The sequence below is a fragment of the Candoia aspera genome, chromosome 4 (genome assembly GCF_035149785.1).
Source record: "Candoia aspera isolate rCanAsp1 chromosome 4, rCanAsp1.hap2, whole genome shotgun sequence".
NCBI classification, from domain to species: domain Eukaryota; kingdom Metazoa; phylum Chordata; class Lepidosauria; order Squamata; family Boidae; genus Candoia; species Candoia aspera.
This window is the reverse complement of record NC_086156.1, coordinates 23,398,796-23,470,884: the sequence shown is the minus strand read 5'-3', so window position 1 is coordinate 23,470,884 and position 72,089 is coordinate 23,398,796. Positions and strand designations below refer to the sequence as shown.

Below are 72,089 nucleotides of genomic sequence, written 5' to 3'. Positions count from 1 at the left end.
CTTATGATCCTAGGTAGTCTGAATAATTTTCTCCAGCACAATTCAGAGGAATCATTTTTCCTTTGTTCATCCTTTCTGATGGTCTAGTGTTCTCAGCCTTATAACTGGGAATACCATGGCCTTGAGTTTTACTCTGATTGGTGTGATATCTCTGCATATCTGCATCTAGATATCTCATAGTTTTTTTCTCCCAAGTATTAGGCGTCTTATTTCACATTTGAATACAGCTAAGGGAATGGCATATTTGAATTTCCCCCTACATTTTTGAAACACTAAAACAAGATGCTTTTATCAGATTAATCAAATGTTTCTGACATGCTCATATTCCAAGTAAAGGCAGCATTGAAGCCTGTTTCCATGTATGTTTGATATTTTATTTAAGCGTCTGCAAAATGCAAGCACTACTGCAAACGTGCTTGTTTTGGTTGCTTATCTGCTCTTTGATCATAAATAAATGTGTGTTTGAGTCCATTGTGTATGTCAGAAATAATCTTTTTTGGCTATGAACACTTTTTGAATTTTGAGAACATTTTATGGTTGCCCTCACAAAATGGCATTCAAAGGGACTGCCTTATTCACAAAATGCTGCCATTTAGCTGAAGGAAAGTTCCTTAGGATGCTCTATAGCCCCTCTACTATGTATTTTTTCTGAGCATAAGAAGATATGTCCACTCTGGGCTACTCACCACTGTAATCATCCGTATGTTTCTGAAAGTGCCTGTTGGCCTACGTACAGTCCAGAGGTACTTTTGTAAATAAGGATGATGCTAGAGGATCCCTCCCTTAAAATCTGATGGGGCAAGGAGTTTAGTAGATACCAAAATGGGCACACGGGTGCCCAAAGAAAACATCGTGCTCGCCCTGGTATATGTTAATCCAGTGGCATGGTATATCTGCAAGACTAAATATTCCAGGATGTTTGGTGCCTCTTTCTGTATTTTCTTTCTGTAAGAATTAGGGTAAAAGCAAGTAAGAATTTATTTTTTTAAGCTGTACTACACATTTAAAAACTATTCCATGTAATATATAACAAAAGATTCTTCCTTTGTGGTTCCCCCCCTCCCCCAAATATGGGTGAATGTTCTTTAGAGGGGCTATGTTAGTACAGCGACCATATTTTCTTGGAAAAAATAAATGCCAAACCTGAAAAAGGGGCAAATCTGAATGACGTTCATAAGAATATTAAAAAATTGTTTATGTTTATAACTTTGCTTTACAAAGGAAAATTCAAGAGCAAACCCAAGAAAATAAATAAATAAATCTAAAGGACAGCTTTCTGAAATAAAGGACTGTCCTTTATAATAAAGGACATATGGTCACTGTATATTTAAAGCTTTTATATGAAAATTTAAGAAGCTGTTAAGGATGAATGTGACAGACCCAGAAACATTGCAAACTGGATGTCAGAACAAATGTGGAAATTGTCAAGAGGGGAAAAGAAGCCAAAATGAAGAAAAACAAACATCTTAGGAAGTTAACAAAGAATTGGTGATGATAGAAACAGACACAGAAAAACAAGGAAAGTCTTCCAAAAGATCTTGCTACAAATTTATGTTAGAAGAATTTTGCCCATTGCAATACAGTTAGGAATCTTTTTAGTCAACACTAGAGCAAAGTCAGTGAACACCACCCAACAATACCAGGAGATTACCAGTGGATTTTAAAAGCTTTCTTTTGCATTTTTATCTCTCATTCATTCAATCATGCAAACCTTACATACCACGAAATCTTTGTGATAGGCTAAGTGACAAAAGTGAGATGGGAAGTCTGGGAGAGCTCTCTGAAGCTATCTTTAATGGAGTGGAAGATGGTACTTCAAACTTATTTCTTAAGCTTTTTATTGGCAATGTTGGATTACCTCAGCATTGTAATTTGGGTTGTAATTGATGGTCATTCTCAATCTACAGAGGTCATTCACCTTTGGGCATCATTAGGGTCTTCCTGTTTGTGCCTCTACCATGACCATATTGTGACTTCAGAGAGTACAAGAAACTTGCTAGAAGGATGGATTCAAGAATTCCCTGTCCCTTCACAACCTGATACATCTTGGAATGTCTCTGAACATCTTGTTTTGATATCCACAACCATATGTCACTCAACGAATGCAACACTTCCACCCTGTTTGGCCATTAACTAATCCTGTAACAAGCTCCAAACTTGAGGTTCCATCCTTAAATTGGTATGCTGAAGGATGCCAATGGACACAAGATAACTGACTCGAGCAAATATAGTATACTGAAATTCAATACTGTAGAGATGTCAACACCTAAAATACCTTAAAAAGTATTCCCAACTTTCAAGAACCTCTAGTACTAGAATGTGAAGTTAGATTAACTCTCCAGTTATCAAGTTGGAAGGCTACAGTAATTGATGGAATATGTACAGAAATATTGCAAGCAACAGAAATAGCATCTGCAAAGGCTCTAACAAAACTATGCCAGCAAATCTGGAATAGCCAACAAATGGGAAGAGCTCAGTTTACATACCAGCACCAAGGAAAGGAGACCTAAATAGTATAGACACTATTGTACAATATCCTTAATTTCACAGGCTAGCAAAATAATGCTTAGGATCATCCAACACAGATTACAACCCTATATAGAAAAAAAGATGCTAGATGTGTAAACTGGCTTTAGAAAAAGGCTAAAGTGAAATTGTATTGCTGATGCATGCTGTACAATTGAGAAAATCAAGATACCAAAAGGAAGTCAGTATGTGCCCATTGATTATAGAAAAAAACTTTATTGAAAAAGACAAATCAGGAAGATGAGTGTGATTTTAAAATTAGGGGAAGAAACATCAGTAACTGGCAGTATGTTGATGACACTATGGTAGCTGAAAATGCAAATGAACTGCAAGCTCCAGGAGTAAAGTCAAGGAGCACAGTGAAAAAAACGAGGCCAAGATTCAATATCAAGAAGTCTAAATAGCAAGTTATAGCAACCAGCTGTAGAACTGAAAATGCAGATATTGAAATGGTGGATAGCTTCTCTCTTTTAGGATCAGTTGTCAGCAATAAGGGAACCAGCAGTCAAGAAGTACATCACTGACTAGCATGTGGTAGAGTAGTAATAAAGGCTTTGGAAAAAATAATTCAGATGCCGTGACATATCTGTAACTACGAAGTTCAAAATCATGCAGGCAGTGGTTTTCCTTGTGACACTCGATGGAAGCGAAAGTTGGACTTTGAAGAAGCAAGATAGGAAGAATATTGATGTGTTTGAATTTTGGAGTTGGGAAAGACTCCTGAGAATACCATGGGCAGCCCAGAAAACAAACAAATGGTTCATAGAACGAATCAACTGAGAGTGCTCACTTTAGGCACAAATGACCAGGACTATCGTTTTCAGGGACCACGGGGACAAGCCTTCTTAATCACTGCCTCTCTTCTCTAGAACAGCACTCTTTCCACTCTTAGAAATCCATTAAAACCTGGCTTTTATGGGGAGACTTAGAACAGATCAGCAATGACAGATCTGCTATAGATCGGATGTTGTAGCTGTTGCTGTGTTTTGTTGATGATGGTTTTTATTTTCATGTTGCATTTTTGTTGTTATTATAAACTGCTTTCAACCTTGTTAGACTGAACAGCATAAAGTTGATAGTAAATAAGTTTTTTTAAAAAAAAATGCACATTGAACTTCTATAAATCTGTGTTCCACAAAGGAAATTTATTATTATTGTAACATCACACATTTGTTCAAGAATGTGCACCCATTTCAAAATCAAACAGACACTAAATAAATTTAAATAAAATGCAGTAGAATCACAAAACAATTTATCTGTCATAAATTCTAATCTACTCTGCAGATACAATAAACAAGTAACAATCAAAATTAAAAGTGCTGAAAAACAGTAATCAAGACTCACAATTTAAACACAGAATGAAACAAACCATTTACAACTATGAAAAATTAAAGTTCAGAATTAGTTATACAGATTAGTTTGTTTTCACTGCATAGAAATTATATTTTGAATGGCAAACATATATTAAGCAACATTAGAATATTATAATGCATTGTAATGAGAAATAAAGCTATATTTTTAGAAGAAATTGAAAATATTTGAAGTTTTCTAAAAATATATAAATTTATTATTATATGGCTTATACCCAATTCAAAATATATGGCAATAACACTGGTTTCGTTGAAAATATCAGGTTATGGATTGTGTGTGTGTGTGTGTGTGTGTGTTTGTGTGTGTAATGGCCCAGCGTAACAATGATCTTGGTCCAATATACTGCAACATATGAATATTATGCTTATATACTTCCCTGTGTTTTACACAGTATAATGGAAAATTTCCACAGTGCGTTTCTGTTAGGTCCAAATGAGGAAAAAAACAACCCCTGTAGTCTAATTTACAAGCTATAACAACTCTGTAGTTTAGGTACAAATCACAATGTCAGTATATGGCTTGATGATATTATATTGTAAGTTTTTAGATCAGATATAATGGAAATTAGTTTAACAAGCCTTGGAAGTTATTATAGTGCATAATATGAGAATAATTAGGAACGAAGGGAAAGGAAGGAGAGAACATGTAAGCACAAAACTTATCCTTAGTCAAACACGTTGTGGTAAATAATCTCTGAGAGGACCAGTGTCTTAATAATTAACATACACTTAAGTACTTTGTAGAAATTAAATTTGAATATCTAGCAAAACTATTAATTCTAGGAATACTTTGGTTAATTTAGAGTCATACTAGTACAGTCTGTTGCATCTGACTCATTGTGAACTGTATAAATTGGGTTGCAATCCTGCAGCTACTTTGCATGCTTTTAAGGCATATACTGTACATATGAAAAGCAGTGTATATTGGGGGTTTGAAGATTGCAGATGATTTGCAATCAATATGCAATGAAATTCTATGTAGCATATATATATTTCAATGTTGCTTTTCATCTATTTTATCTAAAAATACAAATTTATCATTTGGAATCATTTTTAAAATAAAAGAATCTCTCTTTAATATGAAAAATAACTGCTTTTAATTCTGTAAGAACACTTTCCTTAAAAATTTCTGTGGCACAACTTTAAAATATTTTCAAAGCATTTGGAGCTAAGTGCAATATAACGTTACTAATCAAAGATCCTGGACTTGCAGTACCATTTGTAGAATAATTATTTGCATTTCTTGGGGCACATAGTAATAAATTCCCTTATGGGAATCTGAATGTAGGAAAGCAGCTCATAGAATCTAGCCAATCTGATTCCAAGCGTATTTATTTAGGAGATAGTCTTACTGAATTCAATGGAATTTACTTACTAGTGTACATGGGATAGACAATTTATTAATAAATTTCATGGAAATTACATGGATCAAAATGTACTCCACTGTGAATTTTATTTATTTATTTAAATTTGTTATAGCTGCCCAATTCCGATGGACTTTGAACAGCAGAAACGTACCTTTTCATTTCAGGCTGAATGACCCTGAAAAAGTCCTGTTGTATCTTGCAATGACTATAGATACCTAACATTACATAGTGGTCAAAAACAAGGCAGCAGGGATAGTTCTTACATGTGCTTTGTGTTACCTTGAGGATTTACCCAGGTTTAGCTATCCCACACTGGGTCAGAAAAGGAAGACACAAAATAAAAGGTGTTTGGTGGACCACATCTAAAAAACAATCTGATTTTATACAGATGCTTTTAGTACAAGAAGATTTAATCACTAAGACTATAATTGTTTGGATTTTTTTGGTGATAGTTTATTTATGTTTTGTGGATAACCCTTTTTGCTACATTTTCAACATATAATTCTAATTTGTCTTTTAAATATATTTAAGGAAATTACAGCAAAGCTGTGAACAAATGAAAATGTTTGAGCTCATCCCAGACTTAGTCATACTTAGAACTGACCCACTGATATCAATAGGTTGTCTAGATCCAAACCAGTTATGACACAGCTATGAAATATTTTCACATCTAATACTCTAATCATTATGTAATTTAAGATGATTTGAACCAACCATCTGAAATTTAGCATAGAGCATATACAAGATGAAGTCATGGCTAAGGGAAGAAAAAAAATCCTGGAAGAAATGGCTGGGAAATACAGTAATTTAAAAGTTTCCCTTTAAATTGACCTGTTTAACTGTTTTGGATCATTTTTGTCGTTTCTACTTTTTAAGAGTTTTGACTGTTAGAATATTCTAAAAAAATCTAATTTGTAAAAGTCTAGCCCTGTTTCATGTAAAATTATTTTAATTACTATTTCCCATTTAATATCATTCCTACAACATATGCCAGTTGAGCACAGCTATAGGTTATGGCTGTGCACATGTCAACAATGATTCAGAAGTGCTTTGGGCATCATGTGAGCACAGCACCTGCTCAAACCTGAAAGAAGATGTTGCTGCTTTAAGGAATCCAGTCCTGCTTTATTAAAAAACAGAAGCAAGCAAATTAAACAATCCTGTCTCTCATTTGTATGAACTTCTAGTCTCTAACTACAGCAGCAAGTTCAGTTTGCTTTTTATTCTTGCTGGTCCTGCAAATACCAGCAAACAAGTACTGGTTCTTAAAGACAGAAAGGCCATTTAAATGTTTTAATATCTACTATGCAGTAATTGTTCAAAAAGCATTTACACCCTGCAAATCTAACATAAAGTACTCTGATGATAATTCAAAGTAATATGTTCCACTGACTGCAGACTTTAACGTAATATAAAAAGTGGTGAGCACTGAATACATGTTTCACATACAGAATCAGTTGAAAATGGCTGAGAAGAAACTACATGTGATGTTTACTAATAGGTGCACTTACTAACATTATTTAATCAGGGTGATAATGAATGGGCACAGTAGGGTTAATCTTTGTTTCCCTAGCTGCAATCCTGGCAAAAATTCCCAATAGGCTGTATTACTACATTCTACTACCATTTGGCTAAATCAAAAAGCAAAGGAGGAGGTTTTATTGTTGGAGCCATAGGTGGGAAAAAAAAAATTAAATCTCCCCAAGTAACATGGGCCTAATGAAAATTCTTCTTCCCCATGCCAATTTAAAAATCAGCAATCCTGATATTCTTTCAATGGTGCCTTAAGCATCATGTCTAGTGTGGCTTTCTGAATATGAATTCAGTTAATCTAACCAGACTTTCCCTAGAAAAATATTTGCACAGATGATGTACCATAAAACTACAGAAGGCTGTTTCAGATTTTTAAATGACTTAACAAATAGCATTTATTTTGGCTGTACATTTTGAGCACCTTCACTGACCTTAAACGGCAATAACAGAACACACCAAACTAGTGAAGCAAAGAACAGTTTAGCAAAGAACAGAATAGTGATCCAGTTTCTGATATTGAAAGTTTTAAAAACCTGCAGCTAAGCTTCAGAAATGGAATTAATAAATTATCAATTTATGACAATTTGGTTTTAGCAGATTCACTGCAGAAACGGATCTTATTTTCAGAAACATAGACATGTGCCTTTATAAAGCATATTTAAAAGATACTATTAATGTCACAGGAAACATTACAAGTAGCTAACAGTACCTCAGTGTGTGCAACAAAAATATAGTCTTTTTAATTACATTAAGATAATCAAATGATATACTTGAATACTGCATTTTAGTCAAAAGGCCTCAGTACCAAGATAAGTAAATGCCAGGAGGCGTTGCCTGTGACTACTGGAAGCAAAGGCAAGACAACTTACGTGGGTACTTTTCCATGTAATATATGCATAACTTTATCTGAATCAAGTTGTGCATTGTGTAAATATGATGGCTACAGAATCCTAGTAGTCTATATCTATGCATCAATAGATTAAATATTACAGTTGTGCATCTCTACCCTGGAATATCTAATGATACACTTCAGTAAATGGAAGCTTTGGATCTGTCCAATTCAGTTTATTTGTTGCAGCTTATACAGTTTTTTTTCAATGAAAGACAGATGTTCCACATTCACAGTGTCCTTACTATTAACCATTAACTGTCTGTAACGGTTGTGAAATGTCTCCATTGACTGAAATTGTTATATTTCAGTTGTTCTGAGTGAAATTTTGTGTGTGTGTTTGTGTGTGTATAAGCTTAAAGATAGGAAAGCGTAATATGTGACATATGCACTTCTAACAGTAATGCTGTGGAAAATATGAATTAAATTTGGTAATCTGATAAATTAGCAAATTTATCATAGCACAAGAGGATACTGTGGTGGCTGCCCTCAAAAATCTAACTTCTTCCTCCTTTATGTGTAATTGAAACAACTATTGGTTTAAACAGCCACCACTGTGTTTAGTTTAGACCTTCACATGTAGTTCTGCCTCATTCTGCCCACTAGTTGCAATCCTGTGCTAATTTAGGTATCAAAAACCATTACTAGGCAGCATCCAAAATATTGTAAAACATTGTCTAAGCTTTCAAGTTTTCCCAGAATTCTAATGAGATGCTACAATAAGCAGGTAACAAGGGAGAAGTGAGAAAGTCCAAAAACAAGACTGGATGTCTGCAGTTAGGTCAGTGTAAGATGGAAGTCGTGGACTGAATGAAGCATGTTAGGTTATACCTAGCATTCAGAAACAAAAACAATGGCTGTTATTTTTAACACAAAACACGATGATGAAGAAAAGGTGTAGCTCAGGTTTAGAATGTTGAGTTCTTGGGGTTCTCTGAGCTTGCATTTTTCTTGCAGATGTTTCATTACCTCACTCACTCCCAAGAATCCAACAAAACAAAGACTATTGGCTCTCAGTCTTTCATAGCTAAAGGGAGCAACCATTTTCTTAGTTTCTAAATGTAATGTTTGACCTAACACCAAAGCACCTAACACTGCTTTTTTTATTATTATTCTGCTTCAATCCTCTTTATGGAATATGTTGCCTGATGAATAGTCCTGGAGAACTCAACAATTTCCCACTTTTTGGTTGAGTCTTAATAAAGCTATTGCTTAGCTAAAGTAAAGGTAAAGGTTTCCCTTGACGTAAAGTCCAGTCGTGTCCGACTCTAGGGGGCGGTGCTCATTTCCGTTGCTAAGCCTTGGAGCCGGCGTTGTCATAGACACTTCCGGGTCATGTGGCCAGCATGACTCACGGAACGCCGTTACCTTCCCGCCGAAGCGGTACCTATTGATCTACTCACATTTGCATGTTTTCGAACTGCTAGGTGAGCAGGAGCTGGGATTAACAACGGGAGCTCACCCCGCCGCGCGGTTTCGAACCGCCGACCTTCCGATCGGCAGCTCAGCGGTTTAACCCGCAGCGCCACCGCGTCCCTATTGCTTAGCTAAGGATTTCCTTTATGGACCAACAGTTATGATTGTTTTTTACATCTAATAGAAATTGATAGCATTTAATTATAACACAGTTATAAACATTACCTCTATAATGGCTTCCTTGTAATTTTCAAACAAAATTTTAAAATAGCTTTGAAGCAAGGATGAGTTCAACTAGCCCAAGACGTGATGACGCAGCTAGCTCAAAGCCGAAAGGACGGCTAGCAGCCGACGGTACTGGTGGTGAACGGCGAATCCGATGTTCTAAGGATCAACACACCATTGGAACCTGGAATGTAAGATCTATGAGCCAGTGCAAATTGGATGTGGTTATTGGTGAGATGTCAAGATTAAAGATAGACATTCTGGGCATCAGTGAACTGAAATGGACTGGAATGGGCCACTTCACATCAAATGACCACCAGATCTACTACTGTGGACAAGAGGACCACAGAAGAAATGGAGTAGCCTTCATAATAAATAGCAAAGTGGATAAAGCAGTGCTTGGATACAATCCAAAAAACAATAGAATGATTTCAATTTGAATTCAGGGCAAGCCATCTAACATCACAGTGATCCAAATATACGCCCCAACCACAGATGCTGAAGAAGCTGAAGTAGAGCAGTTCTATGAGGATCTGCAGCACCTACTGGACAACACGCCTAAAAGAGATGTTATTTTCATCACGGGAGACTGGAATGCTAAGGTGGGCAGTCAAATGACACCTGGAATTACAGGTAAGCATGGCCTGGAAGAACAAAACGAAGCAGGACATAGGCTGATAGAATTTTGCCAAGACAACTCAATGTGCATAACACTCTCTTCCAGCAACCTAAGAGACGGCTTTATACATGGACTTCCCCAGATGGACAACACCGAAATCAGATTGACTACATCCTTTGCAGCCAAAGGTGGCGGACATCTATACAGTCGGTAAAAACAAGACCTGGAGCTGACTGTAGTTCAGATCACGAACTTCTTCTTGCACAATTTAGGATCAGACTCAAGAGATTAGGGAAGACCCACAGATCAGCTAGATATGAGCTCACTAATATTCCCAAGGAATATGCAGTGGAGGTGAAGAATCGATTTAAGGGACTGGACTTAGTAGACAGGGTCCCGGAAGAACTCTGGACAGAAGTTTGCAACATTGTCCAGGAGGCAGCAACAAAATACATCCCAAAGAAAGAGAAAACCAAGAAGGCAAAATGGCTGTCTGCTTAGAGACTAGAAATAGCCCAAGAAAGACGGAAAGCAAAAGGCAACAGTGATAGGGGGAGATATGCCCAATTAAATGCAAAATTCCAGAGGTTAGCCAGAAGAGATAAGGAATTATTTTTAAACAAGCAACGCGTGGAAGTGGAAGACAACAATAGAATAGGAAGGACAAGAGACCTCTTCCAGAAAATTAGAACCATCGGAGGTATATTCCAGGCAAAAATGGGTATGATCAAAAACAAAGATGGCAAGGACCTAACAGAAGAAGAAGAGATCAAGAAAAGGTGGCAAGAATATACAGAAGACCTGTATAGGAAGGATAACAATATCGGGGATAGCTTTGACGGTGTGGTCAGTGAGCTAGAGCCAGACATCCTGAAGAGTGAGGTTGAATGGGCCTTAAGAAGCATTGCTAATAACAAGGCAGCAGGAGACGATGGCATCCCAGCTGAACTGTTCAAAATCTTGCAAGATGATGCTGTCAAGGTAATGCATGCTATATGCCAGCAAATTTGGAAAAGACAAGAATGGCCATCAGAGTGGAAAAAATCAACTTATATCCCCATACCAAAAAAGGGAAACACTAAAGAATGTTCAAACTATCGAACAGTGGCACTCATTTCACATGCCAGTAAGGTAATGCTCAAGATCCTGCAAGGTAGACATCAGCAATTCATGGAGCGAGAATTGCCAGATGCACAAGCTGGGTTTAGAAAAGGCAGAGGAACTAGGGACCAAATTACCAATATCCACTGGATAATGGAAAAAGCCAGGGAGTTTCAGAAAAACATCTATTTCTGTTTTATTGACTATTCTAAAGCCTTTGACTGTGTGGACCATAACAAATTGTGGCAAGTTCTTAGTGGTATGGGGATACCAAGTCATCTTGTATGCCTCCTGAAGAATCTGTATAACGACCAAGTAGCAACAGTAAGAACAGACCACGGAACAACAGACTGGTTTAAGATTGGGAAAGGAGTACGGCAGGGCTGTATACTCTCACCCTACCTATTCATCTAGTACGCAGAACACATCCTGCGACATGCTGGGCTTGAGGAATCCAAGGCTGGAGTTAAAATTGCTGGAAGAAACATTAACAATCTCAGATATGCAGATGATACCACTTTGATGGCTGAAAGCGAAGAGGAACTGAAGAGCCTTATGATGAAGGTAAAAGAAGAAAGTGCAAAAGCTGGCTTGCAGCTAAACCTCAAAAAAACCAAGTTTATGGCAACCAGCTTGATTGATAACTGGCAAATAGAGGGAGAAAATGTAGAAGCAGTAAAAGACTTTGTATTTCTAGGTGCGAAGATTACTGCAGATGCTGACTGCAGTCAGGAAATCAGAAGACGCTTAATCCTTGGGAGAAGAGCAATGACAAATCTCGATAAAATAGTTAAGAGCAGAGATATCACACTGACAACTAAGGTCCGCATAGTTAAAGCAATGGTTTTCCCAGTAGTAACATATGGCTGCAGGAGCTGGACCATAAGGAAGGCTGAGAGGAGGAAGATAGATGCTTTGGAACTGTGGTGTTGGAGGAAAGTTCTGAGAGTGCCTTGGACTGCAAGAAGATCCAACCAGTCCATCCTCCAGGAAATAAAGCCAGACTGCTCACTTGAGGGAATGGTATTAAAGGCAAAACTGAAATACTTTGGCCACATAATGAGAAGACAGGACAGCCTGGAGAAGATGCTGATGCTAGGGAAAGTGGAAGGCAAAAGGAAGAGGGGCCGACCAAGGGCAAGGTGGATGGATGATATTCTAGAGGTGACAGACCCGTCCCTGGGGGAGCTGACGACCGACAGGAAGCTCTGGCATGGGCTGGTCCATGAAGTCATGAAGAGTCGGAAGCGACTAAACGAATAAACAACAACAAGGAGATTCCCAGATTCAAAGCAGGAGAACCACCGTACTGTACACTTTTATATTCCCCATTTTAGCAGGTAACTGCACTTTTGTTTTCCCTTTTGTTTCAGGGGGCCCTGTATTTATCAGTGAGCCTGAAGGCCTTACCTGGATCTAGTGGCAATGCTCCAGTCCAGTTGCACTGGTTGACTTTTCAATTTTCCATAATTTCTCAGTACGCTTGGTTTGGGGTACTATATTAAATTTAAATAACAGCTAGATTCAGCTACATCTTTGGCTGCAGAAAATGCTGGATCAAGGGAAACAAAAAACACCTCAGAGGGCCTGAAGGCCAACAGTAGTATCCGCTGCCCAATGATATCAGGTACTGATCTCAAACTTGTAGCCCATCTCCAGCCTGATATAATCAGAGCACTAAGAATGCAAGAAAGAAAGCAGTAGGAACAAATGGCTAAAAGGTGTCACAGTAGACTTATCTCTTGAAGGACTGAGATCTAAAATAGATCCAAAGTTAGTTTGAACTGAGAAATAAACTTGTCCTTTATGACAGATCATGCCCACTCCAATGAATGGGCAGGGCCAAGAGAAAGAACTTAGACTGTCACCTACCCTTCTGGCCTTTAGGAAGGGCCTGAAAACTTGGCTGCGCCATTGTCCCTAGGGATCCAGCAGTAGTGGTGAGCCTTGGCAATGGCTATATTAAATAGATACTGTATATTTTTTGTATTTACTAGCTGTGATTATGTTTTATTGAATTTTCAATCATGGTTTTCGGATAGTTGTATGCTGTTGTGTTTATTTATCTTTTACTGTTTCTGTTGTGGTTTTGTTGTGACCCGCCTAGAGTCAGACTTGTGAGAGGACGGCTATACAAATCTAATAAATAAATAAGTTAAAATTTGATCAATTTAAAATTAATTGTAGTTAATATGATTATTTAAAACCTGAGGAGTAATTACTTTATTAAAAGTTACAATTTGCTGAATAAAGTCCACTGAGTTCAGTGGAAATTACTCTCTGATAAATTTGTTTAAAACTGTAGTCTTGGAATAGGAGTGGCTTAAACACTTTTACTCCCAGAAATCCAATCCTTCAAAATGTAGTACATGTTTTGTATTATGCTGAAAATGCAATGTCTGCCTTCACCTGTATTGCTTATTTTCTGATAACATCACTTAATGCCTGAGATATTTCAGCCTAAAATAAAACCTATATTAAATACAGACATTTAAAAGGACAAATATTGTGGTAATATTTTCACTGTATGATCACATGATTGTAATTCTTTCTGGTGAGGGATACGAATCAGATCCACTTACATCCTCTATAAATTGTCTTTTTTCCCATCCTCTTCTGATCTTTCTCAGTTTCCTATTTATACATGGTAGAAGCAAAATTATCTTACCCAGAATTACTATGCACGGCAAGACAAGTGCAAGAACAAAATTTGGTGGTGTGTAAAATCTGTAGCATTCTTCTTCAAAGGCTCTTTTCCATCCATAAATTAATACATGGAAAGTACTTATGAGAAGAGCGACGTATCCAAGTGTAGACTTTGAGGTTTGAAGATGGGAAACAAATACAAATTAAAATGCTGAGAGATTGATTAACAGATATAGCTAACAAACTATTAGAAGTTATTTACAAAAACTAAACTATTATAAACATACATATAAAGGGATTGGGTTTCCCCCCATGTTATGATATACAAATAGGCTGAACAAAAATTAACTCTGAACATGGCTAAAGGACTTGGGAATATACAACAAAAACTAGCATTCAGTATTCTGAAAATCGGTCTAATAATTTTTAGTTTGATGACCCCAATTAACTTGTGCAATTAACTAAAAAGAAGGTGAAAAATGAATGGAAACATCTTGTATATTCAGCCAGTAGCTGGGAAGGCCCAGGGCCTTTCATGTTTTGCTGGATTAGCACAGAACATGAGATACACTTTACTGGTAGAAAGACTGAAGTAAAACAAGAAATAAACAAGAAATTTGCTTATTTGAATTAATTGTTATATGGGGAAATAGTTATACACAGAGGTCACCAAAAAACAAACAAACAATAAATAAATAAATCTGCAGGTATCTTCCATGCACAACTCTTATGCATGCCTGAAATGTATTTAGAATCCTTAGCTGGGCTGTATAATTTGTGATATCAGGACGCTGCAATGGAATTGTGAATATTTTAAAATGATATAAACAGTGGCATTCATGGGGGCAAGGTTAAAATCTCTGACACCTACAAAAGGGGTGAGGCTTGCATTGCAACAATCTTGCATTCTGCTGTCTTGCCAACGGACCCCCCCTCCCTGTGCAGATGCTGTTGGGTACTGTGTAAGTAAGGCATATGGAACTTTTTTTGGTTTGAGGCTGCACTGAGCATTGCATGGTATACTGAGGGCTGCAGTGCAGCTTTTATCAGACCCCCGTTTGTGATTTTAATGAGTTTTTCAAAGGGAAGAGGTGGGGTGAGTTAAGCCACTGCAAAGTTTAAGGGATCCATGTGACCTCTTAAAATTCTGCTGCCCTCCTACTCTCATATACACAAAAGGCTGAAGGTTTTCCTCTCCCATACACCATGGAGGGCTTTGGGAGCTATGGAAGGAAAACTAATGAGTTGCACTTTTTGTACCCTTCGTCTAAGCCCAATTGCTTCCTGTTCTCATTCAATGACAGAATTGAGTAGAAATAAGTACTGTTCAATATCAAGGATTTATTTTTGACTAAGCATTTTTTGGATTGGTTTTCTATTAAATTAATTTAGATTCCATGATTACTTGTGTGTTACTATTCAGAAAAAAATACTACTATCCCCCAATCTTGAACCTTGCAGTACTGAATGCTTACTGAAGACACTTGTGCTAGATTAGTTTATAATTCAGCGTTTCACTGCAGTACACACCTGAATAAAACTGAATTCTCTCCAATTTAATGATCTGTTTACTGAAGGAATAGAAGTCACAGCCAACAGAGAAAGCAGCCCAAGGCTCATTATTCCAAAAGAGACATACATTTCAATTCGCCATACTTCTTCCTCATTCCAGGAATTTTCAATATTTTCATGGACCTGGGGAAAGCAGAAGGGATTATGGAATTTTTAACATTTTAGGATATTAAAACACATTTATACAAAATTATTTAAAATTAATTGGAGATCTGATGGGCTTTAAAGTGTGTCTGGTAAACTATCATGAATGGGAGCAGGTAAGAGAGAGCTCATTAATGATTGTAAGGAGGCTTTAGAAACCTCAGTAGATCTGACCCTTCCCATGTTTACAAGGAGAATAAATAATGCAAACTAAGAAATTAATTGCAATTTCTCTTATTTTGAGAATAATACTATATGAATAATACTATATGAACTTATATACTTCATATATACACTATCACTAAATTGATTGTTTTGGAGTCAAGTGAGCAGTTTCCAGGAACAAAGTGAACATTATTGAAGCTAAATCAACTTGATAAAAAAAAATGAATTAATATATTGGACATCGTATATAAGAACAGGATTTACATGTACCTCCCTTTCCATTTACTTTTAATGATGATTTTTAATGCATATGCTCTTCCTGTGGGAGGCTGGCGCTGTAGATGATTTTTAATGCATATGCTCTTTAATGCATATGCGCTAGTTCTTCCTGGGGGAGGCTGGCGCTGTAGTGCCCTCCCTACTGAATGAGATCTTATTGCTACTTGGATTTTATATCTATCTATTCTCTATTTATATTGGTTGTTGGTATATATGTCTTTTGAGCCTGTCTTTTTTATAACTTATTATTTAGCAAGTACTGCATGATTTGTTGACTTTATACATAGTATAAATATTAACACATTTAAAAACCACACTTGAATGTTTCTTTCATACAGGAAGAAATGTTTAGGCAATGATCAACACAGCTCAAATTACGAATCACACAAGCAGCTTTGCCTGGGATGGGAAGGGCAATAGTTCTTCCTGCGGGAGGCTGGCGCTGTAGTGCCCTCCCTACTGAACGAGATCTTATTGCTACTTGGATTTTATATCTATCTATTCTCTATTTATATTGGTTGTTTGTACTTTGTGTTTTATGGTTTTAATTGACAATTTTATTGTAAACCACCCAGAGTCCCCCTTTTGGGGGAGATGGGTGGTGATAGAAATTTGAGAAATATCTATCTATCTATCTATCTACCTACCTACCTACCTACCTACCTACCTACCTACCTACCTAGGCATTCTGAATTACCTGACCCAAAAGGCACATTTTCCTTACCTGTTGATAAGCTGTATTTAAAAAGAGGTATCGTTCTGATCTCCTCATAGGCAAGCAGAGGCTGTAAACAACATGAATTGTTGCAAAGAAAAAACTAAGTAATCCAAGCTGTTTTCTACATTGCAGCCAGTTCTCTAACCAGGGTGGAAAGAGTTTGTATTTAGTACCATAATAAAGTTGATAAGCAGCTGCCAGGAGCCCTGATAAATACACTAGAGATAATAAAGTAATTGCAACAACTGGTAATGTCTTGTTCACAATCTCAATAGGAATCTTATAAAAATCACTCTGCTGATTCTTCACATAAGGATGTATTACATCTCTAATAAAGGAATAGATAAAAAAGAAGGTGGCTAGGCCAACAGCCACTATTACTGGTCCCTTCCACAGTGTGAACAATTGAAGAGGTAAATTTTCAATCTCCCTTGCAGATGATAAAGTGCCCAAATCAATAGGAATAAAATTGAGCTGACGAGCAAGTTCAATGATTTGATGTCGTGCTTGAATACTGTTACTGCATATGTAAACCTAAAACAAACAAACAGTCAGTAACTGCATGGACTAAGCAGTAACTAGAGTATATATTTCCAAGTATGAGAACCCATTTCCTGTAATCACCCTTAAAAGTTTTAACTCAACTTTTCAGACATTTTCTCATTTGCAATTTAAAAAGACATTTGTAGTTACTTTTATCTCTACTTATATAACTCAAGGATGCAAAATGTGTTGTCCAGAACCACATATAATCCCCCCAAATCTTGGATGGATCCCTTAGAGCCCCTCCAAATATTGATACTAGGGGAAGTTATTAAATACATGGGACATAACCAGTAGACCTGTGAACACTTTGAAAATGATTTGGAAGAAGTGTCGTTCAGGCATACATACCTTTTTTTCTATACAAGTCTGAAAAAAAAATCCTGCTGCTTTATTGAATGAAATCATTACAACTGCACATCTTTAATCCCACTCTTAAAGCAGCCACATCTATTTTCAGACCTCTATGGAAGCACGGAAAAAGACTTAGGTGCTTTACAGTAATGAATAGCAAATGCATGCTGCACTCATTCACGCAAGGTCCAAATGACTTCTTCTAAATCATTTTCACAGTGTACAACAGTTCTAATAACCATATTAATTGTACTTACTTTAATTTTAATTAAATTGAATGTATGTTGTCTAACCCTCTTTTGCTCTGGCCTTACCAACTTTTTCAATTGTGGATTGATAAGTCAATCCAAGGCCAAATGAGGTTCTCAGCTTGAAACTCTCCTCTGCAATCCTGATAAAACTAAATGCTAAAGTTGTTATACCATGAAGATGAGAAATAATCTCATTTTATAGGTAGTCTCATATGAAAAATTACAGTATTTTGCAGCAGAAGCTTCAAGTGGTTTCTCATTTATTTATTTGATAGTTGATTAAATAAATTATTTCAGAATTATATCTGCTAATTTCTTAAGATTTGGACAGTAACTGTAGGTTTGTGAAACTCTGTTATAGCATCCAAATACAAAGAACACCTCTGTGCAAAGCTAACTGGGATAAAAGCAATGAGTCTGTCCTGCTTTTTCTCTAAATATCTGCAGTATTCTGCTATCTACAAATTTTCAGTACTAACAACTGTGGAACTTCTTTGGCATTTGATGTTTTCCTTGGTTTTACTTCAGCAATACAAGTTACTTTTTATTGCCTTGGCATGGTGAGCACTGTTTGCTCCATGTGCTGAATGAAATTCTGAATGGCAAGAGAATGCAACTTGTGTGAACAATAAAAAGAATTATTCTCCTTATGCCATTGTTTTATTTGGGAATATATAATAACAAGTTGATTATGGATATTAAAGGAGGCACTTGCGTTTTCATTGGTTTAAATGCTGAAATGCATAACTTACCTGTCTGCTTGCATCTTTTGGTCCTATTTGTAGTGCCCATGCTGAAATAACATTGAACCCTTTGACAACAAAGGAATCTGGGAAAAGGGATGACAGGTACTCCGCATTGGATTCTGGATACTGATTAACTTTCATGTTGTTGCTGACATCTACAAGGATTTTACCAACTAGTAGATGCTTGAGGTCCCACAAAGCTGCATAGTGTTCTCTGCGTATAGCAATAAAAATTATGTTTGCTTTTGCTATAGCATCTTCATGATGAGTGACATCAACAACATGGGGAAAGAATTCAGCAACAAATTTAGGATTTCTGCTTCCTATTACCACGTGGAACCCACACCTAATAAGCCTAATGGTCAAGGATTTAGCAAAGTCCCCACTTCCAATTATGCCAACTGTAATCTTACTGGTGTCCTTGATAAAATTTCTGCCATTTGGTAAGAAAGTTTCATTTAAGACTTTAGGACTTCCCATCATAGAAATCGATTCCATATCTGTATACAGAAATTACAAGGATATTTTCTAAAAGAAAACAGAAACACACATGATTAATATACCACATGATTATTTTCTCACTGATATATCTTGAAGCAAATTTCCTATACCAACTGAAAATAAAAAAGTTCAGAATGGGATGTGACACTCATGTCTGCATTAAGGCAGGCCTAATTTCTCTGCTGCAAGCTGGAAAGATCTCTCCCTTGTAAAAGTAGGCAGGACCTTTAATTCTAGCCCTCTGTGTATGCCAAGTAAAAACACTACAGAGCAAAAGAATTCAACAAACGTTAACCCTAGCTATGAAAAAAAAATGACCTCAGAGAGCATTTATGGTAGAATTCTAGAGTATATGTATAAAGTTAAGTTTTCATGAGAAATCTGGGATTCTTCAATACATTTGTCTGCCAAAGCTGGCCTTATCTTTACAAAATACACTATATTTTGTGAAGAATTCAGTCACTATCTCTAAATTTCATTTTTAAGCTGCAAAATAAAAATGATGACTGATAAAAAACAACACTATTGCAATCTGGGACCATTGTTGCTACTCTAAAGGCCAACTAGGACTTCCTACATAAGCAAACACAAGTAAGGTTCAGATTTTATATTGATGCTTCTGCTACTGTCTAGCAGTGCAGATATGGTAGCCCTATAGAATAAGCTGTTGACAAGAGTGCAAAAAGTAATCTCATATCTATCTATCTATCTATATTGTATAATTTTTATTAAGAATGTTGATTATAATAGTAAAATCTAATACAAACTAAACTTAAAGAAAGAAAAGAGAACAGAAAGGAATAAAAAGTGTAAGGAAAAAGAAAAAAGAGAGAAGAAAGAGTATAATGAAGAGAAAAGAAATATATAAATAAGTGAATTCCAACATTCATCACACAAGTATAAACAAATTTAGTGACTCTTCACCCCCTCTAAGGTTACAAACATTTATTTCTTCATCCCATATGCCATCTCTTATCTATAAACAAATCCATAAAACATCATCTTTTCAGTCCTGGTGTCACCAGAAAGTCCATAAAGGGTTTATCTTGTTTGAACCTTCTCAAACCAACGCAAAAAGTGTAATCTCTGTGTCACATGAGGCCCAACAAGAGGGTTGGATGCAGCACCAAATCCAATCCTTGCTCCTGGCTTTCTTCTGTGTCTACCTGCTACTTTCCCAACCTTTCCCCATCACTTTGCTTTGCTTCCTTTCTCCCTTTCCAAACTTGCCTTTCTTTCTCTCTCTCCCTCTATTTTTTCTGACCATCCTCTTTATATTACCTTTTCCCAACTCCTGTCTGATAATTCCTGTTCATCCACACTCTTCCAAACTCTTCTTTTTTTGTAAAAAAAAAAGAAAGTAGCTGTATTTTGCTATTATGGAGGAGCTAATTAAAAAAACTGCACTTTCCCCCTTTTGAAACAGTAAGAAAACTTCCATTTAGCCCCTCTTCCCAAAAATGTATATCTAAGCTTCTTCTTCACTGTTTATTCCCTTCTACCTTTATTCCCTTCAATTCCTCTTAGTCCAATTTGATACTAAAATCAAATTGTCAGCATTGAAACTCTTACTACTGAGTACTGTACCACCATCTACTGGTGAACAAATAAACTCAATCTGTTTTCTCTTTTTCATTTTGCTAAAGAGATATAGAGAGTTTGTATGTATATGATGGGAGAACTTGAAGTATTATCCAAGAACCTATTCCTTCCTGTTTTTTGGAATGAAGCTTTTAACATTCCATATAATGAGATTTGTGACCTCTGATTGGAATTATATACCTGTGTTGTATAAAATATAAATAAATACAAATATACTGGAATATGGTATAGTTTGTACATCAGACTTATTTCTGTTTACTAATTTCTGTTAACCAATAGTCTGTATATATAAAAGTAGGGGATCATCCAATTCAAGCAATGTCGATTAAAGATAACAGGTTTTAGGATATAAGTGTAACCTAAGTTATATGACAATGTTGTGTCTTCTTTGTTCTTACAGAGGTGGGAATGCCTCTTCTGAAGTAGTTATTTGACATCTGCAGTTACTATAATACTTATATTAAAAACTTCTACAACAAGGAAAAGCAGTTTCTTACTTCTCAAAATCTGTAGTTTCATTCAATTACTTTAATACTCAAATGTTTTCCTTTCTTTTTTTAAAATAAGTGCTTTATTAGTCCTGTGGAAATGAATCAGTCTTAAATGTGACTTGCAAATTCAATTGACTTTTGGTTAACAATCATTTTGCCAAAGCAAACTGATGTAGTAATAGTTTTGTCAAGCTAAATGATGAGAAATGATGAATTTCTGCATCCCATGAAGGTGGTATTTTCAAAGGTACACTGTAAATCTGTCTACCACTTGCTAATGTTTTATTTATAGAAAATCAGTTACTTTTATTTGCTCTTGAACAACTAACTAAAAGATCTAATGTCTACAAGAAGGTTTATACATTTATACTCAATACTTTGTTCAACTGTTAAAATTATTAATTTCAAGCTTCTAAAATTAGATCTTAAATTATATACTGCAGTTCTCTAATCAGAACATCTGAGAATTTTTCTTTAAAATACTTAAGTTCTAAACTGTTTTATTTGAAACTTCCCAGAACAGTGATACAATAGTTAATGCAATACTGTTTACTTAGTCAGTTTGCCACTTTTTAATTCAACAAATAGCAGTGAAGGATTGCCAAAACCTGATGTTTGATTCGAACTTGTGGGTAAGCAGTGCAGCAATAGGATATGAAAGAAAAGCATTGCTTCACTACTAAATGCCTAAGATGAGCTTTACCGTAACAGAGTTGTAAACAGGAAACTCTAGGATAGGATAAAGGTCTGAATAACATTCTTATTTTAAAACATTTTAACTGATTATCTCCCTATCCCCTCATCAATTTAGCAGCATATTTTTACTATTTATATATGTTTGATTACAGAGTATTTATGCTTTCATTATGGCCATAACTTGGGGCCTTTAAAATATGTACTATATATTGATTCATATCTGCCAAAAATGTTGATGGTCAAAAACACTAACAATTTGAGAAATGCAGATGGCAACACTATTAGCCAACAGTACAGAAGTTTTATAAGAACTTATGAAAATAAGAATGAAAAGTTTGAAAAATCTGGGCTAATATTAATTATTAAGAAAACAAAGGGAATGCTGCTGTATCCAACAAGTTGGATGATAAAGAAGTGATAGCTGTAATGTGTTTTCTTGGCCTTAAGAATAGATAAAAGAAGGACATCGGGCTAGAGAAAGAAGGCATGACAAAGTTAGACAAGATCATATTTAAATTATCTAACAATGAAAAACATGGCAAAAGGGTAAAATCTTCATAGATTCCCACATAGTGAGAGAGAAGGGGCCTAAGGCAACTCTTGTGGGACTGCATTCCGTATCTCTGGGACAATAAAAGAGAATTGTTGCCTTCTACCTGCCAGAAAGATGGGCTTCTGATACAGAGGTTATCTTTTAAAGACTTTTCCTTCTGATCTTCTCAGTTGTAATACAGAGCTGTGATAGTTGAACACTGAGAAGAGACTTAAGGGTTTGAATTACAAATTTGGAATGTGGCTACTATGAATACAATGGATTTCAAGAAGACCAGTTAGTTGGTCCTGGACCAAATAAGGCTGACCACTCCCTTGAGATAATGATCAGCAAGCAGAAACTGACATATTTTGGGCATGTGATGCTAGTGGATGCTGGACTATAAAAATTACTATATTTGATAAAGTTAAGGAAAATAGCAGAAACAGCTGACAAGAGGTAAGGTGGATGAACAGGACAACTGGAAAATCCTTGGAAAAGTTACAAATTACTACTAGAGACAGATTGACATGGTAAGCATTTGTCCATACAGGTGGGCTTCACTTAATGACAGTAATTGAGCGCAGAATTTCCATTGCTAAACCATGTGGTTGTAAAGTGAGATGGCATTGCTTAGCGATGGCAATCCTAGCAATTCCCCTTGCCATCGTTAAGTAAATTTTACCTGCCATTAGCCTGAGCGCCCACCCCAATCCAAGCCATTCCGGGCTTGGTTCCTCCCAGCCCCGAACACTGCTTTCAACTCCCCCTGCCTATCTTCCCGCCCATCTCTGCCATTTTGGAAGCCCTGCACCCTGCCTTGTGGGGCAGGAAGCCCACCCACGCGATGCGAAGTGTCCTTTCCCACCTGCGTGGGCGTGAGGCCGCCAATAGCAAGCTCCACCCTCCCCAACCTGCATTCCTTCACCTAGCTGCCTCCTCTCCCAGTTCCTCGCACCCACCTTTTGCCTTTTTCGCCCAGCAGAAGTGGCTGCCTGCCTTTGTGAGTCCTTTTCAGACCCAGTTTCTCCGGTGATCATTTCTTCCACATGAAGAAATAGCATTCTGAAGGGAGCTACGTGGGAACCTTTGCAGATGGGCTTCCCACCCCCAAGGCAGGGTGCAGGGCTTCCAAAAGGGCAGAGATGGGGGGGGACATAGGTGGGTGGGGGGAGTCGAAGCACCCCCGCAGTGTAAGTGTGGGCTGGCTGCCAAGTGCCCGAATTTTGATCACATGACTGCGGGGGTGTTGCAACAGTCATAATTTTGGGCACAGGTCGTAAGGCCATTTTTTCAGCGCCATCGTAATTTCGAATGGTTGCTGAACAAATGGTCATTAAGTGAAGACTACCTGTACAGTCACTAGAAGTCAATGGCATGTAACAATTTCTGTGAACATGGGCTAGAGTACCATTATCTTCTGTGTCATGGAATGCTGTATGTCATTTCATGCATCAGAATGGCAGACTGTCTTCTGCTGCAACCCTTAAAAAACAAAGTTATTTTCATTATTAATGAAAGCATTTGTTTATAAATAGTTGCTGTTATAATCAAGCTATTTACTTCCTATACTGAATCTAAATATGAGGAAGCAAGCCCTGGTAGATTCATGGAATAATGGGAAAATAATAGCACTTCTAAATATTATCTATTTTTATTACCAGTGAAATTTACATATACAGGTAGTCCTTGCTTACTGACTGCCTTGTTTAGCAACTGTTCGAAGTTACAATGGTTGAAAAAAAAAAAACAGCTTTGCAACCAATCCTTGCATTTACAGCTGTCGCAGCATCCCACAGTCATGTGATCACCATTCAGGCACTTTCTAACTGGTGCTCATTTACGCCCAATTGCAGCATCCCACGGTCATGTGATCACCATTTGCGAGTTTCATAACCAGCTTCCAACAAGCAGAATTAATGGAGAACACGGAAGTGAAATCACAAGTTGCAGTCACTTGATGCCTTGTATAAGGACCGTGGTGTTTTGCTTAACGATGAAAGCAGAAGTGAAATAATTCTGGCTGGGTCATGTGATTTTTTGCTTAACGACTGCAGCACTTAGTGACAGAGTTGCCAATCCCAATTGTGGTCAGTGATTGAGGACTGCCTGTACAACAGTGGGATAACACTGTGAAGGAAAATCTCCATGCATTTATCAATTAAACAAATGATGTAAGACAGTGAAGTGGAAGACAGGGTCCATGAATATAAGAGATTAGAAAAGAGCCTGGCTATAGAACACTTTAAAAATGACAGAATAAAAATGAGACAGTAAAAAAATTCACAACTGTGGGAGATGCTGCTAAAAATAAAAGTAATTGACTCTAATGGCAGATGAGTTTCAGGCAATGATTTAGAATGTTTACTGTTTGTTCAAAATGTTCTGGCCATGGAAAATGCTGCCATACAAATTTAACTTTCCTGTGACAAAACAACTATTTCAACTGAGTATAATGCTGGATCTGTGAACTTAGAGACTCTGTGGTTAGCTCTTCTGATGACTGCATAGTAAACATTAACTTCACACAGACACATATCCTTAAAAATAGTTTTGACTAACATGTTCCTGCTCAGTCATGGCATTCAGCAACAATAGACAAAGAACAGTGCTTTCTATCTCTGAACCCTCTGCCTTTTTTTTTCTTTTTGGAATGCGAAACTAGCTCAGCCCTGCCCAGCACCTCTTTGCAAAAGGACTGCCTTTACCTTTTTCCGCACACAAGGCCAGCCTGGCCCGGCACCTGGGCCAGGCACACCTCATCAGCAACGGGAGCAAGAAGATGGCGAGGTCAGCTGAGGCGGCAGAGCACAGGGCGGCAGGGGTCCAAAAAGACACAGATGGGGGGGAGATAGGTGGGTGGGGAGAGTTGCAGCGCCTCTGTGGTCATAAATGCGAGCAGGCTGCCAAGCACCCGAATTTCGATCACGTGGCTGCGGGGGCCCTGCAACAGCCTAACTTTGGGCACTGTCATGAGCACTGATGGTGAGCAGGAGGAGGCCCCTATCCAGGGGGGAAAGTAGCGAGGAGTTGAGCAGTCATTCAAAGAGACACAGAACAGACCCGCCTTGACTTTGGGGTTTATCTGCATGGGTTTTCTCACGCTTCTTCAGTTTGTTAGGATTTTCTGTCTAACGTAGCAGTAATAAAACACTAGAGACCTATTCCTCATCTCAGCGTGGTTCCTGACTGATAGGACAGGCACCAGTTGTAAGTCACTTTTTTCAGCGCGTTTGTAACTTTGAACAGTTGCTGAACAAATGGTCGTTAAGCGAGGACTACCTGTACATAGTTAATAACGTGGTCAGACTTGGCATAAGCAGCTTTAATTCTTGAATAGGTGCCACGGGACATGAAGTAGTTTGCTTCTAACCTATAATCTATAGAAAATTATCTCTTGTCAGAATTGTTGGACCACCAATGCAACATAAATAAGCTGACTGCTGACAGGCCAACAGAACAGATGAACCCTGTATTTTCTTACATGCAGTCCTCGCTTACCGACTGCATTTAGCAACCTTCAGAGTTACAACGGTGTTAAAAAACAGCTTTGTGACCAATCCTTGCATTTATGACTATTGCAGGGTCCCATGGTTACATGATAGCCATTTTCATGCTTCCCAACTGGCTTGCAACAAGCAGAGTTAATGGAGAACATGGAAGTAAAATTGTAAGCTGCGGTCACTGATGTTTCATTTAATGACTGAATGGGAAGTGACACTGTAAGTCCATTGCAGCTGCATGATTTTTCGCTTAGTGACCATGGTGCTTAGTGATGGAGTTGCTGGTCCCAATTGTGGTCGCTAAGCAAGGACTACCCGTACTTGCATCCTCATTTCCTAGTCTTCCTGACAAGGTAATTCTTTTCCCTGGCAGCTGCCATCTAAAAGTTCAAAGGGTATCCTCATGATGCTGCCACCACTTATTTGATCTGGACACTTTCTTTTTCCTTACAGTTTGCTCTTCCCTTCTCAGTTATTAAATCCAAAAGCACTGAGGTATAAGGGACCAGCTTTCAATATACAGGTCAGGCATAGTATAGAAATATTTAAATTCACCTAAAATGTTGATATTTATCTACAACAGCTACTGGGCAAAAGTTTCTACAGACAAAAATGTACAGAGAGAAGAAACTCTACATGCACAATAAAAATTAGAAATGAATGTGCCTGCCTAACCACAGTCCCTTCTCTAAAGTAGAAAATGAAGAATAAACCTCTTAAGCAGAGCTACCCCTGCTTCAGTCTACTGTTCTTTTCTTTCAAATTAATGATCTCAACCACCAATTGACTATATTCAAAATCTTTTCTCTCTCTCCCTTCCTGTCAAGGAGAAAGAAACGAACTCCTTAATGGTTGTTCCCCATTTCAGCATGTTACATTCTATTAAAATTTCTGAACAATCAAGTATCAGTTTCAAAAGATCTTATATTCCTTATATGCTGTGGGAAATGTCCCTATTTTTCTCCCATTGATATCTGGCATCACTGGGACATACATTTTTTCTCACAAGTCTTAAAATCATGGTATATGCTAACAAACCCTCCCCATTTCTTTTCTACCACTTTTTAGCCTAGTCTCAAAAAACAGGTTATGGGCAGATTTAAGAGTTCTGGCATCAGGGTTCTTATGAAAAGCTGAGTAAGACTTGAGCCAGGTACAAAATAGCAGCTTGGGAGAGAAGAGAAGCTAGAATCAGAAGCAAAGAGTTAATTGGGATAGAACTTGTATTTACTGTACAGCACAGATAAAAACCAGCATATTATATGAGTATAGATCCTCACTTGAGCCATTATAAGGAAAAATATGCTTGACTTTTAGGGAGGTACCAACAAAATGCTTCAGAGCAGGTGTGGGTCCACTGGGAGCTTCCTGGCTCATGCACATATTTCCCTAGGACTGTATGGCTACTCTGTGAGGCAGCTTTTTTACAGAGATGCTGACAGGTGCAGTGTGTGCACCCAGGCCAATTCCAAAGCACCTTTTGGATTGAAAGTGCAGCACATCTCTAGTTAAAAGTTAAACATATTTGTCAAAGAACTGTGAAATATGATAAGCTGCCTACTAACATTTATTATTTTCCAATGTAATGAATAGATTCTTCTCCACAAGTACACTAAGTTACACAAGACTTTATTTGAAAAAAATAGTGATTGTGTTTTCAGAATAACAGTTTATCAATATCTTTGCTGGACCCTTTTCATCCCTACCATGCAAAGTACTTTATAAAAGTCAGTACATTGTGAATGTGCCAGAATAACCTGAAAAGAGGCATTCATAATTGGCTGACACATAAATGCAGTTTCCACAAAAAAAATAAATGGTAATAAACCAAGATTTGGATAAAATATGAAACTGCAACTAGTGCAAAATTAAAGCAGAGGGTTCCCAATTCTTCTTTCCTCCTATGCTCAAGGTGTGTAAGCTGAAGGTGAAAGAGTGTCTAAATCCAAGAAGAATCTAGGCTTCTTAATCTCACTTAAATGGTCTACTTTAGATTGTAAGATTCTTGAAAGTACAGATTAACTTATTTGCACTATGTGTTTCCTTTTTTTGTTTAAAGCCTACTATGTAAATCTCTTATCTCCAATCTTCTGACCTTCTGGAAGACCTTAAAAAGCTGGCTCTTCTCCCAAACATTGGGATAGGGTGAGGCTGGAGCCCCAGTGTTTGTAATTGTTGATGCACCAGGGAGTATTGTTAGGATATTTGGGGGGGGGGGGTGTTGAATGTTGGTTTTATTATCTTTGTTTTTTTATTGGTGTTTTGGTGGGCTGCCCAGAGTTGTAGCACATAAGATGGGTGAACGTATAAGTCTTTGAAGAAAGAAAGAAAGAAAGAAAGAAAGAAAGAAAGAAAGAAAGAAAGAAAGAAAGAAAGAAAGAAAGAAAACAAACATGTTCTCAAGGGAGAACATAAACAGAGGAAAAAAACTTTCAGCAGAAGCAAAACCACATGAAAATTAAAGCACAAAAAAAGGCCACTTTTTAATGGATAGCAGGCAAATGACTACTTAATTATACAATTACCACATGGGTAAAATTTTCCTTTTCACTTCCAAGGGCAGCTGACCAAGCTACCTAAGGTGAAGTGCATCGTTTTCTGATAATCTGCTCATTTACTGAGGCTCAGAGTCTCAACAGGTGGCAATACCTGGGTAATCTAGTCAGGATTCAAAAGCTAAGCAGGGATGGGTTAATACTTGGATGAGAGACCACTAGGGAATACCAGAGTTGTAGCCTAGACTGGAAACACAAAAGCTATCCTGGAAAAATGGAATGGCATTCTGTACTGTTGCCAAGAAAACTCCTTGGCTGTAATAATCAAATCACCAGGAATCAGGCTAGACTTGAAGGGGTCTTACATGTATGCTGCCAGTGTTAAGTTATAAGTGCACTGAAGTTATGTTCCATGTCAAAAGTGGATGCTTATCTGCATCTTGGATTATAGGCACAACAGGTAGTTCTATGAGAGGTTTTAATCAGAAAATAATTACAGAATTCATTTGTAATAATGGTGAGTGGGAGAGGGCCCATTATATTGTATCCAAATATCCTCTCTGCCCATCTCCCCTATTATTAAGTTCTGATCAGAGGTAGGTTGACTATGCTGAAGTATTTAAGTTCCATTTTACATACAGTATTGAAGTTTTATTTCCAATGAACATAAAAGCCCGCAGACCACCAGAAGTTTCTGGTTCCAGCTCTCAGTGATCTTCGCAATACTGAGCTCAGCTGTGTGTGGCACTCAGGGCTGAACAGGAAGCATCTAAGACTTTTGACACAGTGCATTCTTTGACCTCCACAGTTTAACTGCTAACCCTTGGGTTAATTATTCTGTTGACTGTGCCTTGAAAAGAAATATAAATCCATAAGACCTAATCATGATTTTATTAGCCTGTAACCTAGAGCAGCCACATATTATTATTAGGCCATATATAAACCTAGCTTTATTACATTTCTTTTTTGTTCTGCAGCTTTGCCCTGAATGCTCTGCAAGAGGGTGTCCTGTCAGATAGCACCGAGGATTTAGCCTTCTGCATTTCTGGGGGGGGAGGCATATTCTGTTCTCCAGGGCCGCTCTGCATCCTGTCACCCGTTGAAAGCCCCACAGGCCATGTTAAATAGAAATCAATGCTTCAGCTCGAGCAAGCTCGCTCTCCGCTTTGCCTCGCTGCGCTCCCTCCCTCTCCGGCCAGGATTTCCCGGTTCCCCGTTTTCAGACGGGGCCGCCATGGAAAAAATAATAATCAAGGAGGGCGCGGGGGTAGGTAAACCCGTGAGAGGCTCAGCTTCTCCCTTTCTTTTCCTCTCTGCTCTGCGTGGTGTTACTGAATGCACCTTAGCTCTGGCTGCCTCTTTCTCTATTGCTCACCTCACTTCAACGCCCGCGCCGCCGCCCGCCGCTCTCTCTTGCTCTCCAACCTCCAGCTTGCTGTGGCAGCTTCCAGTCAAGAGGGAGAGAGGCGATTCTTTCCTCGGCTCCGTCGTGTCGGAGGTGGGTGCCACAGGCGAGCAGAAGCTGAGTGGGCAGCCCGACTCGTCCTTGAGCAGGGCACTGAAAGGCGGAGGAAACGGCAGCGGAGTGACGGGCAATAAGGGGGGCGCCGCCGCCGCCGCGCGTGCAATCAGCCAGAAGCGAGCGCGGACTACAGCCGGCGACTTCCACCCGAGGATGGAAGGGGGAGATTGATAGATGACCCGAGCAGGCCCTAAAGGCGCTGTGCTATTGCGCGCTCAGGAAGAGCGAAAACAGCCGCGCTGCTGTTAACGGCAAGGACAGACAAAAACACATTGTCCAGGAGCTTTATTTTCTTGTTCCCGGTGCTTCTGTCCCCAGATGCAGAATTACAGAATAAAAACAAACATTTGGAGGATAAGGTGACATCGTTTGACATGTGCAATCCTATCTTACCTACACATCTACCTACCTACCTACCTATATAAAATAATCCGAAGCAAAAGTAGCCCTGAGTTTGTCGGGAAATAAGCTGTCATCGTGACTCAGCATTTTCTCCGGTCCTTCCGAGGTGGAGGCATTGCAAATATAATACCAAACATTAAATTGCTTCATGTATATGCAAAACTTCATTTTAATAAAGAGAGATCATGTATAGCTGTTGTCCTAGTAGCTAGTGTTGTAAATACCTTTGACCAAGAGTCATGTACTGATCAAAAGTACATTTGTGGAAATGTTCTCAAAGGTCTTTTTGTTCAGCAGGTTAAATAGCTGAGAGAACTGTTTTCATTGCATCCTGAAGTTAGCACTATAAAACAGTCTGCTACTACATCTATTACTACTATTACTACTAATAATAATTAAAAGTATTCCTCATTTAGCGGCTGCCTCATTTAGCATTCGTAGTTATGGGGTGAGGAAAAAGTAATTTTATGACCAATCCTCACATTTACAATCTTTGCAGGTCTGTAAAGCAAAGGAAAGCTGAAGTAAGTTCATAAGCACAGTTGTGGTTTCACTTAGCAACTGCTTTGCTTAATGACCGAGTTTCTGGTCCCAATTGTGCTCCCTAAATGGGGACTTCCTTTACTTTTCTCCAAATTAGTTGCATCTTGCAAGCTCATGTTGAATAACATAAATATGTAGACAGAAGTTTGGGCTGAGTGTTGTAACTGGGCGATACATTAGTGGGGAAATGCGTAATTTTAATTTGTTGCCTTCAGCTATGAAATAAAAGTTCTAATTAGAGTTGGGCATACAATCAGAATCCCAATTCTAGTGATACTTTATTGATCCATAACTCACTTCCCTTGAAAAGATGGAAATGCTAAGGGGCTTTGATTATGTGAATTTAGCAATGTCGGAGGCAATGGTAATATTTTCAGTTAGTAGTATGGTTCCATGTAATTTTGTTCTTCCATGACAACACTTCCAGGAAGAATTTTTACCTGGGAATATAATTTATTGCTGTTTTTCTAACAGCCTACTTACATGAGTACTCAAAGAAAGAGTTTTGGGATTATGATCGATAGCTCACTGAAAACTTCATTCTGCATGCAGCTTCTGTGAAAATGCCAAATTTGGAGGTGGGGATCAATAGGAAAGGCATCAAAACCAACATTGCCTGCAATCTATCTCCTTTCTGTGCATTTATTAGGCACATGCAAACCTATCGGCATCAAGCAGCAGATCTAGTAGGGCACTTCCCTTACAAGCAAAGTGCCTCATTAAATGACTTGCACAGTATTTGTTCAGCAGGTTTGATAGCTGAGAGAACTATTTTACAACTTTCTGAAGCTGTGTAAATATAACTCCATACAGTTATGAATAATTGTTTGTAAAGAAAGGAAGTTTTAACCATAAATATGCAGAAGCCATACTTGGAATATAAGAGTTCTGATCAACACAGCTAAGAAACAATTCAGTACAGTTAGAAAAGGACAAATGAGTTGGAGCATCATCTCTGAGGAGGATATGATAAAATTTTGAATTATGCAAATGGAGAAAACAGACAGAAAGAAAATGTTCTTCATAATACTGGAATTCAATTCATCCAAAGAAGCTAAACATTGGGAAGTGTAGGATAGATATTTTATTTTTTTAAACAACTTAGGGATTTTAAGGTGGCAAAAAAATAAAAAATATTTCAAAGTATCTCTAAACCCAATTTAAGAAATAAGAACAACTGTTAACAACCAAATGCCCCCTTAATACAGCCTGAAAAAATTATTGGCAGAACATTCTGGAAATTAGTGTAAACTCAGAGATTTCAGTCTGAGATGGGAAAGCATTTTGTCCTGAAGACTGAATTAGCTGTTGGGCCGGAGTAATACGCATGCAGCCATCTTCTCATTCCTGTCTCCATTCCATCAATGTTGCCTCACAGCTTCTCTCCCTATTCCAGTGAGCCTGTTGTCATTACCACTTGGAAATTAGCAATCTTAAACAGGACAACTTGGAGGACCAAAACAAAGCTTCCTCTTCCCTAGCAGCCCTGTTGATTTTCATTGTTCACTTTCCTACCTCTTCCCACTGCATCTGAGTGCTGGTTTTCCATTGCCATTACCAGGAGATCTGAACAGTGCACCACATGGCAAACTCAGCATGCAGAAGGTGGTACAGTACAGAAGAGTTCAGACATGTTGGCTCTCATTTGCAGAGGCATTCCATTATCACCAGAGATCACGATTCTTCAGTCTCCATAGCAATCATAATATTCTGTTTCCTCAGTGCCAACCTCTAGGCCATATTTGGTGTATCCTTAGGTTAAACTATTTAGAACTAGTGTGCTGGTCCTTGTATTGGGGATGCTATAGTCAAATTATTTTCTTCTCTATAAAGTGAACAATTGCTTCCTTAGGCTCTCTTGTGTATAATCTTTCTGAACTTTAGTATTTGTCTTTGGCTAATTCTTCACCACTGCTTGTGTGAATTCATGTTAAGCTAACAATTCCCCCTCCTTTTGGCGTTTTAATTTCATGTTTGAGCTAATACGTCCCATTTTTGGCTCAGAAGCTGCTGGGGAACAAGTAGGAAGCAAAGCTGCAGTAACTCGCTACTTGGAGGCTTCCCTTATGCATTTGGCCAGGAATGTCTACAGGTGGGCCAAAAAAAGTAAAACAGGGTGGCCGTGACTACCCAATCAAAGCCCCAGCCCTTTTTATGTGTATCACACATGCTATACAAAGAGCCGGGGTTTTAATTGCACAGTTGCAATCACCAACTTTTTTTTTTACATCTCCCCCCCGCCCTCACGGACACCCCTGAATCTGGCTGGCAATTATTGAAATTTAATTCTGGATTACGTCTGATACACAATGACTCTTCTATGAAAAGAATCTATGATTCACACATATTAAAATGATACAAATCTGTATAATTGTGGGTAGTGATTAATACTTACCACAAACAGCATAATTGATTTAAAATGTGGCATGCTGAACTTGCAACTTTTAACATTTTTCATTTAAGAACATTTACTAAGATGAGCTGCGTATTATATTTTTATTCTCATACAGTACTGAAAAATCCATTAATTGTTACTTAATTGTTACTTTGGTCCCAAATACGCAGTTTTTCTTCATTTATACATATGGATGTCCTAAGTCAGTCCGGAGTATTTATATAATTCTCAATATATCAATAGTAATAATAATGAGGAGGAGCAGCTGCTGCTGCTGCTGCTGCCAACACTTTTGAAAGTTGGGGAAAACAGCTTCATAGGATCACTGATTAACACACAAAAGAAAGGTAAGCTGGGTTACCTTTTACCTTCTGCTACATTTATCTCTCATGGACATTTGACCTATTAACCTTTACCCTAGGTCTTTAATACCCTCTTTTGATGTAACATTTGCGTCTTCTATAGTTATCTCATTTGATTCATTAATTTTTCTTCAATTTTTTGGCAGGGAGTAAACAAACGCACACTGAAATTCTGTATTTGCTTACTTGCTGAAAATAAGCCTCACCAAATGAAGTACAGTAGGGCTTGCTGACTATATATGCAAAGGAATCTTCTGTTGTAACTAAACTGCTGCAACTGGTCTGGTTAAATGAAAAAGAAATTACAAAAAAATTCACCAAAAAGAAGAGAGAATCTGATGGCACCTTAAAGACCAAGTCTGCAAATTTATATCTCCATACTTAGAAGTCTCATTAAACATAGTGATGAGGTTTTGAACAGCTATGCATTTTATTGTGCAGTAATAGATTTACAATGCAATCCTATACTCAGAAAGTTTATTTTATCCAGTTGTTTGCTACCATGGAAGTGGGTATAGGTTGCAGAGTTCATATCGTTCATAGATTTTGTGAACTAGTGTTCGTTACTCTCGTTTGATAAATATATATTTTCCCTAATTGAATATAGGAAAAAAAATCTTGTGTGGCAAATGGCAATGAAATTCAGAAAGGATGATATACAACATTTGGAAGATATTTTTCTTGATATTCATGTAATATGTGTGGCTGTCTGTAACAACTCATGCATCTAAAAAACTTTATACTCAAATTCACAAGGATTCATGTAGGGCTACGCAAGAGTTAGAATTTTCTGTATTTATTAGCTGCCATTTCATGGTCATCTGGATTTTTGTAGCCCTGATTTGGTCACCATAAATTTGCTTCACAAGGCCTCTTCTAAAACCATCAGTTTTACTAATGCAATAGAACCAACTGTTGCAGCTAGTTTTGACCCACCCACATTTTTATTTTCAAAGTTAAGCCTGAAATGCTACACACACTTCTTAGGGAATAAATATCACTGAAATCAATAGAATGGACTTCAGGGTGAACATGTACAGAACATTTTGAAGATACAAATTGAATTCTATCATAAAGCAATGGAAACCAATCTCCCAATAACGGTACAACCCTGAATCAAATTGCCAACTGATTGAAGAAATATCACTTGGCTACTCAAACTAATTTTAATTCATTGGAGAAAATCTATCTAAGTGGTCACTAGGAGTCAAAAATGACTTGATGGCACATAATCAGTCAATCAATCAATCAATCAATCAATCAATCAATCAATCAATCATATGGGAACCTCCAGAAAGCCATACCAGTCTTGCCCAACAGAATGTAAAAGGAGGGTTGGCCTTTTTTTCCTACATGACTTTGAAATTTTGAAAGCCTGGTGTAATTTCTGTTATTCTGCGGCTGTGTCAAAAGCATGGAAGAACTATGATTTGTAACCTTTTTACATGCATTCTCTTTTAAATAAGAGAATGCTGATTAGCATTTTTCTAGCACTATCAGAGAAGTAATGGCTGCCAGGGTTTCTTTCATAACAGAAAAGACAGTATCTTTCTGTCTTGAAGTGGGAAATCTGAAACATCTTGTGGATATCTCATGGGACATCATACCAAGGACCAGAAAACGAAGACATAAAAAGGCTTTAAATAAAATCTATGAAATTGCAGTCTCTATATTTTTATTAGTTCTGTTCCTCACTAGTATAGTAAAGCATGAGAATGTACTAAATCCTTCACCACTTTTCAACAATAAAAGGTCAAACTTTGTTCAGGATCAAGTGTCGCAATGCCTGAGTGAGCCACAAAAATATCTGAATGAGTACCAAAACAGGTTCAGACTGTACTGGCTGCTTTAAAGAAGCATTGACTATATGAGAGAGAGGAGAGAGAGAGAGAGAGAGATTGGTGTAGTAGTTAAGGCACTGGACTGGAGACCATGAGTTCAAGTCCTGCTTTAGGCACAAAGCCAGCTGGGTGGCCTTGGGCCAGTCACTCTCTCAGCCCTAGGAAAGAGGCAATGGCAAACCACTTGCAAAAAACCTTGCCAAGGAAACTGCAGAGAAAACTGACTCGCAGGCACTATGTGTATGTATGTGTGTACACACACAAACACACACTGCTTTGTCCAGGGGAAACGAGTGTAACTGCAAATACATACCTAAAAAAACAGCAGCACCAGCAGCAAAACTCAGCAGAACATTCTACTCCTTCCTATCTCATCTCCTTAGCTTCCAACAGTCTTAGGCACAGTCATTGGAAAGAAGGGAGTGAAGCTTTCCTTTTCCCAGGAACTTCATTTCCCATCTCAGAAAAGCAACAATTTTGAGGAAATTCTCCAGGAGCAGAAGCAGCTATATTTTTGTCCAGCAGTGCCACTGCAGATCATAGGTTTTGTGTTGTTGTTAGCAGTAGGAAATGATCCATCTATTACATATTGATTGATTATGCCAACCAGGAAAGTTGTGTGTACATGTTGTAGTTAGCAAGAGTTGATAATGTATTGTCAAAGTAGAGCTCACTACATCCACACCTAGTAGTATAAATGGAGATCTCATTAGACACCAAATATATCCAGGTAAACTTGCATCACTTATGCAGTGGGAACAAGCACCTATTCTGTGCATGGGTCTTTCAGTGAAGAAATCATGACCACACAGTTGTTTCTGCCTACGGATCCCCTCTATTGGATTTGTATTGTGTATGATAACTTGTTTCATGGTTAATTTAACTCCACTGCTGTTTTATTGGTACCAGTGTCATGAAAAATTATGGTACCTTATACATTATTTTTATTCAGTAGGTCCTGTGTTAGATTCACATTATGAGATTTTCAGGGAGGAAATTGTTTCCTACTGTTTATTCCCCTCTGGGAATAAACAGTAGGAAACAATTCCAGCACCATATCTTTTCTTCAAAGACTGCTGTAGAATAACCACTTAACTTCTATTTAATATAAAACCACTGGAATATGAAGGTTGAAAAATGCAGGAAAGTTTTATTATATTTCATACACAGTTAACAAAAAGTATACTGATAACTATTTTTATATAAATTTATGTTTACATTGCTCAATTCACAATATACAGTAATTTTAAAAAACACAGAACTTAGTTACAAGCTCAATGGGAAGAAAATGAGAATATTTTCCAGATTTCAAGTTAATAGTTCCTATTCATTAGACCCCACCTTTCCATATCCCCCCCCCCAAAAACAAATAAAAATTGGGAAATGCCAGATCAATTCATCAAACTTCTTTCAGCCATAATTTAACTATATTATTAGGACCGAAATTATATTTTATGCAGTTATTCAGCTCTTGTAATAGCAAATGAACTTAACTAGTAGGTGTTCACAACTGACAAAGAGGGACTCTTAAAATTCATGAACCTCTTTTTCAAGCACCAAATTATTCCAGAATCTCCAGGTATAGAATAACATGTTAGAAGACCAGATGCTGGTGAGTAAGGTCATCCCTTTTTTAGCTCTGCTTGTACCTGCATTAGGCACCTGTTGTCCGACAGCTGAATCTATGTGCTTGATTCCCTAGTCCAATGTAATGACCTCTCCTACAAAGGTTTTGTTTTTTAAAATTATTTTATATAAAGTGGCTGCATTAATTGATCTGAACATGCACTTAGATGAACATACACATTTTTGATTTATTTAATGGGATTCTTATGTGTAACAACAAGAGAAAAACAGAGGGAGGGAGGGAGTTGATCTTTGTGGGCAAAAGAATGTACTGTATCTACTCTACTGAGCTTCAGTCACTGTAACATCCAGGCAAGGATGGTCCATTGTTCACATTTTACTTCTTATGCCCATATTTATTGTCCTGCATATTTTAGATTGCAATACAATCCATATTACAAGTATATAAATATTATAGGTCCACAGTATCCCTGAAGAAGATTCTGACTAAATAAGAAATAGAAATTTGGGGGATTTTTATGGATTCATGTATATGGGATCATGGAGGCACAATCTCAGGATTTTCTCAGTAAAAATGAAATATAAAAATGTTTCTCCCTAAGTAGGTAGACTTTTCCATTGTGCAGTTTGACCGCAGATACGTATATTCAGAAGTAAACCTTAACAAGTCTAATGGGGCTTACTCCACGTACCTATAGACAGAACTGCAACCACATGTATCAACTATTTTGTTTAGGACTTGGAAAAGGTCAGTGCATCTACAGTTTGGAAGCGATCTGTGTCTTACTTGTCGCAGCATCACAACCAGATCTGATCTTCTGTAATCTCTTCCTAAAGCACGGGAACAGCAGGATAATTTTACAAGTCAGAACTATAATTGGAAGAATAACTGCTATTATAAATGTGGGTGGAGTATACCATAAATACTGGCGTACGTCGATCCATTTATCCCATGCAAATACTAGTGCATGAATAGTACAAAGCAGCAAAGCTAAATATCCCATCTTGCTCTAGGAAAAAAAAAAGAAGAAATATTTTAAATAGAAATAATTAAGTATAATTTACACTACCTGCTAGGTACATATATTTAGGGATGTCAGTTGACGAGGGTAAAAAGAACAGCTTAGTCTATTCACGGGCATTAACAGCAACTTGATATGTACAAACCAGCGGGCATGGAAATAAATGTTCATTTGCTTCTGACTGCAGGAATCAAACTGCTGTTAAAACCAAAGCTAAAAGAGTCGATTCAAAGGTTGATAACCTTAACTCTACTAAAATTATACAAAACACTGGTGAATGCTTTTTGTTGTTCTTAATACACATAGGTCTCAAAAACATTAGTTCCAAAACATTAGTCAACAAAATAATAATATGTAGTAACAAATTCAGGATCTTCATCTCTGGACTTCTTAGACATACTGTTCATGTAAAATATGTGAAATTCTGCAACAGAATTCCAGTAGATTAATATTGTATTTTCTGAATTAAATGGATACAGAACTATAATACTTCCATTCTAAAGTATAAGGGAAGACAAGAACTTTCAGCCAAAGAGCCTACTTTCCTTGTAACTGATGTTCCATGAATTATATGTCAATGGGCAGAGTCAAAATCAAGGGAGTAGGAAAAATGTAACTAAGTTTACAGCTATCTCTCTTTCATGCATCCCATCATTATTTCAGCATTTCACCTGGGAATAGCAGAGATGGAACATTAGGCTTGTAACACCCAAGTTCATGTCCTGCCACTAAAGGATCCTTTGTAATGATCCATCCGTCCATCCATATACCTGAATATAATGAAACTCCCTCCAAGTTAGTGAGTAGCTGACAGATGGAATTGATGTTACTGCCAACAGAGCCAGTAAAGCAAGTGCCAGAATTCCTAGAGATACATAAATCTCCATTCTCCAGACATCATGTTCAATCCAGGCATTTTCCTTTTTCTGCTGTACCTGTGGAAATAATATTACACTTGAAAAAATTATCAGAAGGGCACCTTGACAGCCTACATGTACTGTACTTAACATTCAAGTCTAGTTGTACACATTTTGTACTCTAACTTGCAAAGGGGGACTACATGGATAACCTCCCTAGGAATCAGATTATATGGAATGACAGCCTATTGTCTTTGCTGTGATTAAAAGATAGGTTGTGGTTACATCTCAGACAACACTGGAGTTTCCCCATGTGAAAGTGTACATGCGGCAGGAATTGCAGTGGGAATTGCACTGGGAAAAGCCAGTTTGGTCTAGTGGTTAAGGCTCCAGGCTAGAAACCAGGAGAGTGAGAATTCTAGTCCCACCTTGGATATGAAAGCTGGTTGGATGACTTTGGGCCAGTCGCTCTCTCTCAGCCCAACTCACCTCACAGGGTTGTTGTTGTGGGGAAAATAGGAGGAGGAAGGAGCATTAGGTATGCTCCTTGCCTTGAGTTATTTATAAAAATAAGAAGGCAGGATAAAAAAAAATCTAAAAATCTAATAGGGAAGGGGGGAAGAATCAATGTGTATGTATAAACAAGCCCACATAAAGTTTACTTCTGTATCATTTAACAATCAAGTTGAACAAAACAAGTCTCAGCTGCTGCTTTGCTGTCATTTTCTCAGCTTTGTGTGCCCAATTAGGGCACGGTCACATTTAAACCCTGGCATTGTTTATACCAATGACAAACAGAAATTGCATCAGCCTAAACCAAAGCAAAGTCAATTAGACTGAATATTTACATACTTCAGCGAAGTTTTAACTCCCTAAGAAGATTAGTTCCAATTCCTTTTTAACTTGATTTTCCCAGCATGACTCCCTTTATTTGCTGACAAACAGAATTCCTTCTCAAGCTAAATACAACCTTTGGCATATTGTGACAGGTAATGCACTAAGGAACAATATTTTAAGTGACTAATCAACGGAGGTTGTCTTGACAACCACTGTTACCCTGCTAGGACAGTCAATGAATCCAGATGGTTTGCGAAAAGCCCTATATAATATATGTGCACAGAGAACAAATTGCCACAAAGTTAGTATTAAAGATGAGTGATGGGATGCAAATTACAGTTTTTTTCCTGGACATCTACACTTGACAAAACTTTCTGGATTGTATACTTTAGACAAAGCCATTTAAAATTTCTATCAACGTTTTGTGGCAATGATTTTCAGAAATTATGCAGTGTGCAAAAAATCTCAACTACTTTGTTCTTGACAAGTTCTACTATGCTGTTTTCACCAGGTAAGAGGCCCAGCTTCCAATCTCTGAGTTGTTAAGATAGGAATCCTGTATCTAGATATCTAAGAGTAATCTAATGAAATTAATGGGACTTACTGTGAAGAAACATGTACAGGATTTGCACCATTTCTTTTCTACACCGTCTCCATGTCTTCAACATTACCCACTGCAGACTGGATGACCAGAAATGCACAATGTGTTTGTGTGTGTGTGTGTGTGTATACAGTAGGTAATGGTATTGTAATAAAACATACCTGCTGATATGCCCAGTTCAGCAGTTTGTATCTGTATGATCTCCTCAGTGGATAGCACAAACTGTAACAGGCATGCATTGAAGCAAAAAAGAAGCTAAGAAGCCCAAACTGTTTTCTTGATAACATCCATCTGTCTAACCATTGTGGAAAACGTCTATACTTAGTTCCATGATAGAATTGGAAACCTGCAGCTAATATTCCAGGTAAATAAACCAGGGCCAGAAGAGTAATCGATACCACCGGTAAGACTTTGTTTATGACCAAGATGGGAATTTTATAAAATACATTTTCCTGAGCAGTGACAAAAGGATGGATGATGTCCCTTAGGAAAGTATAAATAAATGTGAATGAAGAGAGTATTAATGCTGTTTTCACTGGTAAATGCCATTTAGGAAAAATATCGTAGTTGCAGTACTTATTGGGAGGAGAGTCAAACTCATCTACGTGGATTCTTTGAGGCATATGGGAGAATACAATTTCTTCAGGAATGTCGGTAGCCTGTAAGTCTGTAATCTGAAAAAGGAGAACACACCACACATGAGCCTGTAGAGTGCTTTAGAAGTATTACCAGTAATAGTAGATCCCTGCATTGTTATTCTTTGTAGTCCCAACTTAGATTCATCCCATCTGAAATTTCTCTAAGCATCAGATTTTAAGTTACAGGAATTTGGCTGAAGGAACATGAGATTGTATTTCAATAGCCTAGTCATCTGTAGTTTTAGGCACTAAAATTATTTTCAGGAAGCTGGTACTTCTATATAACGTTTTATCACAATATTTTGTAAAATTTCAAACTAGTGGGATAACATTTTAGCCAATGAAGAGATTGGAAGATCTTAAGATTGCATTGTTTTGTAATCTTTGAAGTTGGTTTAGCAATATAAAACTCTAAGATTATTCTGAGATTTTTATGGGAATGCAGCTAATTTTTTTTCCTGTGACTTACAAAATCATTTAACAATGGGACCCTATAGTGGAAAGTATTTTATACTATTTGAAACTAATACTCTTCAGCCACTAACATTTTGTATTTAGTTTTTGTTTACCTAGCAGTATAGCTAAAGTTATCTTATGGTAGAAGAACTATGTTTTTCTTAAAGATGGAGACAGATGTGAATGTAGCTGAATTTTATATTTCATATTCTCAAAAATGCAGAACAAATACTTACATCTTTATTCCAACACATGTAACCTAAACATTATAGTGCCACTTGGAGACTAATTGAAATGTCATCTCTTCCCACAGGCCATCTAAATTCTGACAATTTTAATCTTAATTAGGGAATCTTTATATTAACAGTTGTTTTGAAATTCTGTATAAACTTCTTTTAAGTTGAAGTGGGTAGGTCAATGTTTTTACACCCTTACAACTTAATAAATCTTTATCCAAGGATACATTTTTATGCTAGCTGAATATTAATTCAGCTCGTTGATATTAATGCATAGCTTTGCATTAAGGTCCAAAGCACATTTCCTACGTTATCATGGAAATACAAATAAAGAGCCCAGTGGGTTAAAAAAACCCACAACCTTTTGAACAGGGTACATCAGTGCACCAGACACTTTATGTGAGGGATTGGGACATTATGTCCCATGAAATAACTTTTACTCATGTATTTATTAAATGTAGAGCCCCCCACACCAACCCCAGCACATCTCTGAGCAGCTTGCACATTTTAAATAATAGAGAACCATTAAAAAGGGAAAAAAGACCATGTACGTCCAGACAGACCACAGTACAAATACCATTAACCACTGCCCCTAACTAATAGGGGCTCCAGACCACCCTACCCCAAGGCCTGGGAGAACAGCCAAATATTTAAAGACTTCTGGAACACCAACAGAACAGGGTGACAGCCAAACAGATCTCTGGAGGGATACTATTCAACAGAGAAAGCATGCCTCCTAGGTCCTGCTAGGTGGCACTGTTTAAATAAAGGGGCCTGAAGCAAACCAACACTGCCTCATTTTACTGGATGGACAGAAACCAAGGAAGAAATAACCTGGTCCTATACCACGAACGGCTTTATAGGTGATAACCAGCAACTTGAACTGCACCCAGAAGCCCACTGGCAACCAATGCAGCTTGTAGCGCAGTGGTGTCACACGGGTATACTGAAGGATGCCCACTGTCCATACCACTACATTTTGCACCAGATATAGCTTCTGAGTGGTCTTCAAGGGCAGCCCCATATAGTGTGCATTGCAATAGTCCAACCATGTGGTGACTAGGGCATGAGTGACCATCTGGAGGGCCTATGATTCCAGGAATGGGTGCAACTTGCACACTAGATGAACTGTACAAAGGTTGTCCTGGACAAAAAAACTCAAGTTGTGCACCAGTCTAAAATGGAGAAGTACAACCCCATCCAAGACTAAAGATAGAAAGTCACTAGATGGGGAAGGGGGCAAAATCCAAAGCCAAACAGTCTTGGCAGGACTGAACCTGAATCTGTTGCTCCTCATCTGGATCCACAGCTTTCAGACACTGGGACAAGGCATTGACAGCACCACTTGGCCCACCCAGGGTCAAGATGTGTAGCTGGGTATCAGCCACATATTGATGATTCTGGGCTCCAAACCAATGGATGACCTCCCCAGCTGTTTCATGTAGATGTTAAGCAGGAGGGAGGACAGCATTGAGCCCTGAGGTACCCTACAGATGAGAAATATACATTTCATGCTTGTCAGATCCAGCAACCAGAGCCAGATGCAAAAAATAAACATTCACAATTAAGGAATAGGTTTCTTCTGAGCACATCCTGATTCCATGTCTAGGAATGTGTTTTTGGTATGAGTAATGAACTGACTTCATAGCCCTTTTAAGGTCTCTTCCTGGTTATGGTTATTTCAGAAGCTTGATGGAGATATCTCTGCTTCTACTGTCAGACCATTTGGAGTCAAAAACTCTTGCTCATTTACCATTATTCACTCAGAATTGATCAACAAATGCTGTATCTACTGCCCACCACCCAGAAAAAATTGGGGGTGGGACACCAAATTACCATCCACAAACAATTTAGAATGTGTAACTTAAAAATATATGAAAATTACATTGCTGAAACCCTCCTGTGTCATTTCACAGTCCATTTTCTGATTTTCATCCTGATCCATATTTTTTGACCACTGCGTATTGTTCTGTCTATGGCTACTGGATGGCTGAAAGACAATTTCAGGAGTCTTTTGTTACTTCTTTGCATTTCAAAAAAACACATATGTGGTATTAGTGAAACCTATAAATAATCAAATACACAACTTCTTTTGAGAGTTCTTGTTTCATGGATAAGATTTTTACAAAAGGAGATTATTAGATGCCATAGATTATTCGTATTATAAAACCCAAAGATGTCTAATGTCACAAACCTCTATTCAACAGGATATGTTTTGTAAAAGAAACCCAGATTGCTTGAGCCAACAACAACTTCAGGGCAGCATCCAGACTTTTTACAGAAGTATCAACATGTGGCCTTCCTGATATCTCTGCTGACACTGCATAGCAAAAACACGTACTGAAAATGGTTACAACTCTGTCTATTGTGAAAACAGGCCTCAACTATTAATGCTGTTCAATTACAGTTCCTTGGTGAGGGCTGTTTCTCATAACCTCCAGGCCCTTGATCTCTAAATACTGTACTGTAAAGATGCTAAAAGAGAATATATTAAAGTTTGCTGCTCCAGCAACTCCTCACAATAGTATTTATTATGGCCTCTGCAACATACTAATTTTTATCTAGACAACTGAAATAACATGGCTATCACCTAGGGGTCTGATTGATAGTTTGTATCAGTTACCCAGACATCCATAGAGAGAAAGCTGCAGTCCTTTTTCAAAGCAAGAAAGGTTTGGAGGAGTGACTTTCACGCTGTTGCCTGAATCAACAGTTCTAAGTTCATCAAAACACACTAAGAAGGAATAAAGCCTCAATGAGCATAAGAGATCCCCTTGCTAAGTATCATTCCCAGAATTGCAATCCTATCCACAGTTATCTGAATGCAACTTTATTTTAGGGCTGTGTGAACCATTCAGAGAGGCATTTTGCATGGGTAGCAACCCTGGCCACCAGCCTGCACATACATGCTCAAACGATGTGGACAGGCTCTCAAAGAAGCCATGCTGAATTCTAAGAACATGCTGGGCCCTGATCCTTGGAGTAGTGGGTTCTAAGGGATACTCCACACAGTGCCCTTCCAAGCTGTTTGCAGAGCCCTATTTTACTGCACTCAGATCCTCTGAGTACTGTAAGCAGTCGTGAAACTGGACAGGTAGCATGCCAACTGCCTGTTGAACAGCAGGAGAATTTGTAGAGGGTGCAGTAAAATGTCATTTTTATTTTTAATTTAGTAAAGCAACACTTGGAAGAGCCAGGTTCTTCCAGGGAGAAAGTGTTCCTAACGACGAAAATGAAGTGTCCCATTCAGAACTGTAAATATTGAAGTTAGTTCTGCAGTATCTCAATGAGAAATGGACACGGCTGTGTAGATGCAAGCAGGGAGACGCTCTTTTCCGTTCTGCTATAGTGCTGAATCTGCCACTTTTTCTTCTTTCCCATCGCCTCCCCTTTTCATGCTGATGCTGCAAAAGGCAGAGTGCCAGGCAGCTACCGAGATCTGCCTTAATGATAAGATGAGCATTGCCTCTATGCCAGTATAGTCTAAAATTAGCAGATTCAAATCTACATATGCTAATAGTCAACTCATTCTCATCTCATTCTCCTTCTGTAACTAAAATTGCCCAGCAGGCTCGAGAGGGTCCTAAGATTTGCCAAACTCTAACCAAACCTTACAAGAAAGAAAAAGAAAAAAAAAAAAGGAAGGGAGCAGAAAACAGCCCCCTTGAGGACTTAGCGAACTGGCTCTCCGAAAGAGGATGAAAAAGAGTTGGGGATGAACAGAATGGTGAGAATGGCACTGAGGAGTGGAGCTCTGAACAGATGCATGCCCCAGAACGAATTGGTTCTAGATCCCATTGGCCAGAAACATTCCCTGTCTTCTTACAGCTTAGAACTGTAGGTTTCCTATCTTCAAAATTCCGACAGAGGCAGCGGCATCTTATCATAGAGCCTTTTGAACTGGCATCCCTCTCTCAAGAGCTCGCGGCCAGCCCCGCGGAGGCAGCTCAGAACGCAAACCAGCCACATCCAGTTCAACTTTGGTCTCCTAAACTCTCGAACGGAAAGCGGCAATTATGACGTTGGGATCTCATGACGTCGGCAAGTCCGTCACGGATTCTTGCTCAATATCGCTTTTGTTCGGGCATTCGGGTTTACATTAGCAAGATAAGGGGGGGGGCGGGGCGGTGTCTTTCACAGCCTCTAACTAATTCCCGAGCACCCACCTCAGGCTCGGCAGATACTTGGTGAGCGACGTGTTTTGCCTGTCCGGAGTTGTGGATGGGCTGCTCTCTCATCCGACTGCCGACCCGACAGATGTGGCTCTGTTTTGAACATTCAGCGGCTGAGAGCTCTGAACTTACGACTTTTCTCTGTCTTCTGGACTGGGGCGGAACGATTCTACAGGCGCACCGCTTCAGCCAGCCCGGCGTCTCTCCTCGGCTCCGCAGGTTTGCCGCGCAGCATGCGGCCGCCCCGCCCCTTCCAGCTCCCCGCCCCTTCCAGCTCCGCCTTCGGCATCCTTCTTGTCGGCCCCGCCTTTTCTTCTGCCTGCAGGACTTTGCTGATTGATGCGTGAAATACCTCGTTAATCAAATGAAAAGAAACAGCCCGTCCAAGTGAGCCAAACTTTGAAGAACATGCAGACGTAGTCAGCCAAATCAAAAAGCAAGAACGCGTAGCCACAGAATCTTTAATGCTGTTAGGAGCAACTGGGGTACTCTAGGTGGGTCTAGAAAACAAAAATGTATCTAGGGCAGGGTCCCCAAACTCTTCAGTTCATTGACCCACAAATATTTATTATATGAAAATAATTTATGAAAATAGTGAATAGTCCCATTGACCCTTGGGGGTTGATATTGCCCACTTGGTTTCAACCATGCCACTGGCACAGAGGGATGCCACTACACACCAACAAAAGCCCAGCTGAATAATGGCAGAACACAGCTGAGACTCCACACTTGCCCCCAGACCTGGGTTCTCAACTTGCTCATGCATCTTAGTCAGTGCCAGACAAACTCCACATAGGCCAGAGCTGAGATGCAGGCAGGCCCACTGAGTTCATAACAAACAACTGAGGTCCTTCACTGATTGCTTGCACTTCCCTCCTGTATGCAGTAGGTAAAGTGCTTAGTATGACTGCAAGAATGCAAGCAATGAGTGGTCTTGTCCTACCTAAGTAAGTAAGTGCTTATTACTTCACCCACCTTCCCATCCCTAATATAGGTAATTGCTGCTATGCTTTGCCATGTCAATGAGTTTGTATTTGGCAACGGGAAGGGGTCTTTCACCTGGGGAGTGTTGCTAAATAAGGTCAGTCGGTTTACTCATTTTACCTACCTAACACTCCAGTAAAAAGAACTGGAAATAAAGAACAGCTGAAAAAGCAAGTTGCTCCATTATATAATTCATTGCTAAGGCCTAGCAGCACAGCTCCCAAAAGCTGATTGACAGCTAAACCATGCCTATTGCTACCTGTCTGGCCAGTGCAGGAGGAGCTAGTAATGTTATGAAGCCTTGCCAGCATTCCCCTGGTACAAGGACTTGTGGGATACTAGGGGACTAGGAAGAAGAGGACAGAGATTTCCAAATGATAGTTTTTGATACAGTACAGTTAGTATGATTGTGTCCTATAAAAATAATCAGGAAGGGGACTTGACTGGGGTAGTGGCTATTTATGTTAGGGATGTGATAGAAGCAAGGTCATTATTAGATAATGAGGTGTGCAGAGACTGTGAGAAACAAAGCTTTCTTTGCTGATTTCTCCTTGTTACTTAGCCATTAAAAGCAAGTGAGCCCTACTTCAAAAATGTTTGGCAATCTTTCTGTGTCCTCTTATGGTTAATGTGCCCAACCTCTATACAAGATTTATGGAACTGCAACCCTTACATCTCATTGTCCAATTATCAGGTTAGCAGGAAATAATGAGAAGTATAGTTAAGCATGTCTGGAGGGCATCAGGCTGGGATTGCTACTGTACATGTGCCTGACAACTCCTAATTCAGATTAGTTCTTCAATAATCCATTCTAGTTTATTTAGAATATGTATGTGAACCTGGTGACTACTCCATTTGAAATGCCTAGAGATAATTACGTTTATAATTCATTTTGATATATCTATTGCCATGAATTAGCCACCATACTAATTTACTTTTCTTTTATATTTCTAGAACAGATGTTGCCCCAGTAATAACTGTAATTTCATTTATGAATATTTATGTTTGTGATGGATCAGATTTTCAAATTTAATATTTAAAAAGTTAAATTGCATTATGCTTCTTTGCCAAGTGAACAGAAGCAATAAAATAAAGTTGACAGATACCTTCAAGGGTGGAGTACAATCTAATTCCTGTAATACATATAGATTGATGCTCAGTGCAATAGACATGGCAATCTCTTCTATATTACCAACTGCTATACATCCGTTATACAATAGTGCAGTATGGTCACAATGTTATGTTCAACCTACAGTAGGGGTAACAACAAAATAACATGGAAGCAAAACTTAATACAAGAACACTGCGGACATTCCCAGACCAATATAGACAATCCAGGAAGGATCTGAATGGGGTAAAACCAACTCCAATTTAATCCTACCAAGACTGAGTGGCTATGGATATTAGGCCTCCCCAGATCAAGGATTTTCCATTTTTAATTTTGGATGGGGCTACACTTCCCCATTCAAGACTGGTGTGCAATTTCCTGGATCAGGAGGCCCTTCAGAAGGTCATTCCTGAGTCATACCATAGCCTGACTACTGCAATATTTTCTACATGGGGCTGCCCTTGAAGATCTCTCAGAAGCTTCAACTGGTAGCTAGTACACCTAGTATAGCAGGAAAGTAGAAGTGTAAGCAGTGAAAAAAAATTATTCAGAGAAAATTCAGTGACAAAACAGTTCAGCTCCCTAGAATCAGTAACAGAAGTAGGATAAGATTTCTACTATATCAGCTGGAGCTTCTGAACATGGATCCACTCTTCATGCAGTCATGAAACTCATAGATGACACACAACTGTCATTTTATCAGCCTCATCTATTTTGTAGCATTATTTTAAGCATAAAAAGATGGAAAAAAATAATATACCTTGCCCTGATTATCTTGGAGGAAAAACAGGATATAAATGTAATATAAACTGAAGCTCAATCCAGATAGAGGCACTATAAGTGATAATTCAATTATTTATTATAGAAAGGGTTGTGTAACTTCTTAATGAGCAGATTGAGGTTTTGGGGTACTAATATATTTAACATTTCTACCATAGTCGTCTTAGATTCCTCTTCTAAAGTGGATTAAGAGCAAGGGGCTGGTGAACCTGATTCTGAGGAGCCAAGGCCCAGCTCAGAGATTTAAATAGAAATTATGCTTTCGACTCAACGGTCTTGAACTCTGGCTATTATGCCATGTCCAAATTGTCAAGAGCATCACTACCATATTGAGAGCAAGAGTGTTGAGTGGACTTGCCAGATTGCTTGGAACACCTTGGAAAGTAACAGTTCACTTGGGACTAGGTTATTATGCCCGAGAAATTCTGTTTCTACAACCTGCTGTGATTAACACCAGCTGAGAGCAGTCTATTGCTGGTTCAATGTCCTTACAACTTGAGTCTGAATCTTTTGTGTCAGGTACCCATGCTTGCCTTGATTACCTAGATCACCTGATTGCTGCTAGAACCTTGAAAATATTTATCAACTCACTGAATTTGCTATTAATCAGAAACTTTGTGGGTTGAATTCTATACTGGACCTTGACTATACTTATGTTACTGACTTTTGTAATTACTTCTTGTTGGGTTTGGGCCCAGATTCTTGATTATATCTCTAGTCTTCCTTATGCAGCCTTGAACAGCACACATTCATATTGACATTCAAGTAAGATTAAAAATGTTCTAAAAACTTGCTGTTTCATTAGCCAGTGTATTATATACATATGTATTTGTTGTGCTGCTTTAATTCAATTTATATGGATTTTGCATTTTATTTCATTCTGTTGCTTAGCACTCTTAGAATTATTTATGACAGGGTGACGAAAAAAATAAACAAGTACATGTGAAAGATGGTTCAGAGAGTTCCTGCTCAAAATATCAATTTAGTTGGGCAAATAGTCTGATTTTTCATACTTAGTCACAAGCTATACAGCAAAGTTTTTTGCAAAAGGACCTCTATAAGTTACTTCTTTATCCACTATTGGGCATCTATGTTATAATTAAAATGTACAACTAATTTCAAAATATCATAAAGTAAAATACAGTGAACTTGGCTTCCATATCACTAGCTTTCAAATTGCTTCTGCTATAAATTTCATTGGCCTACCTAATGATAGGAATGAGGTATTTATTATAAATGACAAATAATTATACTGCATATCAACACACTGGTTGATATTTTAAGCACTTGTAACTCTACAGCAAGAAAACAATTATAGTAATTGAAATAGGCGAAATCTAAAACCAATCACTTAATTGGCTGTTGGTTTCTAGGAGCAGGAAAATTACTATATTATTCATTGTTTTGGAAAACATTATTTTGTAAAAATGTTTGTAATTCCTTGGGGTTTTTGTGATCCATGAAATTAATGATTGTCTAGAACTACATTTCTGAAACTTACTATTCACTATTTGCTATTCATTATTCCACCTACTGGTAGATTTTCAAACATCACGCAATGCAGAAATAGAACCAGCACTACTTAGGTCATTAGCTAACACAAAACAAACTGCAAGCAGATGGGTCAGAGTGAGTTCCAGACAAAGATGCTGGTAGTCTCTAAAAATCACTGTTAAAGATAAACTGGCAAATTAAAAAAAATCCCACCTCCCTAAGTATAAACCAACATTTTTGTAAATGGCATGATAGCAGTGATATTTTAAAAGCTCTATTCCTTGCTTCTGACAATATTCAAGTTGGCTAAGGAAATGAACAACCTGTGACTCCTGAGTGCTTTTTTTGAACTCCCAAATCCATTCTGGTCAAGAGTAGTGAAATATGAAAGCACGGTTTCCTTCATTTTGAGGTAGCCCACTGATTAGAAATGTAGTGTAAACCCCACAAATACCACATCACAGTGAAAAAATGAAGAACTACTCCTCAATTCCAGCCCTACTCATATGTATGATATAGATCCACCCATTTTGTAAACCTCACCCCCAACCCCCTATGTTAAAGTAGGCCTTGGCCACAGGAAGTTTGCTCATACATCATTTCTACATAGCCCTACTGTAAAGACATACAGAAATTTCTAGCTATTTGCTGCCATCTTGTGGTTATTTGGATTTTTTCCAAACCAGTACAGTAATCCTAGATGCACAATAGTCCTTCACTTCTCTCCAATGCATGGGAAACAGATTAGGCTGAGTGGGATCTGGAACAAGCAAAGAACAGAAAGTGAACCATCCCCATGTGCTCTTGATACCAATTTCCTAGGTGGTTTTTCAGTAGGAACACAAACTATTGTGACAAAGAAACACACAGCTTTGTATTATGTGCCTATTAGCATTTAGCAGAAATGTCATAGATTTTGTTGTTGTTATTGTTTTACAATAATTAGTAATGTAACATGCTACTAGTTCAAAGTTTTTAGAATGCCGCTTCCTACTGTGAGGTATAACTTCTTTTCTGCCAAAATACTGCCTGACTATATTATTTTAAAATTGCTTTTGTCATTATAAACCCAATCATATTAAGCAGCTACCGGCTTGTTATGGATACACTTCTTTTTCAAAGAAACTCTAAACTGCCAGCTTCATAGATGAAATCCCTAAAACCAGCAAGCAGATGAAAAAACAATTGACAAGCCCAAATTCCTGTAATATAATTCAGTTAATTTTGAGGGCTTCAGACACCATTTTTTCCTCTTCAGAACCATTGTGTGAAACGTCCTTGAGACTTTAAAAATGTTTTTCTGAGGTGATCACAACAGCATATCTATTTAAAAGTTTACTTCTTGTGCCAGTAGATGTCTGTGTTGGTTTAGCAATGAAGTATTTTATCAGTCCTATTCCCATGAGTAAAAGCTACAGGACTGACAATGTGGATGTAGCTTTTCCATTCTCTAAAAAAAGGAAAAGCAAGATGTTTTCTTTCTACCAATCCTTCTGACATTTCTTGCTGAGTTCACACATCATGTGGGGTTGACTTATGCTGCAAAATGTGCTCCTTTTCAAGCTACTGCAAAACTCTTTGTTGTTACAATGAGAAGAAAGGTTCAGGAGGGAATAGGACAGATTAAACAATAGGAAAACTAGACTAAAGATGGGCTGCACTTGGGAATTCCAGGCCATCAAAACTTGAGAACCTGAGGTCACCTTCAGGTCAAGCTTAAATTTTGAGGCTTAATTTTTTATTCAGACTAGAAAGATAGCGGTCTACTAATTATTAAAGCCCCAGCAGGAATTGTGGTTGTTGTTTATTTGTTTAGTCGCTTCCGACTCTTCGTGACTTCATGGACCAGCCCACGCCAGAGCTTCCTGTCGGTCGTCAGCACCCCCAGCTCCCCCAGGGACGAGTCCGTCACCTCTAGAATATCATCCATCCACCTTGCCCTTGGTCGGCCCCTCTTCCTTTTGCCCTCCACTCTCCCTAGCAGCAGCATCTTCTCCAGGGTGTCCTGTCTTCTCATTATGTGGCCAAAGTATTTCAGTTTTGCCTTTAGTATCATTCCCTCAAGTGAGCAGTCTGGCTTTATTTCCTGGAGGATGGACTGGTTGATCTTCTTGCAGTCCAAGGCACTCTCAGAATTTTCCTCCAACACCACAGTTCAAAAGCATCAATCTTCCTTCGCTCAGCCTTCCTTATGGTCCAGCTCTCGCAGCCATATGTTACTACGGGGAACACCATTGCTTTAACTATGCGGACCTTTGTTCTCAGTGTGATGTCTCTGCTCTTAACTATTTTATCGAGATTTGTCATTGCTCTTCTCCCAAGGATTAGGCGTCTTCTGATTTCCTGACTGCAGTCAGCATCTGCAGTAATCTTTGCACCTAGAAATACAAAGTCTTTCACTGCTTCTACATTTTCTCCCTCTATTTGTCAGTTATCAATCAAGCTGGTTGCCATAATCTTGGTTTTTCTGAGGTTTAGCTGCAAGCCAGCTTTGGCACTTTCTTCTTTCACCTTCATCATAAGGCTCCTCAGTTCCTCTTCGCTTTCAGCCATCAAAGTGGTATCATCTGCATATCTGAGATTGTTAATGTTTCTTCCAGCAATTTTAACTCCAGCCTTGGATTCCTCAAGCCCAGCATGTCGCATGATGTGTTCTGCGTACAAGTTGAATAGGTAGGGTGAGAGTATACAGCCCTGCCGTACTCCTTGCCCAATCTTAAACCAGTCCGTTGTTCCGTGGTCTGTTCTTACTGTTGCTACTTGGTCGTTATACAGATTCTTCAGGAGGCAGACAAGATGACTTGGTATCCCCATACCACTAAGAACTTGCCACAATTTGTTATGGTCCACACAGTCAAAGGCTTTAGAATAGTCCATAAAACAGAAATAGATGTTTTTCTGAAACTCCCTGGCTTTTTCCATTATCCAGCGGATATTGGCAATTTGGTCCCTAGTTCCTCTGCCTTTTCTAAACCCAGCTTGTACATCTGGCAATTCTCGCTCCATGAATTGCTGAAGTCTACCTTGCAGGATCTTGAGCATTACCTTACTGGCATGTGAAATGAGTGCCACTGTTCAATAGTTTGAACATTCTTTAGTGTTTCCCTTTTTGGGTATGGGGATATAAGTTGATTTTTTTCCAGTCTGATGGCCATTCTTGTGTTTTCCAAATTTGCTGGCATATAGCATGCATTACCTTGACAGCATCATCTTGCAAGATTTTGAACAGTTCAGCTGGGATGCCATCGTCTCCTGCTGCCTTGTTATTAGCAATGCTTCTTAAGGCCCATTCAACCTCACTCTTCAGGATGTCTGGCTCTAGCTCACTGACCACACCGTCAAAGCTATCCCCGATATTGTTATCCTTCCTATACAGGTCTTCTGTATATTCTTGCCACCTTTTCTTGATCTCTTCTTCTTCTTCTGTTAGGTCCTTGCCATCTTTGTTTTTGATCATACCCATTTTGGCCTGGAATTTACCTCCAATGTTTCTAATTTTCTGGAAGAGGTCTCTTGTCCTTCCTATTCTATTGTCTTCTTCCACTTCCGCGCATTGTTTGTTTAAAAATAATTCCTTATCTCTTCTGGCTAACCTCTGGAATTTTGCATGTAATTGGGCATATCTCCCCCTATCACTGTTGCCTTTTGCTTTCCTTCTTTCTTGGGCTACTTCTAGTGTCCAAGCAGACAGCCATTTTGCCTTCTTGGTTTTCTCTTTCTTTGGGATGTATTTTGTTGCCGCCTCTTGAACAATGTTGCGGACTTCTGTCCATAGTTCTTCCGGGACCCTATCTACTAAGTCCAGTCCCTTAAATCGATTCTTCACCTCCACTGCATATTCCTTAGGAATATTAGTGAGCTCATATCTAGCTGATCTGTGGGTCTTCCCTAATCTCTTTAGTCTGATCCTAAATTGTGCAAGAAGAAGTTCATGATCAGAACTACAGTCAGCTCCAGGCCTTGTTTTTACCGACTGTACAGATGTCCGCCACCTTTGGCTGCAAAGGATGTAATCAATCTGATTTCGGTGTTGTCCATCTGGTGAAGTCCATGTATAAAGCCGTCTCTTAGGTTGTTGGAAGAGAGTGTTTGTTATGCAGAGTGAATTGTCTTGGCAAAATTCTATCAGCCTATGTCCTGCTTCATTTTGTTCTCCCAGGCCATACTTACCTGTAATTCCAGGTGTCATTTGACTGCCCACCTTAGCATTCCAGTCTCCCGTGATGAAAATAACATCTCTTTTAGGCGTGTTGTCCAGTAGGTGCTGCAGATCCTCATAGAACTGCTCTACTTCAGCTTGTTCAGCATCTGTGGTTGGGGCGTATATTTGGATCACTGTGATGTTACATGGCTTGCCCTGAATTCGAATTGAGATCATTCTATCATTTTTTGGATTGTATCCAAGCACTGCTTTAGCCACTTTACTATTAATTATGAAGGCTACTCCATTTCTTCTGTGGTCCTCTTGTCCACAGTAGTAGATGTGGTGGTCATTTGATGTGAAGTGGCCCATTCCAGTCCATTTCAGTTCACTGACGCCCAAAATGTCTATCTTTAATCTTGACATCTCACCAATAACCACATTCAATTTGCCCTGGCTCATAGATCTTACATTCCAGGTTCCAATGGTGTGTTGATCCTTAGAACATTGGATTTGCCGTTCACCACCAGCACCGTCGGTCGCTAGCCGTCCTTTTGGCTTTGAGCTAGCTGCGTCATCACGTCTGGGGCTAGTTGAACTCATCCTCTGTTCCTCCCCAGTAGCATTTTGACCATCTTCCGACCTGGGGGTCTCATCTTCCGATGGTATACTGACATATCTCTGGTTGTACTGATCCATTGAGTTTTCATGGCAGGAGTACTGGGGTGGGTTGCCATTACCTTCCCCAGGGATCGCCTTTAGTCTGACCTCTCTGTCATGACCTTCCCATCTTGGGTGGCCCTTCACGGTTTAGCTCATGGCATCATTGAGGTGCTCAAGCTCCAGCACCACGACAAGGTAACGATCCTTTGCTGAAGTTACAATTGCTGAATATCCTATGGTAATTGAAATAAAGATTAAAAAATTACAACTGTACAAAGAAATTGTTTTATACTAGAGATAGGAGATTATTGTGGATTTGAGCATTCTCCTCAAGCTTAACACTCTATTATGACTTGGGGTGCTTCTATAAGAGGACTCTGCATCAGTTTAAAAGCAGATCAGGACACCTATGATTCCAATAGCAAAACATAAAAATAAAAAAATAATTTTTTTTGCAGTTCGGAAGGTGAATGGTGAAGCTGCAAAGTTATGTGAGTCCATTTCACTATCCTTCCAATTCCTGAGCTGAGGTCCTTTAAGAAAAAAGTGGACTTGACTAAACTGGAGAAGAGTTCAATTTCTTTTCTGCAGGGAATTGGTGGGAATTGGTGGTTTTGTGATTATTAGCACATATGATTGACAGATTAATGGATAATTAGTTTTGTATGTAATATGGTATTCTCTATATAGATTTAGTTAAATAAAATATGTAGGTTTTATTGTAATTCATATATCATATAATGTTATCGCTACAGTATTTATTAGGACTGTGCAGTGCTTCAGATTTGATTCCAAAGAGGTGCTTCAGCCTTCCTGAGGTGCAAACATAGCACCTACCTGCAGCTGTTTTTTCAGGATCCTTCGGCAGCTACACAAACTGAGGAAAAGATGCTCCTTTAGGGTTGTAGACAGAAATGTCCATGCTTCCAAGGCCCATGAACCTTTTCCTGATTATTTCTCAAGTGCTGCTCAGTTCTGTGATTTACTGATTAAACTACGTGCATAGATGGAATGTAAGAATTGTATCTTCATTAGCTTGCAGAGCTTACTCAAATACAAATTGTGTAGTGCAGCTGGAATTGGATATTGATGACTACTACTCCAGAGAACAACAAAAATAGAAGCAATTGGATATCCAGTATCAGCACCTGTCTTGGTATGGGCAGGCCCATTTACACGATCTACTTCATTAAGTCATCTATAGGGAGAATTGTGTGTCACCCAAATACCCTGACCCAAAGAAATGTGCCATCAATTAATGCTTTTTCCCTGGCTCAGATAGAGATGAAATCCTCAAGGGCCTTGCAAAACTGGGGCCACTCTAGGCACCCCATATCTGTTGCTTTTTGAAGTTTTGTCATGATCTCAAGAAGTGCGTGAAAAGGGGATAGAAAGGAATGAGAAGAACCCCCTAATTCTGTCCTTAGTAGCATCAACCTGATATTACCATCAATTTTTTGTTTTGTATTGCAAAAAAGGTAAAAAAAAAAAAGCCAAAAAGTGAAAGGAATAGCTTCCTAGCCTCCTTTGTGACTGCTGCGATGACTAAAAAAATGGTCCAGAGAATTAGGGTTTATGGCCCAGTCATCTTGTATTATGCACCGCTAGCACATTGAACAGCTAAGTCAGCAAGCCAGCTGTGTAGTATGAACATAGCCTGCTTGTTATACTGTTTTGCTAACAAATTGAGAAGGTCATCCCAGTGTGTACAAACTACATATGTCAGTGTTATTATTTTTATTTTAAAAATAGAGTATCCTTTCCATCAAATGCTGTTCGTTGCCAAGTAAATGCCCTTAGCATCACAGGTTTCCTACTGATCAGGGAGTAGAGAACAGGGTTATTAAAACATTGCAGTGTTGAAAAACAATGAGCCATTCAAAATACTTAAGTCCTTTCTATTTATCTGACTCACACAAGGAACTCCTTTCCTTATGTTTGTTTATAACACCCATTTCATTTTTTAAAAAGAGCTGAAATATTAGCAATTTTATTCTGGCCATTTAAAAATAAATCAATGAACTTCTCATATGTGTTCTTTCTTTCATGCTTTTGAAAACCTAGCAGAGGTTCAAATTTCAACCCTGCTGTTCTATTTAACTGCATGTTAGATTGAACAAACGTATAAACTTTTCTAAAATTAGATACTTGATTTAAAACAAATGACCACATGATGGCAGTCAAGAGACATTGAAAAAACTCCTATTTCTGCATAGCTGGGATTGGGATATGCATACTTCAAATTAACACCTGTTTGTAGGGCAATTCTGTGCAGTGCAGGGAGGCACCGAGCCTGTTTCCATTAAAGAACCATGCCAGTCTAAATAAAAGTGTTGTTCCCTTATGAGTCAGTTGCCAGATTGGATATTAGAGCAGGAAGAAGACAAAGAGGGGAACTGTGTCTTTTAACAAAGTATTTCATTTGTTTTGGAATGAGGTATTATAGGTAAGGGACGATATATGCAGCCATGGCTGATTAACCATAGTCATTTCATGGTGAATGGGATTTTATAAAAGGTACCAAAAGAATACTGAAGAAAAACATTTTGCAATTGGCACACCAGGAGTAATACCTACATTTCAGGTAAACTACTTCATCAGTAGTGGCAACATACTAGTACCATGCCCCTCTTTCTACAAAGTTTTTAGTTAATCAGTCCTCCCCCTATTTGCTGCTCCCTTGCACAAAAAAATCAGTCCACTACAAGATGTTCCCAGGATGTTGGAAATGTGCCAGGAAAAATGTAACCAGCTAAATTTGGATCTTTAAAGATGTCCAAACAGCATTCTCCAAAGCTTTGGGGCAGGTGAAGGCTGAAGCCCTGTTTGATGGTTTGTTGTTGTTGTGATTGTTGTGATTGTTTATATGCTTGTCTTCAGGCTATCCATGATCTCTTTTTTGTGTCTTTTGTTTTTTGAAAAACTTTTAAACTGTAAGCCGCCCAGAGTCTTTGAGAGCTGGGTAAATTGTACACATGTAGGTATGAATGAATGAATAAAATTTTCCAAAGGGGGATGCTCAGTTCTGTGTTAAACAGCAGGGAGGGGAGGAATTGTAGGTGCTGGACAACTGAAATACAATTGTAGAGCAATGATATCAGTGCTAGATTTCTTATATTCCTGTCTCCAGAGCTTCAGCCAAGTGAAACCTACTCTTGAGTAGAGTTTTACTGAGTAGATTTATTTTAAGGATTTTTTTTTCTGACTGCAAGGTAATACTTTTGCATCGCCACCCACCTGGGCTTTCTAAGGCTGATTGATACTATGATCTCATTCTCCAAATTGAGTATAGGGATCTTTGATCAAATGAGGATTTGATACTGGCCCTAGTTCAAGTTTCTTTGCTGCTCTGGAACTTTTGAATCACAGGAGTCTGATTCATCCTCCTGTGAAGAGTCCTCCAGCAGAAGCGTGACACTGATGCATGGATCTCAAAATTCTAGTAATAATATGCCATTCACCAAAACATAAAGGTCGCCTAATTTTGAGAAGTCTAGTAGGTTGTGTACTCAGCTGAACTTTTCATCATCCTACCTCTGATTTTATTGCATTGGTTACTGGATGTATTTATTTTTTTCAGTTTTGCATTTTATTCTTTTATCATTCTTAATTGTATATTCCCTCATGGCTTGATGACCACTGAGGGAGATCTAACATTACAGTGGTAGAAAAGATGAGCTGTGATACCTTTTGCCATATTGCTAAAAGAAAGATTTAGAAGAGCAGAGTTATTTTTGATTTCTATCTTCTGTAAAGAAATGAATAGGGCTGAATTTCTGGACTGGAGTAAAGATGAAAGCAATATGAGCCTAAAGATACAAGTCTGAGTTACGACTTTTGTTCAAACTTTCTGATCTCTCCATTTAGGATTATTATTATTATTATTATTATTATTATTATTATTATTATTATTCTCAAATGATATCCTTGATGTCTTGCAATGATTTAGAATGGAACCTTGGAAACTGCCTTAAAATTTTAGTCAATCTAGCCCAGTATTGCTTATACCGGCAATAATCTTTTATAATCTCAGGCAGATTTGTGTGTGTGTATATGTGTATGTGTGTGTAATAAATTTGCAGAGGATCTGTTTGTTAGATAAATAGCTCTGTAAATCATTTTAAGTGGTATAGCCAATACGCTTAAACCTTTTTGGTGGGGCAGGGGTGTTGGGAAGGAAGACTGAAAAGCTGCAGGTATATCAAATGAATATCTGCTGTCTTTTTCTAATTGACATTCATGTACACTTGCAGTCTCCAATGGCTTTCTTTAGTGGTGAATGCAGCGTTAATCATTTTGGCAGTTCTAGAATAGTCAGGGACTGAGCTTCTGATTATGAATTATCATGCCTTATATACAGTATGTTCGGTGGTTGCAGTCACTGTATCATCAAAGCCTTCTAGGTGGCTATCTGAATGTAGTTCTGAACCAGCTTTATCATGTGCGTACAAAATATTGACCATCTGCAGACTTGGAATATTATGGGCATGTGTACTTTATTAATTCCATAGTCAGTAATTTATTTAGAAAAAAAAGATATTGGAGAGAACACAAATGTAACTAGCAGCCATTCCTAAGGTGAGCAAGGAAAGAAGCAGAGTCTTGAGTTTCAAAAACTTTGGGAAATTTGGTAAAGAATCCTATCTATTTTTATCCATACTGTATTCTCCTTAGGTACTACTAGAATGTAGAGCAGGGCCTGCAGTGGAGCTGAGATCTGAAATAGGAAGGCTGTTTTTGAAAAAAATATTTAAAATTATTTATTTTTACATCACTTGTATACTGCTCACTTCACCAGACTCTGGGCAGCTCACAAGAATGACACTTCAATAAAACTCCTAATTATAATACCAGCATAAATTATAGAGCCACATGGTCACCTAAGGGTTTAAAATATATCTTAGCACCCAAGGGAAAATAGAGGGCACAATTCATTCGATCTATCCTTCAAAGGCCCAACAAAAGAGGATGGTTTTCACCTGCTTCCTGAATGCCATTAAGGAGGGGGGCCATTATGGAGGAAGTTATTTCCATAGGATTGGGACAACTGCAGAAAAAACTTGCATCTATGCTGCCACCCACAGACCATTCAGGGAGAGACAATAATTAATAGTCTTTCTGAGGTAGCATGCAAAAGATGGGATGACTCTGTTCAGAGAAGTTGGTTCCAAAAGAAGTGAGGACCTAAACCGTAGGACGTGCGGCTACTAACAAGCACTTGTACTCTGAAATCTTCTAGTTATCACTGCAGCTTTTGCAAGTTTCTGCTAAATTGGGACTGGCCCATCAAACTGATTCACCAGACCCAGGCTGCAAAAATCCAGACAACTATAAGATGGTAGCAAATAGATATAGGGAATTATTTAATGCTATCTAGGGGTTGTCTGGATTTTTGCGGCCCAAATAAGATAGTCCTACCAATGGGTTATGATCAGAAACTTCAGGTTAGGTGTCCATTCTTAACCACAATTATGCCAAAATGATTAAATGTGTGTTTTGCAGTCATGATCCAAGTTTTGTCCTTTCAAATTACACAGAAGGGCAGAATTCACATTTTAACATTGCAATGCATGGTTTGTCACTAGTCTCCTTGCCACTTTGCTAAAGATGCCTATGATCAGGATACTGGAGAACAGTTGGTGCAACTTATACTATAAGCTGGATACCTACCATTTTCTAGGCATCATAAAAAGATGAATAGCCATGCACATTCTGCACCTGCTCAGATACCTCATTTATCTTCAAAATAACCCCACATTATGGCAGCTAAGAATAATGGTTATAAAGCCAAGCCAAGCATGAACCAATGTAGTGAGATTCTAACTAGAAAAGAATGGTACTATCTCAATATGGGAAAGTGATAGTAGAAAGTTGTGCTACCTGTGTTTCAAAAAACCAGTAAGTTTAAAAAGTACCCCATGAGTCTGCCCCTACTCAGATGAGAGTATGATGACTTCCTTCATGTGCAGATAATCTAGACTTCATTATGTTGGATGGCTATTTATGAACAGATAGAAGCAAGAAATTCATCATCATTCAAAAAACAAATGAAAAAGGAGAAGAGGTTTGCGTGAAATTTACATCTGATTATTTATGCTTACATGCAAGTTTAGAAAAATTTAAAAATGCAATATGATCTCTTCATAGTGGGGAAGACATGACCAGGTACCCTCTCCACCCACTTATTTAGTTGCTAGCCACTGATAGACAACTTCAAGGCCCTTACTGAACCTTATGATGATTTTTTATTGTTAAACAGTATGTGAAACAGTCAGTCCTTTACCAAAACAGTTGTCTGAGGCCCAAGCATCTTCTAAAAGCTTCACATTTGATATGCTTGAATTCAACAGCAGCCTGCTCACTTTCCTTCTCTGACTACCATCTTGAGATCACAGCTGGCTGATCTCTAGGACTGAGGCTCATTGCAAAGGTATACATGATCTCTCCCAATAGCTCCCTATCAAAATTAAGTAATTTCAATCCTAATACGTTTCTAACTATAATCACAGTTGCCCTGCTAACACATTTCTGCTTATCATTTAATTGTATTGTTTTAATATATAAACAAAAAAGAATAGAACATATTAACCAATATAAGAAATGCCACAGGGTATTTGAAGTTAATTATATTGTGGTTTTTGTTTTATTTAGTGTTTGTTGAGAATTTATGTACTTTTGCTTGATTATAAATCACTTTGAGTAGGGTGTGTGTGTGTGTGTGTGTGTGTCTGTGTCTGTGTTAGTCCATTTAGTCATGTCTGAATCTTGGAGACTGCCTGGACAAGTCCCTGCAGTTTTCTTGGCAAGATTTTTTCAGAAGTGGTTTGCCACTGCCTGCTTCCTAAGGTGGTATATAGAACAATATGATATATAATAAATAAATATGTAACAATATGCAAAAATGACAGAACTAATGAAGAAAAAACAAACAAAAATCCTATAATGAAAAAAATATGTTTGAAATTAAAAGCATCAGTTCTTAAACAATAAATTAAACCTTGACTCCTTTCTAGATTTTTGACTACATCAGTAAAAAGCAGTTCACATGTAGAAAGTGAACTCATACTCAGGGTTTTAAATCGGGTGTAGCCAAGTCTTTCCATTTGAGGCAAACAATCTTTTTGGCTATTGATCACTGGAAGAAAATCCAGAGTTCTTCATACTTTGATAGCTTCAAAATTTTCCATATAAAATTTAGTAACACATTTGTATCTTTAATGACTTGCTAATGTATAATGTTGTCCACATACGTGTAGCTAAGGAAAGCTGGGAATGCACAAATGTGGCAGAAATTAACTGACTTTGCTAATTTACTGAAGAATGATGTATTCTGCAGTTTTTCTGGTCCTTGGAAGATTTTCATTATTGTTTCTGTGTAACAGTAAAATAATTTAGAATGTAACATTGATTTCTCCCACATTTAAATACTAATTATATAAGAGCTTGCTTTACATACTGAGTGATTAGTTAATATTAAAATACAACCCTTTAAGTTTCCCTTTTCAAAATCTAAAGACTAAATAAAGTATAATGAGAAAAAGAAGTCTGAATCATTGTGGGAGGTTATGCATCTTAAATATAATTGATATTAAAAGGAGTACTGTACTAGTAGTATTTCAACATAGAGATCACTTTTTATTTCAGCCTTTATTACAGGCAGCCACCCACAGCTTACAGTAAGTTTTTGGTGAAAAATGAAGTGAGGCCTGTTTTAGATTCTCAGTATGCATCCTTATGTAAATGCAAGATAGTTTCCCCCAAAACTGGACAAAGTATTAAATGCAATTAAAATACTAATGCTGCAGCAAAAACAGTGAAAGGTCTTTGGGGAAAGCAAAAATCCAGCTAATCCAAGCCCAGCAGGGAAAATATTCCTCCATCAAAGAAAACCTCTTTCACTTACTATCTTCAGTTCTAAATTGATTTTTATGTGCTTTCCTTGATGCTGCTGCTTTGGTCCAAAATTATTTGCTGCTAATTATTCCTCCTCCTCCCTCCCCCCAACAAATGGTCCTGTAAACCACACTTCCCAATCTTTTTGGTCTGCTGCTATTAGGACCAGCGGCAAAATAGGTGTGTTTTGCTTTTATGAATTGCTGGTCTTTGGATAATGCAGATAAGATGCAAGTGTTACATGGTTCAGCAGCTGCTAAATAGTTTAGCTTTCAAAGTTTCATAGTTATGTTGGCAGGATAGGATGAAAAGGACATACATTTTTCTCTGTTTTGGAGAAGAAACAAAGTTTAACCAATAATATGAGATTTCAGGGGCTTTTCATAAAAGTTTTAGATTTAGAGATGACAGTTATGTGAATAAGGCTTAAAGTTTGTCCTAATCAAATGGTTGATCTATTTTGTCCCTAGACCTGTTTTGTGTTTCTGAGTATTTATGTAACCACTTCAGCATGTGACAGTTAAAGTTTTAGTCCAACATAGCAACTTCAGTTTTTTTTTTGTTTTATTTCAAAACATTTATTCTCCATCTAATACCTAAGCATCTTGTAGTTAAAAACATTCTCCAAATGAAACATAGAACATCATATTAGCTGCAGAAAGAACGTCATAGTTCCAGTAAAGAAAACCTCATGTTTTAAAATTAAAATTTATTTTATTTTATTTATTTAGCACATTTTTCCACCGCCCATCTCAAACACGACTCTGGGCGGCTTACAATACATTAAAACAACAACAGTTCATATCAGTTAAAAACATTATAATATATAAATATACAATATAACAAAACTCTAAAAATATATAAATATTATAAAATATATGAAGTAAAAAGTTAAAACCCAAGATGGTAAGATGTTAAAATTCCCCAGGGCTGTATTATGGCACCAGCCACCCCCATGATGAACTATCCCCTCTTCCGCCCCAAGCGAGGTGGCACAGCCACGTCTTAAGTCACTTCCGGAAGGCCGGAAGGGTAGGGGCTTGCCTTATCTCTGGGGGTAGCTTATTCCAAAGGGTGGGAACTATGGCAGAGAAGGCCCTCCTCCTGGACCCTGCCAATCAATACTCTCTTGTGGACAGGGTCCGCAACATGCCCTCTCTGCCTGACTCAGTGCGACGGGTCGATGTAATGGGGGTGAGGTGGTCCCTCTGGTAACCTGGACACATGCCATGTAGAGCTTTAAAGGTGATGATCAACACCTTGAATTGGACCCGGAAGCAAACTGGTACCCAATGCAGCTTGCAGAGCAAAGGTGTCATATGGGCTGCCTTTGGGGCTCCCAAAACTGCTCATGCGGCCTCATTCTGGACCAGTTGTAGCTTCCAGATACTGTTCAAGGGTAGCCCCATGTAGAGCGCATTGCAATAGTCTATATAGGAGATGACCAGGGCATGAGTGACTGACTGGAGGGACTCTTGATCCAGGAAAGGGTGTAACTGGCATACAACATGAAGGTGGGCAAAGGCTCCCCTGGCCATGGCTGCCACCTGCACTTTGAGCAGGAGTCGTGAGTCCAGGAGAACCCCCAGGTTATGCGCCAGGTCTGTCTGGGGTAGTGCGACCCTATCCAGAACCAAAGATGGTAAATTCCTGGATACTAAGCAGCCCCCAACCCACAGCCACTCTGTCTTACCAGGGTTCAGCTGAAGCTTGTTGTTCCCCATCCAGACCCCCACAGCCTCCACGCACTGAAAGAGGGTGGTCACAGCATCACTTAAGTCACCCAGGATGGAGATGTATAATTGGGTATCATCAGCGTATTGTTGATACCTCACCCCGTGGCGATGGATGATCTCCTGCAGTGGTTTCATGTAGATTTTTAAAAGGAGAGGAGAGAGTACCGAATCCTGCAGTACCCCACAAAGGAGGGGCTGCGGGCCGGATCTCTCATTCCCTATTACCACTGATTGGGGCTGGCTCTGGAGGAAAGAGGTGAACCAGTGCAGAACTATGCCACCCACCCCCAACTCCCTGCGCTGACCCAAAGGATACCATGGTTGATGTTATCGAAAGCTGCTGAGAGGTCAAGAAGAGCCAGGATGGATGCACTGCCCCCATCCCACTCCCACCAGAGATCATCCAAAAACTGTTTCTGTCCCGTATCTGGGCCTGAAACCTGACTGAAAAGCGTCTAGATAATCCATTTCATCCAGGATTTGGCTGTTAGGACAGGATCCTCTGGAGCTGCAACGCCACCACTTTCTCAACCACCTTCCCTAAAAAGGAGACTGGATGAAAATTGTTCAGCATGGTGGGATCCAGTGATAGTTTCTTGAGGATGGGGTGTACCAGTGCCTCTTTAAAGGCAGCTGGAACCACTCCCTCCCCCAAGGATGAATTCACGATCACCTGGACCCACCCACACGTCACCTCCAGAGCTGCTTTCACCAGCCAGGATCTAATTGACAAGTGGTGGCATTTACAGTCCAGAGAACCCTGTCCACTTCTTCGGGCCCAACAGGATCAAACTGTTCCCAGATAACAGGGTAAGTACGCTCCCCAGGCATCTCCTCAGACCCTGCCTCATGCTTGGAATCCAACTTGGAATGGATCCGAGTGATTTTACCCTCCAGATGCCTAGAAAACTCCTCTGCACGGCCCTGTAGGTGGGTCACTGGGCCCACCTTCCCCAGAAGGGATTGAGTGATTTTAAACAGGGCTGTCGGGCGGCATTCTGTGGATGCAATAAGAGCAGAGAAATGTTGATCGCCACAAGGTAGGCCTTAATGGCGGCTCTAGCTTGTGTTCAGTTGGATTCGATCTTTGTCTTTCTCCAGTGGTGCTCTAGACGTCTCTTAATCCTCTTTCCAAATTAAATATGGAATGCTTTCCTGACAAAGATTTTAACCAGTTTATGGAAGAAAATTTATTTAATTCAAGCAAACTTATGTACATTACAAATGAGTTTTCTCCACCTGATTGAAAATCTTTTCAAGAAGTGATGACCCAAGTCCTCTGGTTGGATTTCTAATTTTGATGCAGGATAGGGCACACAGTTCTCAAATATCCTCAGAGAAAGTGGGGAAGAAATGACCCTATTGTTCTCTCAGGCCAGTTCATGAGCCTTTCAGGGCACTGTAAGGAAGATTCCATCTTTTCAGGAAAGCGGAAGAGCTATGAGATGATAAGCTAGGCTCCCACAAAAAAAGGCCATTGCATTAGTTGTCAGAATCTATAGCTGTTACTTGGAAAAGTTGCTTAAGGAAGAAGGCAGTCTGTTTCCCAGAATCCTTACAGAGCATATTCTTTACTGTAATATTGTCTTTCTTTTGTTCATACGTACAAAGTTCCAACTTACAGTTCTGCAGGTCTCTTGTACTGAAAGTTCCATAAATCTTTTGTTGATCATTTTTTTATATTTATATAAGGCCAGCTAATGAAGTTATGTTGGAGGCTTACAGGATAGAATGATAAAATATAAATTTAAAACACAATTATCATTCAGTAATAATTTGGTCTTTGTTTAGCCATAACATTCAGTTTATCAGAATCTACCCCACACCCAAGCTAATAAATGTTCAACATTTTGCTGGATAATCATAGGATATTTGTGCAATTCTTAGGGAAGTTAAATGCCACTAATGGAAATACTAGAGCAAAGATTGAAATAGAAATATGATGGTTATAAAAAGATACTAAAAAAAAAGTTTAAAAAGGCAAAACAAAAGAAAAAGGAAAAGAAAAAAAACATGATAAGAAAGTGCATTCTGGTGCCTCCCTTCTCTTTCTTCCTCCAATCACTAATTGCTGCTTAAATATTTTTATATTACACTTTGGACATCTGTGATTATTGCTCATTTCTCTTTGTATCATTTGGATTATTTTTTTAAAAAAACAAGTTTCTCTTTTCCTTCAGAAACACATATTAAAGTGTCTTAGCTTGCCTTGATGTGTAATATACTATATATAATGAAACCATTCCTGCTTGAATTTGATTAGACTTCTGCTGTGAATACACATAGTCAATTTTTCAATTGCCATGTATAATTTTAGTCTCCTAATCCTGAATTCATGGCAGTTTCCTCTTTTCCAATGTTGTTCCAGATTGACTGATGCAGCTGTCAGCGTATATCTTGTGATGTTTTTCATTTACATTCTCTCAGATCATATCAAATAAAAATAATTGTGGTTTTAATTCAAATTTTATTTTCAGAATTTTCTAAATGTTTTAGTATATTTATTTCCAGTACTTTTGTGTCTTTTTGCATAACCGCCACATATGGTACAACGTCCCTACTTTGTTGTGGCATTTCCAACATTTATTGTTGAATGGTTTATCCATCTTGGCAATCATTGATAGAAATATATACCATCTATAGAACGTTTTATACTAATTTTCCCTCAAATTGTAGGTGGTGTAAATTTTATTGATTTTTTTTTCCAAAATTCTTCCCATGGTTGTATTGTGACTTTTTCTTTGAAATAAAAAGTTCATCTTGGGTAATATTCCATTTTCATTGTTGCCCTAAGTCCTAGCCTGGAAAGTTTTAAGCTTTTCAATTTCTTAGAATTTGTTAATGGGTGATTTGGAAATTCCGTTACCCGTCTAGTATGTAAAAATGAGTTTATTTGAATCCATAAAAGCCATTGTGTTTTATATCCTAATTGCTATTTTATTTATTATGAGGCAAGGAATTCTTATAAAAATCTCTTATTCTGTATAATCCCTTGTCTTTCCACATTTTCATGTGGCCAGTTGTAAATTGAATGTAAAAGCCCAGATACATATTGGGAGGGGAATATGCATGGGGGAGATTTCAGAGGGATATATGCTGTATATATACTGCATACCTCTGCCTCCATATCCTATTTCCATTCATTATTTTCATTGATCTTCTCAGGTGAATGGGATGGTGTAGCCTAGCTGTGTAGCCATTACTATGACTTTAGACATGGAATCCCCTGTTCTCCTTTTTTCTGGCAAGTATAGAGAATCCTATTGATTCTTGGATTTTGTTTTTTTTTAATTGAAACACAAAATTTCAATTTTCTTTTGCCATTTTGTAGAACCTTTTCTGGTATTTCTATCAGGAGGACCTGAAATAAGTTTAATTTAGAAGGAACCAATTGTGACTGCACCAGGTTGGCCCAGGATGCTGGAAGAGTTCTACTATTCGAGTATTTAACTTTTTCCAAGCTGGAGCATAATTGTAATGTTTTAAAGATTTTTTTTCTTATGTTTATATCGAAATATTTTAAACTCTATGTACCAATGTGGTATGTGTTTATATATTCTGAAATCAATACCAGTAACAACCTTACCTTATTTAATAAGAGCCTTTTTACATATTTATCCCTCCCTTCTCCTCTCTCACCTTTCTCCCCCCATCCTTATTCCCCTATCCTTTGCTTGTCTAACCTGCCCACCACACCTTAGACCAGTGTTTCTCAACCTTGGCAACTTGAAGATGTGTGGACTTCAACTCCCAGAATTCCCTAACCACCATGGTGGCTGGGGAATTCTGGGAGTTGAAGTCCACACATCTTCAAGCTGCCCAGGTTGAGAAATACTGCCTTAGACCATACATGAACTTTTAAAAAGGGTGGCCTCTGACCCCCAATTTTATCATTAACAGTTTTGTGCTATACTCCTCCTTCTCAGTTAATTACAGTCATTTATTAACATTCAGTCCCCCTTTTCCCCCTCTTTCTTCTACAGCTAAATTAAATAATAAGGATATAATTCATAGAGTTCATAGGCCTAATTGCTTTTGCTATCTTTTCCATCTTACTTTCTTTTTGCAACTACAGATGTCCTTCAGAAACTCTAAAAGCATCTTTTGCACTAACAGTACAAGTGGTTTTCTTAAGGTCATGTAAGCTTTGTTCATTTCTTGAAGAAGAAAAAATATTTTCCTTCCTTGAGGCCTGAATATAGTTAATTGGAAATGAAACCCCCACTTATAGCTTATTTCTCATTTAGTCAGTTGCTATTGAGCTCCCATTGCTAATCCCAGCTCCTGCTCACCTAGCAGTTCGAAAACATGCAAATGTGAGTAGATCAATAGGTACCGCTTCGGCGGGAAGGTAACGGCGTTCCGAGTCGTCATGCTGGCCACATGATCCGGAAGTGTCTATGACAACGCCGGCTCTAAGGCTTAGAAACGGAGATGAGCACCGCCCCCTAGAGTTGGACATGACTGGACTTTACGTCAAGGGAAACTATTGCGATGCTTTTATGTAGTCCTTTTCTGTAAAGAAGCTTGGCTGAGATCCTGAAACAACACCTCTTTACCTCCTTCCCAATTTATTTTTTCCAGCCCATGTGGCTTTTGAATAATTTCGTCCCTCAGATGAATAATGAGAAATTTTACTATACTGTCTCTTGGCCTTTGTACCATTATGAATCTGGAATAAACCCCTACAGGCATGTTCAATATCCTTGTCCAGTAGTTTTAGATCAGGAAACAATTCATAAAGTTTCGTCCCCCGTCCCCAAACCCCGCTATTATATCAACAGTTGCAGCATTTTCTCTGACCCTTGGATTGTTTCTTCTCCAATCTCCAGTGTTGCAAATCCGCCAAGCGGATATCCTGAAATATATTTTTGAACTTTTTCTATGTTAGATGCATTCTGTATGCTAGCATTATATGCTTGGCTAGTTGTCTGAGCTATGTCAGATGTTCACTTTGGCATTTCATTAAAGTGCTTATTAATTTATTCAGACATAGCTGTTAAGTCCTTTCTTATTAGTGTCATGGACATCTCTCATTGCAGTTTTGTTCTCGCTTAAGTTGTTTAATAAAGTACTTGATAGAGTCAGAGTCAATATGTTGTTTACTATGATGACTTATCTTAGAAGCCTCCCTCTGGATGTCTTCATCATCAGTTTCTTCCTCATTGCCGGAAGTGTGCTGAGGTTGACATATTGATGGTTCTTTCAAATAGGCTATAACTCCTTTGCCTTTTCTCAACATTTTACCTCTATTTGATTTTCCAAAACATGAGTTTAGCTAAGTTAAAAGGCTGAAATTTGCCAAATAAGCCAAGTCAAAAGGAGAGTGAAAAGCTCAGTACACCAACTTCTCCAGTGGTGGAAATTAAATTTACAACAAAATTAGGAAAATCACATATATTTGATGGAAAGAATACATATAAGGTTAAATTGCAACAAACTTACTACTTTTTAGTTTTGGCAGCTAAATTGCTAATCGCTCAGCAGTGGAAATACTTGATAATTTATCAATTGAAAAATTGTATAGTAAAATTTGGTCAGTAGCTCTGTTAAAATATTAGATAAATTCATATCTAGGATGGTGAACCTATCATTTTATAGCATCTGGTAGGACTGTATATGTTTTATAAACAGTAAGTCTTCTGTTAACTCATAGAATATGTGAAATGTATAACATGATATTTAATGAGACTAAAAAGAATTGATGCTAAACTGGTAAAATGCCAATCAAAATGTATTGTTCCTGTTTAATTTTAGTACCAATTGCTAGAAGAAAGAAAAGGAGATAAGTAAGGAACATAACATATGCAATTGTTCAGAACACTAAAAACCAATTTCTTAAAAAAGGGCTTGGGATAATTAAGAATTGATTCTGAAATTGCTATAAATCGTTTATTTTATTTACTGCATATCTTTGTGTTGCTTACAAGAGGATTGTGATGTATAGCAGGCAGTGCATCTCTAGATAGATTATTGCTTGCTGGAAGGGTTTAGCATACTTATGGCAAAAGGGAGATTTAGTGTGGCTCAAAATGAGAGAAGTGAAAAAAGGAAAAGGTTAAGAAAAGTCTTAAAAGTCTGATATCCTTCATGGATAGTCCCCAAGATATCCATGAAGAAAATGTTTCCAGACTGATCTCCATTAATTGGAAAGCCACTAATATGAATCCATCTTGAGCTGGAATGATACTCATACTGAGAAATGTGATTTGCTTTTAGGACAGCACTAAGTGTGCTTCCGGTCTAGTATGACAGAGGTAAAGAGGGATGATCTGCTGTTCCGTTTTTATAATTACTGTATGTCCACATAACGTTTTAATTAACACTGAGGGCACCTAGCATAGAGTCCCCCGAAGGGAGGAGATGGGCGGGGACAAATTGGATAAATCAATAAATAAATTTGAGGCAGGGAATCTCTGATGGTGCCTTTAACTCTAGGGCACAAATATAATTTAACATATTCTTGGGTAGCAATTCAAAGTGTACTTCCTAGGGAATATTGCCCCTCCTCATCCAGCTCATGGAAACAATGGGAAATATTTCTGAATCAGTATGTTTTAGACTATGCTGTTAATGAAAAACATATTTCAACAATGTTGGGACCAGGTTTTATCTTTCATTCCACTGGAACATTTGCATCCAGTACTTTGTAGCTCCAGATATTGTTGCCCTCCAGTTACTACTCACTTTGTCGATGTTCAGGGATGAGAATTAAAGTCCATCAGCTTCTGGACAGCTGCAAGTTCCTTATCTTTGTTCCAGCTGAGCAGCTAAATTTCTCCCTAGGGGTTTTGTCTTTTTAAGGTATGAGGAACTATTGCTTTTCAGTGTTACAGTGATGAGATTATGTATGAGACTTGTATCTGCTGCATGTTGCCATTCTTCAGATGTTTTGTCCTTACCATTCTACAAAACTGTAGTGGAAAATGCTGATCCTGTGGCATGTTCTGTAAATGATGGAGCTCTTTATGTCTTTGTAGTTGCCATGTCCCTTTTCCATAGGTTAGCTATATAACATTACTGCTATCGGTGAGGGAAAACATATATGTTTTTCTACTTTATAGCTTGACATCTCATAAAGCTCATAAAATAAAGCAAGCAACTAAATGGAAAAAGCATGCTACGGACTGTGAATTGGATAAAGGCAAGAATGAAACAGAGATAGCAACTCAGGTCTTTAGGCAATTGAAGTTGGGAGCATGGTTTTAAAACTGGAATATGTGATAAATAGTAAAGGAGACATGAAATTTAGAAGATGTAAGTGTGCAATATGATAGAGAAAACTGGACAAGGATTGCTAACTATTGATTAACTATTGGGAGGAACTAGTCCAAACAACACTGTAAACTTCTTGGTAGCAGAACTTCAGGCTTCACTTCATCTTCTATAACGTTAAACCTTTTTGCAAATGGCTTTGCAACACCTCATAAATATACACACCTGTGATCTGGCAGTAGCCCAGACAATAAAAGTTGCATTTAAGGTAGCAATGTGTGTGTCACTGCTGTGTGTTCTGTTTTGGCAACATGAATGAT

General features: G+C 38.3%; 2 protein-coding genes across 2 annotated transcripts; both read right to left on the bottom strand.

The window, feature by feature from the left end:
* Positions 1 to 12,108: 12,108 nt before the first annotated feature.
* On the bottom strand, positions 12,109 to 19,436 carry STEAP2 (STEAP2 metalloreductase). Its single transcript, XM_063303597.1, has 4 exons — positions 18,471 to 19,436; positions 16,577 to 17,104; positions 15,223 to 15,387; positions 12,109 to 13,862 (listed from the first exon to the last, which is right to left on the bottom strand). Exons 1-4 carry the CDS (start codon positions 18,960 to 18,962, stop codon positions 13,578 to 13,580), a joined length of 1,470 nt encoding a protein of 489 aa, XP_063159667.1. The 5' UTR covers positions 18,963 to 19,436; the 3' UTR covers positions 12,109 to 13,577.
* Positions 19,437 to 37,406: 17,970 nt separating this feature from the next.
* STEAP1 (STEAP family member 1) lies at positions 37,407 to 45,985 on the bottom strand. The gene is made up of 5 exons (XM_063303596.1): positions 45,750 to 45,985; positions 43,469 to 43,573; positions 40,415 to 40,927; positions 38,729 to 38,893; positions 37,407 to 37,946 (listed from the first exon to the last, which is right to left on the bottom strand). Exons 1-5 carry the CDS (start codon positions 45,819 to 45,821, stop codon positions 37,695 to 37,697), a joined length of 1,107 nt encoding a protein of 368 aa, XP_063159666.1. The 5' UTR covers positions 45,822 to 45,985; the 3' UTR covers positions 37,407 to 37,694.
* Between the last annotated feature and the right edge of the window lie 26,104 nt (positions 45,986 to 72,089).

What these genes read in the sequence shown, in the direction of transcription:
- STEAP2 (XM_063303597.1), bottom strand. Translation starts at nt 18,962, where the DNA reads ATGGAATCGATTTCTATGATGGGAAGTCCTAAAGTCTTAAATGAAACT. An exon ending in CAAAAGATGCAAGCAGACAG is followed by an intron (nt 17,105 to 18,470) that starts GTAAGTTATGCA and finishes TGTTTGTTTTAG; the next exon opens with GTTTACATATGCAGTAACAG. An exon ending in GAGAATTCAGTTTTATTCAG is followed by an intron (nt 13,863 to 15,222) that starts GTGTGTACTGCA and finishes CAAACCTCAAAG; the next exon opens with TCTACACTTGGATACGTCGC.
- STEAP1 (XM_063303596.1), bottom strand. Translation starts at nt 45,821, where the DNA reads ATGAGAGAGCAGCCCATCCACAACTCCGGACAGGCAAAACACGTCGCT. An exon ending in AAGTATCTGCCGAGCCTGAG is followed by an intron (nt 43,574 to 45,749) that starts GTGGGTGCTCGG and finishes ATTGTCTTTCAG; the next exon opens with CCATCCAGTAGCCATAGACA. An exon ending in GGGAGTTTCATTATATTCAG is followed by an intron (nt 37,947 to 38,728) that starts GTATATGGATGG and finishes TTTTTTTCCTAG; the next exon opens with AGCAAGATGGGATATTTAGC.